At 43.7% G+C, this 72,089-nt stretch overlaps 2 protein-coding genes across 3 annotated transcripts; one reads left to right on the top strand and one right to left on the bottom strand.

Moving 5' to 3' along the window:
- Nucleotides 1-30,817: 30,817 nt before the first annotated feature.
- ZIC4 (Zic family member 4) lies at nucleotides 30,818-44,840 on the bottom strand. 2 transcript variants are annotated; one of them, XM_035133438.2, is made up of 3 exons: nucleotides 44,752-44,840; nucleotides 36,108-36,743; nucleotides 30,818-31,272 (listed from the first exon to the last, which is right to left on the bottom strand). In XM_035133438.2, exons 1-3 carry the CDS (start codon nucleotides 44,795-44,797, stop codon nucleotides 30,818-30,820), a joined length of 1,137 nt encoding a protein of 378 aa, XP_034989329.1. In that variant the 5' UTR covers nucleotides 44,798-44,840. The 2 variants fall into 2 exon arrangements, with proteins under 2 accessions (XP_034989329.1, XP_034989328.1); XM_035133437.1 differs by lacking the exon at nucleotides 44,752-44,840 and having other exon boundaries at nucleotides 36,108-37,185.
- A 6,650-nt stretch (nucleotides 44,841-51,490) lies between these two features.
- On the top strand, nucleotides 51,491-56,099 carry ZIC1 (Zic family member 1). Its single transcript, XM_035133215.2, has 3 exons — nucleotides 51,491-53,208; nucleotides 54,337-54,500; nucleotides 55,432-56,099. Exons 1-3 carry the CDS (start codon nucleotides 52,224-52,226, stop codon nucleotides 55,627-55,629), a joined length of 1,347 nt encoding a protein of 448 aa, XP_034989106.1. The 5' UTR covers nucleotides 51,491-52,223; the 3' UTR covers nucleotides 55,630-56,099.
- Nucleotides 56,100-72,089: the final 15,990 nt, after the last annotated feature.

Genomic DNA, 72,089 nt, shown 5'->3' with positions numbered 1-72,089 from the left:
CAGATTTTATTATATGCCATAGAGAGACAGATGATAGAGATAGATAGATGATAGATTAGATAGATATAGATATAGATAATAAAATGCACCAGAAGCTTCAGGCAAAAACCGAGTAAATGAAAAATTCCCTCTTTACTGCTTACAGTGCTCTCATAAAAAACAAAATGTTGATAAACTTGCACCTCTATTGTGTAAAGTCTGCCTTCTCTTCCCTGTTTACTTAATCCAATGTTCTGCAGGAGCTGATGTCCCCAGGATCAGAAACATAAGTTTGTCACAAACGCAGCACTTTTATCTCTGTGGGAGCACTGGTGGAGCTAAAAAGTCAATCTACAGTTCTTAAGAAAGAGAAAGATGCTGATGATGGTTCTATATTGCTCGTACAATTTGACAAATAGAGAAACTGAGACTGGGAAATAAGATGACAAATCCCTTCAGATTTTTGGAAGGTTTGTTACTGACACTAATAGCGAGGGATTTGCCCTTGGCCACCATTCCTCTTTAAGAACTGGACCGATTGTCAACTCCAAGTTCTCATTGTTTGGAATAAGAGGTACTGGGGTCAGGCCTAGTTGGGAGTCGTGTGCTGTGTCCAATAATTTTCTCCTGGACTCTCTCCTCCTTCTCCCATTGTTTAGAGTGGACGTGAAGGGGTGGGAACTCTGAACATGCTCAAATGCTCCCGGTTGTTGTTATTTCTTGGACGTACCAGACTGACTACGAGAGTTGAGAAACTGGCTGATCTAGGGGGACCCCCAACTCAAATTTTGCCTTGATGAGTTTGTGCATCAATTCTCCAGAACCCGTGAATTTGTCTCTAATGAAGATGAGAGTAATAAGGTTCAGTAAAACAAACCTCCTATGATGACTGAGGATGTTTTTCACCTGCAAGTCGTCGCTTGAAGTCGCGGTTACAGGTGGTGACTCAAATGAGTTCACACTAATTTTGACACGCCACATGTGGATGTCCAGTTCACAAAAAACTGTTGCTACCCATGTTGCATGGCTGAAATCCTGTTATTTCTCTCATGTATACAGTATGTGGAAGTGGACATGTTGAATATTATTCATTGGTTTGCATTCTGCTATATTGGGGAAAACATTTTAAAAGAGAGACAGTGTAAGTGTTGGACCTGGAAGGCCATGATTCAAACCCCCACTCAGCCATGAAGCTCACTGGGTGACCTTGGGCTAGTCACACACTCTATCTATCAAACAACCTACCTCACAGGCTTGTTGTGACGATAAACTGTGAAGGAACCATATATGCCACCATAAATTCCTTGACAGAAAGTTGGGATATGAATAGTAATGAATAAGTGATGTGCCGTCTATATAAATATTGCATACCCACTATCTACTAATGCGCATATTTAATAATTGATATACAGTACAACAAGAACTTTCCAAGTCCCACTTACTTCAACTGGAATACTTAAGTGTGGGCTTAAGGCTGCAATCCTATACTCATTTACTTGGGTGTAAGTCCCACTGAACTCAGTGCAGCTTGGTAGATACTTATAGAATTTCCCCATATATATCGGTCATTTAAATCAATAAGGCTTATGAGCTTAGCTTTGGCTGGATCATAGTACCCACGTGTTTAAGCTGCAATCTTGTATCTACAGTACTTACCGTAGCTGGGAGTACACCCCATTCAGTGCTACTTACTTCTCAATTGAGATACACAGGAGTCTATACTGTTAAGGTATATAATAATAATAATAATAATAATAATAATAATAATAATAATAATAATACCCCGCCCATCTGGCTGGGTTTCCCCAGCCACTCTGGGCAGCTTCTAACAGAAAAATAAAATAAAATAATCGATTAAACATTAAAAGCCTCCCTAAACAGGGCTGCCTTCAGATGTCTTCTAAAAATCTGGTAACTGTTTTTCTCTTTGACATCTGATGGGAGGGCATTCCACAGGGTGGGTGCCACCACCGAGAAGGCCCTGTGCCTGGTTCCCTGCAACTTGGCTAAAGTAAAAGTCTATATGTGTTTAGGTAAGTTACGGTGCATGCTGGGGATATGTGCCATTTAATTGTTTATTTGTTTCCCCACCCACAAAATACGCTTCCTTTTGATTTCACGCCAGCTTTCTATTTGTTTTGTTTCTTTTCTCTTAGGCATTTAGGTGTAGCCACTGTCCAGAGTCGCAAAACTCACTGAGTCGAAGTAGATCCGGGTCTCTTTGAAGTCACAACGGGACTTCGTTGGAGATATTCCATCATTTAAACAGGACTTTGAGTTGGGCTGCACGTCATCTAAAAGAACTTCACAAGCCATTTGCAATCTGGATCCATGAGGTCTTTTGTGCCACCCAAAAATAAAATAAAATAAACGGCACCGAGTGGACTCTGGCGTTTCTGTGCCCTGAAATGAGCCCTTTCGCTGCGTTTGTTTTATTGTTAGGAAGAAGAAGAAGAACGAAACGAAAAAAGGAAAATAACAAAATAAGGAGCAAGTAATTCCCTCCCCCAATCCCTTGACGTACTAACGATTGAGAAAGGGTCTTATAATCCAGAGATAGTAGGGTAACACTTCTCCTACTTGCCGAGCTGCTGCCCTAAAAGCGAATGTGTCATTCCATTCCACATAAATAAATTACAGTACATTGGCTTTCCATCATAAGCGCCAGAGCAAGTTCTACTACACCTGCCCTCAATTGACGGGGACCATCGCGATTCAGCGGGTCGGGCTGAAAACTGGCGAGTATTTGGGGCGGCAGGTTGATATACTAAACAGCAGTACATTATTCAAAGTCTAAAAAATATGCCAATAAAAAACAGGAAATATAGCCCAGTATCCTCTTACGTGTATGTAAAACAGGTTTTCTCCTGTTTTTCCCTGGAAAATGGACAGGTGAAATCTTAAATCAGAATCTAATCTGCAAGTTTGTCCTGTTTCTTGCTTTTTTCCCGTATTAGACACTTAATGCACTTCCCATCTTCCAGCGGCGTTACTCTAGAATCTTTCCCCTGTCGTTTTCCTTTAAAAAGAAAGAAAGAAAAACGAGGGATTTTATGGGTAGGGAATGAAGTAAGTGCTAACTTGTTTTACAACCTGTTGAGCACCTTTGTTCAGCAATTGCGGGGGTGCGGGTCCGAAAGATCCAAGAGGATAAATTTCATTTTCTATGCCACTAACTCCTTATTGACTTGAATAATTTAAGAAAACGATCTGGGGTCAACAGTTAGCAGCAAACTTTAACCCGGATAATTTAAAGCTGCCTAGCATCTTAAGAACTCAACCCACTAAAATGTGGCAATAATATTTAGCTGCCACTGATTTCAGGAGCAAATCTATGTGCGGTTTTTGAACTGCGTTTGCATTATTAAACTAACTTTCACGGCCTGAACTCCACAGAGTTTAAAAACCTAACGAGAATTCTGATAAATTGAACTGTTTGAGTTTAAAGCGATTTACTTCGCATACCGTAAATCAGCAGGACTAACCTGGCTGTAATCCTAAACACATTTACTAGGAAGTGATCCCCATTGACTACAGTAGGATTTCCTTTAGAATGGCTCTGTGAGGGTGCAGTCGTTTGCACAATTATAGGTAAAGGTAAAGGGACCCCTGACCATTAGGTCCAGTCGTGACCGACTCTGGGGTTGCGGTGCTCAACTCGCATTATTGGCCTAGGGAGCCGGCGTACAGATTCCAGGTCATGTGGCCAGCATGACAAAGCCGCTTCTGGTTTACCTTTCCGCTGTAGCGGTACCTATTTATCTACTTGCACTTTGACGTGCTTTCGAACTGCTAGGTTGGCAGGAGCTGGGACCGAGCAACGGGAGCTCACCCGTCGCCGGATTCGAACCACCGACCTTCTGATTGGCAAGCCCTAGGCTCTGTGGTTTAACCCACAGCAACACTCGCGTCCCGTTTGCACAATTACTTGGGAGCCTAATAATAATAATAATAATAATAATAATAATAATAAAATAATTAATAACGCAACGTGCTAAAGAGGGTGGGGGAGGGATCATGTGAGAGCTACAATCCAGTTAAATCGATGTCCTGCGACTAACTGGGACAGAAGTCCTAAGTATTAAATAAGCCTTGGGGGCGTTACCTTAGAGTCTGGAGAATATTTTTTTGAGGGGTGTAAAGAGATACAAATTAAACTAGTGGATCTTCCAGTTTGCTTAATATAAGATGTTATATCCTTTGAAATAATTGGACTTGCTGTCTGATCTTGAACCCGAGAACCCTACATTTCGTTCTATTTATTTCAAAGGAACCTATGCTATTGTCTGTTTTCACACCTCTGGTTTTATTGACTGCGAACCCAGACTACATATACCGTACCTAAACTGTCTAAACCTTCCAGTAATAAAGGAGTCGTCGCCTTGGGAAGAACTCAAGTGGGTTATAAATCCAATAAACAAACAAACAAACAAACAAACAAACAAATAAATAAATAAATAATACAAAACCCCCGGCTTGGAAATTGTGTTTCTAAGGGAGAGGTATTTGGCGACGCACCCAACGGGTTAAAATAAATTTGCAGGGCAACGGTAGGGATACTGTTCAGTAGGGATACTGAAACTACAGCGCACACATTTACCCACCCCATACTTTCTTAAAGGCCATAGGATTTTATTTTATTTTATTTTATTTCAGAGCGAGTTTATTCCAGGGCTTCAGCTGGGCACCTTGGCCTTCATAAGACCATGTGTTGCCTTTTAAGGACTTGAGAGACCAGCATCGCAGTTCAGCCGGGACCCTTGGGGGAAGGCGTTGTGAACCAACGTGTGGATGTGGTCATGTCAACAGTCGATCTCAGATTTCTTGCGAAGGACTGCCCGGGGAATGAAAAATGCAAAGTTGGTAAGGCAATAGCTTTTATTGGGCTCAGTCTCTGTTGGTGTGAAAGTGTCCAAAGCTTTCGAGCTGCAGAAAAAGGTTAACCATAAGAGGAAAATGAGAAGGCTCGCAAAGGGGAATAAGGAAAATGAAGGCTTGCAAATGAAACATTTCTCTCCCACCCACCCACCAGGTGTTTCGGTTCCGCCAATCTTCTTTCATTATGATTATTAACCTGTTGCCATATTATTTTACTGCTGTTATTTGGCATTCATACAGGACCATCACTGTGCATGGTGCTTTACAGGGTAGCCTGAAAAGTAGATCCCTGTCCCCGAGGCGCTTACAGTCTACAGTACAGGGTTCTTCGATTTTAATATACACTCGATACTTTTTAGCCGCTCGAAGCCCCCATTTTGTTGGAACACTGTAGCTTCAGAAGTGAATTGGAAGTAGGAAGGCGACCAGCCTAAACACATTTAAGCAGAAGTGCCTGTTAGCCAGAATGGGAACCAGATTTTTAATCGCAAAGTAAAATCCAAGCATACTCGGAGTGATGTTAAGTGGAAGATTGTTGGACTAGCCAGTGTGTTCAACGGACTTAAGTCCCAAGGACTTTGCATTGTGAAGTGGATTATCAACCAGCTTTTCAAGTCAAACGTCATTGGCTGGTGATCAGCATTTACTAGAGTAGTTCGGAGCCCGATTAGCCTGAATTAGCATTACCCTGTGAAGTCCCGGGACAGGAAGCGGAAGTGGTCGCCCAAGGCCTGCTGCTGAAGCCTTTGGATGGTTGGAGTGGAAGTTGGCAGTTCTGTCTTGTGGATTTGATCTTTCTTTCTTTCTTTCTTTCTTTCTTTCTTTCTTTCTTTCTTTCTTTCTTTCTTTCTTTCTTTCTTTCTTTCTTCTTCCTCCCTCCCTCTTTCTAGCAAATGTCAGTAGCTTGCAACTTTAGTGCTCTGCAGTTCATATTTCTTGCCCGAGGTCTATCACTAGCATTAATTGTCCCAATAAATTGAGATATAGTGTGCATAATGCAATGTAACAATATGGTTATATTCCACGTGTAGACTTAATTAAGCTATTTGCAGCCTGATGTTGCAAGCCAACGGGTGTGCAAGTGGATTAACAATGTACTGTTCTCCTATCCTCAGGATGGTGCATAATTACTTTACTGGCGGTACATATCAATTTTTGATGATTGCAGAACACATGCTCACTTTACCAACAAGCGCTTTAATAACTCTCCATTGTGTTTTTAAAAACCGTTGTTTGGAAATATTTGGAAGGCTCTGCAAACAATTTTATAGCTTCTTAGCGTGTACTTTAATGGCTCCAGCTTCATTCCCGATGTATATTTTATAAAGTGCAAAGGCTAACGCGTCGTCCGCCTCCCAGGCTGGGGATTTGGAGTTCCCTGCTGCCACTAACCCCTCCACCTCTGTCCCCTAGCCTGCCCTGCAGAGCCATCAGTTCAACTGGTGCAAGCTGGGCTGCTCCAGCTCTCCGATATGACACAAACGATGGCCAGGCAAGAAATGTTATCCGGCTCTTCCCACCCCCACACCCCGTCTCTTTTTCTCCCTCCCTCCCTTCCCTCCGCCCTTTCCACACCTTGAACTGGAATTAATAATTCAATGAGAAGAAGACAAAGAGCCTGCATCCACTCAGAGACTCTGCTGTCTCAGGTCACCTCGTTTTCGAAAGCCAAAAAATACAATATATAGATATATTTTAAAAAAATCGGCACGGATCTCCATAGTGTGCCCCGGAGCGCAAGGGATTGTGGGTGCCCTAGCTCAGCAGGGTTCCCGTGTCCCAGACCTCGCTTATGAAATTTACCAACAATTCAATTACTAAATTAACAAAACTCGATTACGCCACTGGGAGGAGGAAATATCCGACACCCCCAGAGTAGAGGAAGGGCAGCCGAAGAATCTGCCTTGCCTACTGCTGTTTATCTGAGTACCGTACAATATCTGGTTGCGTCTCCAAATCGCTGCATTCAGCGCTCTTGACTTGGGCTGCAACAAGCTGGGGCACTCAAACGTCCTGAATTGAGGCCTGCGATATCCTCTCCTACCGTAGTATCTGTTCACATCTCAACATGAAAGGGCCCTGGTTCAGTGGTTAAAGCATCTGATTTGCATGCAGAAGGTACCAGGTTCAATATCCTGTATCTGCAGATAGGGCTGGGGGGGGGGGCGGACGCAATCAGTGTAGTGACTGGGTTAGATAGAGTAGATGAGTCAATGGTCAGACTCAGTAGAAGTCAACTTCCTGTGTTCCTACAGAAAGTGTGAGAGAAGCTGCCGGTCAGAGACTACACTAATATTGGGACCAACGATCTGATTCATTTCAACCTCCTTCCTTGGAGGTTTTTAAGCAGAGGTTGGATGACCACCTGTCATAGGATGGATGCTTCAGCTGAGTGTGGGATGTATTATTTATTACTAGAGCAGTCAAGTACAACATTTTCCTGTTGCCTAGAATGGACACAAAGGGGAATGTGGCTCCAGACAGGGAGGACTTCCTGTCATACCTGCTCTGGAGCTTCCTCCCCCTGTGTGTGACCAGGTAGATGGGCATGACCCTAGATGACCAGATAAAATGGTTGGCTACACAACCATCTCTTTCTTGGTTGGACTCTTACTATTACTCTTAGACTCTCTGTCTCCTGACTCTTAGCCAGCGCATGGCTTAACCTTCACATAGAATGGAGCCCACAAGCAAAAAGTCTGAAATGTACCGTCCGTAGATCAGACTTCTTTTCACTGTAACCACAAGATAAAGCCTGCCTTTACTGCTATGAACTGAATGTGAGTAAATGTGAGCAAAACTTCATAATTACTTTTAAAGAAGACTGTGTTGTGTTGTGTTGTGTTGTGTTGTGTTGTGTTGTGTTGTGTTGTGTTGCTACAGTATTATTAAGAGGGAAATAAAGGGGAAACTTACCAGGAACAATCCAGACTGGACAAGCCAGACTGGATTGATTGATTGATTGATTAAAGGATTCTAAGGAATCATCAACTTGCTTCCAATAAGTTGCAGTGGGAATGTGCTCTGCTGTTTACTCACTAGCGTGAGTGAGGAGGGATAATATCAAAACAATATATCCTCTCCTACCTTCCTTAACATTCCCACACTAAGAATCCTGCATTACAGGAGTTTGGACTTGATGGCCCTTGGGGTCGCTTCCATCTCTATAATTCTATGATTCCTCCCCAAGTCATCTTTCTATGTTTCCGCAGGACAGTTGTGCTTTGCAGTAGCTAATGTCAATGCCATCCTGAGAACCTGCTCGTGAGCTACAACTGTGCACACAGCTAAGTTGCCTGGACCCCACAGAACTTCTTAGATAGAATGTAAGCTCCTAGGAGCAGGTTTACAACCTATGCCTTTGAAGCGTGGTTGGCTAAGGGCTTGGTCCTAGATCCTTCCTATCCTAAACGTTCAAGTGTACATGTTATGTGTTAATGAAGGTCCAACTCCCAAGGGCGGAAGGGCCATTCCACCACTTTGGCTAAGCTGGATCATTAACATAAGGACAAGATCCTGCTGAATCAGGCCAGTGGCCCATCTAGTCCAGCATCCTTTTCTCACAGTGGCCAACCAGATGCCCTAGGAAACCCACAAGCAGGATTCGAGCACAAATGTATTGTCTCCTCCTGTGGTTACCGGCTACTGATATTCACTAGATTCACTGTCTTGGTGACTTTTGGGTAAATTTGGGAAGGCTAATAGTCGACAAGCTCATTCATCAAGGCCCCGGTGAATCAAAAACCTGGGTCCATGATAACAGGGCTGCAGTGGTGAGGGTAATTTTAGACACTGGGTTTAGCTGTTTTACGGGCTCCCCCACTTTAGATGGCAAAGTGCATGACTTCACTTACTTCAAAATGTGCTGTGTTTCTAAGCACCCACATCAGAAGGAGACTCAGTCAGACCACGAGCCGGTTTGTGCGGTTAAAATGGGTGTCGGCCTCCTATTGGCCCACGTGAAATGAGTCAAGAGCTGCCCGCTCCATTTACCTTTACAACGTGGAGGTTCTTGAAATTAAATAAACTATTTCGGGTTCTTGCTCCCCCCCAAAATTAGCCTAAGGTTTCACATTCCCCCCTCACTTCGGAATTTTATTTTATTTTTTAAAGAAAGCAGTAAAAAGAGTGCATTTTTTCTTGTACCTGAAGCAGGTGATGTTTATGTAGAGACATCTGAAATGACAGCAGGAGAGGAGGCCAAATCTAATCAAGCCTAATAAACCGTGCGAGTCGAAATGTCATTAAACCTGATCAAGATGAGTCTCCGAATCGCCGAAAAAGGTAAATGCCTTCATTAGGGTGATCTCTGAAGACTGTCGAACATTTCATTAATTTATAATTTATGATTGTTTGACAAATATTGAAAAGTATGTAAATATGAGCGGGGTAATGTCTTTTCTGCGGGAGATGAGGAAATGACCCAAACGGTGGATGTCTGCAAGATTACACACGAGGTCCCATCTATCTGCTCTCAAACTGTGCCTTCGCCTTTCCCCGCGACATATTGTGCGACTGACAAGTGAAATAGTGCAGATAAACCAATGGTTTAAAACGTAATAAAGACAACAGCTATTTGCATTTTTTACATTTTATTACAAAGGTAATTTACTATGACACATTTTCGGGATGTCATCTCTAGAAAACATTGCCAAGCAATTAGAGATATGTATACAACACCGAGGAGCCCGGGGAGGGGGGAGAAGTCAGATAAAGGAGAATATTATGGATCATCAGAGGTTTGCTTTTCGTATCGTAACACTTGGGTTGGGGGCGGGGGTTCGAGGAAGGGGACCAGTTCAGCGAGAACAGAGGCCAGACCTTAACACAGAGAGGGCATAATAAAGCAACTTGATGCCATGCGTAAGGAATGTGGAATAACTTTCTGGGTGGTTTAAGAAGCCTGTCTAGATGTCTCCAGGGAACTTTGGTCAGAGGTGGTGGCCAGGTCTATGGGTCGGGGTGAGCAACCTCCCGCCCAAGGACTAGCTCTGGCGCTGAGCCTGTTCTCATGCAGGTGGCAAGGAAGAGAGTGGGGAGGGGAGAGAGAAAGGGGTGACAGAATGAGAGAGGGAAAAGAGGGCGCCTTGTCCACTCCTGGCTTTGGCCCTGCCCACTGCGGTGAAGAGGCAGAAAAGGGTCGTGGGCCGGTTGACAGTTTGACTCAGGGACTCCATCACGCGAGGAGAGGGCCACGAGAGGGTGGGAGCGCAGCGGGAAGAAAAATTTGGAAAGCAGCCGATCTCAACAGCAACTTTTCTGCAAATGATGCTGCGTCTTCGCCAGTCCAAGCTCTTCGCGTGTATCTGTGCCGTTGGCTTCTGGAATTGCTGTTTGTTTTACAGGAACGGTTGCTACCCCCAGGATATGGTGTATTTACTTCTGTGAAGCCCGAGACTGTGAATGATTACTCGGAAACAAATCCCATTGTATCCAATGAAGCTTCCTCCCAAGGAAGGATCTATAGGATTACCCTTGAGCTGCTAGCGTGTGCAACTCCAATAAGTGTCAAATGGTGAAGTCTAGGGGTTCAGTTAAAGCGACCAGCGTTCAGCAACTAAATCTTAATATCCTTCATTTCTACCTCCGCCCACTTCGCATTTCCATTCTTTGCTTAGAATATATAGTGAAATTTCAGACAGCCTATAAAAAGAGGTTTTATTACAGAATCTGTCCAGGTCTTTTAATCGTGCATGATTTAGACAGGGGGGAAATCTTGGAGGCCGCCAGCAGATCTTGTTCCCTACTGAGAGACAGAGTGTCAGAACCCCTTTTCTTCACTATTAAATCTCTCTCCCTCTCCAAAATTTGTCACAACTGGAATCCGATTTATTGGGGAGAGGGTGCGGTGTGGGCTGCCTTGAACCTCAAATCTGGTCTCAGAGTTTAAAGTATCAACTACCCTATCCACCGAGGCTTTATAAACTAAAGGAACTCCTTTGACATGCCTCCAAGTTTATAAGGGCTTACTTCCAGGAAGGCGTGTGTGCATGTTAACACAACTGACGCCGTCTAAATTTAAGCTTTCAGAGAAAGATTACGGGAAATCCCGAGGAAATTGATCTTTCAAATATTTTGTTCAGCAAGCGTTTGGTTTCCTTGCGGCAAATTCAGATGGAGTTGACCCCTCCGTGCTCCCTCGTTCTAAGGTTTTGTGGCTTTCAGCAAACACGCGAATCCAAACTATATATCCGGAGTAAAATCCCACTGATTTCAGCAGGTCCTGCTTCCCAGTGGAACCTGCTTAGGGTGGCAGGCCTCAGGCTGAGCTTAACGCAGTGCCTTCGCGCTTTCGGGTGCTACGTGTTTAGATATACACCTGAGATGTTAAAACACATAACGTGTGGATAGGACATTCATGGGTTTACAAGCAGTTGTGTCATACAGGTACGCACTACAGGCAGCAATGTTTGACTGAAGCTCTTTAAAAAAAAATCCATTTGTCGACAAACTCGGGTTTGCTTTTGCATAACGTGTGAAGCGGTCTTAGAATGGAGATTGATTTTTCTCTCCAGTCTGGTCCTCAGGGAAGATTGCCTTATATATCTTATGTGTAGAGGTCAAGACCCAAGAGCTTTAGACCAGCAAGGAATAAAGGACATCCTGGGAAATGTGTCTCTCCTTGAAATATCCCTATTCAACACCACGCTCCAATTGTTGGATGAGATTAGGAAAGCTGTGATGTCCTTACTCCTCTTTCTGCAGCATCTCCTCAGCGAGTCTCCCTTTCCCCGCCTCGGTCCGCTTGCAGCGCGGCTCCACCACGTGCCGCCTAAGGTCAAGGGAAGGGCGTTTCCTGGCTGGTCGAGTCTGATGCACCGGCTGCAGGACTTGGAGACTGGACAACTGGGCGGTAATAAAGAAGAAACACTCTGTGACGCTGGGAGGGGGGAATCTGGACTGTGAACTGCCCAAAGAACTTGGGAGAAATCCCCCACTCCTCTTGAACATCGCCCATTCACTCACTCGCTCATTCATTCCTGGCCACCGAACCTGCGCAAGAGAATTTCCCACTGGGCGGCCGGTACCTTCCTCGGCCAGCAGAGTCCAAGTTCGCCACTTCGAAGTGGTCGGCGCCTTTGGAGGTTTACCGGACGTGTCAGCCCCGCCGGGCTGGCCAATCGCTGGTTAACAAATGGCCACGGTGAAAAGACCATACGTATTGTCTCCTGGGCGCAGCAATCCATAAGTGGCCCCGCTTCTGGCTGAATGGCCGGTGTTTTGATGACTTATAGTATATGCAAAAACAAACTTTCCCGCGGTGGCCTTTCTAAAAGGGGGTGGGGAGAATCCGTCATGGTTTCCTTTCCCAAACAGCCCCGATTATTTTAAAAAGAAAAGGAGGGGGGCGAAAGAACACCCCGAAATGATAAATCGCGTGGCAAAGCTAATGGCTGGAGGGCGCGTTTACCAATTCATAATCATTTATTCTTGGTGATGTATGACCCTTACTCTTAAATCTCAAAAGCTTCTATTTGAAGGTGTAAATAGCTTTTTTTCCCCCTTGCAGTAAACCTTCCTGCATTAGCAGTGATTGATCTCCTGTACAATTCGTCCCAGAGTGCTATTTTAGAGGGGGAACACTGGCTTTTGGAGATTAACTGGGGAGTCTGTTACATATTAATGAAGTTCGCAGATATACTAACGTTTTGGTAATTTAGTTATTTGTGTCTATCGCTTTCGCCGTTATTTTCTCTTAGACCCCCGCGGTTGTTATACATCGAATTAAAAAGTGGTCTTTTAGCATCATTTTTTTTTTCTTCCAGTGGCAACTAAACGCCATTTAATGGGAAAAACAAATGTTGACATGCCTCTTTGAAGGAAGTGTATTTCCTGGCAAGACATCAAAGTATTTTAAACTGTATTGGCGGGCGGGGGCAGGAAGCGGGCTGGGCGAGATCTTAGCTTTCTATTAGTCCAAGCCTACGGTAATGTCAGAAAAGAACCGCTTGGTGTTCCTAGAGGGGAGGGGAGGGAAGACGAAAGAGAAAGGTGGAGAGAGGAGAAGCTGGCTGGAGGTTTTTGCTGGATCCACGTATACCTGGGGATTTGAGTCATGTTAGGTCACCACCAGGCAGCGACGGCTGCTCAGATTCTGAAACTGCGAGTGCATGCCCCGAATTGGTACATAGCAAAGGAGAGCCGTGCATGCAACGCGAGAAAGTTCGCCATGCAACTGGCACATGTCAGAAACCGGAAGGAGGGATCCCTGGGATGAGAGGGTCAAGGCCGCCCATTTCATTACCAACAGCATTTTGAATCCGCGTTGATTTCAATGGTCATGAAATCTGGTGCCGCTGCTCTGGCTCTGTAATCGGTGAGAGCTAGAAGACGCTGAACTGTCAAGACACCTAGAGGAGGATCAGGTCTGCAGGAAAGGGAAGGAGAGTTTATGCTAACTCCCAGAAGGCTCTGTTGGTTATATTAAGGATTTGGGCGGAGTGGCGGAGTTTGAAGACCATTTGTTGCGTTCCGGGAATGATGGTCCAATAATAGCCAAGGAATATAGTCCTCAGTCCACCTGAGATCTGTAATACATTTAGGTGAGTGGGAGTTAACCCTTCTCGCTGCCTATGGTACAGAAGATACCTCATTCCTAAGCTTTTGCAAGAAAGTCAATTGAGATGACCGACTTAGGCCTGTTCACACGTGACTTTTGTAAGTGCAAAGTGTGAAGGCAGTTCAGTTTGTTGGAAAATATTTGTCTCACACGACGACATTTGTATAGTTGAGGGCAGAGAGGCTCCCTACCAGCCGAACTTCGGGGTGCCTATTGGAGACTTAAAAAAAGAAAATCCAGCAGGCATCTTAATTGAAGTCTGATTTTATAGTTTTAACCGAGTTTTACCTTTTCTGAATTGTAATTCATGCACACTGATCACAGATTAATGTAGTTAAGCGGTAAATAAATCACCTAATTAAACAAAATAAAGAGTCAAAGTGGCAGGTCTGATTGCAGCTACGAGTTGAGTATCTCTACCGGTAAATCACCTGTGTTTGTTGCTGCCTAATGTGCGGGATGGCTCTTACCTGGCGAGGGCGGTGTCATCTTGCAACAATCATAACCAAGCCCTTTCATTTGAGAATGAGGACACGGTCGCAAGGAAGGGTCTTCTAATGGAAGCTTATCCGTAGAGAATGTTGGGGAGTGGGTGGGCTGTAATAAGGACACCACGACTCCCTCTCCCACAGGAAGCTCCCTAAACTCAACCTCAGATTGTCAGAATACAGACTTTTTTAGGCGGGGCGGGGAGCAACCAGTCTTCACTCCAAAAAACATATAATTGTTCCTCAGAGATGTTCAGAGAAAAAGAGCTGCTTCTTCTTTTTAGATTCTATACACTCATCTTGTTGTTGTTATAGGATATGCCAACGACCTGTTTTGGCCTAGTCCCATTAACTTCAACCTTAGAGTGCGATCTTACGCATGGCTCCTCGAAGGTAAACCCTGCTGTCTTCAATGGCGTTTACTCACGAGTGAGCGTGCTTAGAATGACAGCCTTAAGCAGGGCTTTTCTTATTCGCCTTTGGCTATAGCTAATGTCATCTCCTGATTTTCCACCCCACCCGCCTTGTCCCTCTCCTGTTTTATTGTTGGATTACGATTCTATTTGTATGGACAAATTTTAATTGTGCCCCGCTTCGGGAATCGATATGATTGAAAGGCAAGCTGAAAATAGACCTAAACCAACAAACAAGACAAACACGATTACGTTAAAGAATCAGAGCAACAGCCACTGCCTTGTTGCTGTCTGCTCAGATTCCCAAACATAAACAAACAAACCTCGCCACTCCAATAGGGCTCACCCTGTTCAACCGAAGCTTCTGTATGTTGGTTTACTCCTTTCCGCTTGGTTCAAAGGGACTTACTTCCGGGTAAGTGTCCATTGGGTTAGAGACTCGGAGTACAGTCCTGTCCATGTTTATTCAGAAGAACTAAGGCCCCTTGAGTTCCATGGGATTTGCTCTCAGGTAAGTGCGATTAGGATTGCAAACCCAGGGACAGGGTTTGCGCCTGATTTGTGCTTTAAAAACAACAACAACCAGGTTTCGTGTTACACAGGATTCTTCAGCTACATTTGATCGGATGTTTTAAATAAAAAAGCAAATAAAGTAAATAAAATATATTCTCATTGTTGACCCCCCTCCCCCAGTTGTTTTTTAGAAAGACAGGAACATATTATTATTATTGCTGTTGTTGTTGGTAGTAGTAGTAGTAGTAGTAGTAGTAATAGCAGTAGTATTCTTACCCACCCTTCACCATAAAATTCCAGGGAGGGTGACAGCAGTGTAAAAGCCCACTATTCTTTGTGGCTGTGTATTCTGCGTATGTACGCATGTGTGTACATGTACGCCTACATACACACCATATGTATACCCATTCCTCTGAGTCCTCGCCCGTCCCTAAGCAGTTGACTTTAATGCTCCGGGTTTTGTTCCTCCTGAAAAATGTGCAGGTCATTTATAGTTTCTGTAGAACTATAGAAAAGGAACTGAGAGGAAATCCCCCTCTCCTCAAAAACAAAACAAAACACTAAACAAAAACTCAACTTGACCAAGGGGAAATAGCTGGGGATTACGTATTTGCTTGGGACTTCCAAACAGCCGGTGGAGGCGAATGACCTCCCATCACAACGTAACATATTTGCGTTTACTTTTTGTTTTTTTTGTTTTTTCCACGGGCGGGGCAATGTATTCCCCCTCGAAGGAAAATGTGGTTTGGACACTTTTTCTTCTTTTATTTGAGAGAGAGAGACCTCAAAACGATGTTACAATGAAGAAGAAGAAAAACCGGACAAATTAGGAGCCATTTTCCCTGATCAAAGGGAAGCAAGCGAAAACGAGTCTGGGCATTCAGAGAGCTTGACTTATTCAGACAACTTCTTTGGAGTGCAGGGCCAACAAGCGTGTCTTCCATTGAAAAGGAGCCTCTATTCAGGATGCAGGTGCGAAGTGGTGCGGCGCATCGGGCACATTATGCGGAGGTTGTTGGAGATTAGTGCACAGCCTTAATAACTAAAGCTCTTGATTTACATTGGGAGGGCGGGGGCGGAGAGAGAACTAAGACTCCTCATCCGTGAAAGCAAAATCATTGAACTCCTGATCATTTCGAGTGCTCCTGATATCCTAATACTTGGCATTGTTCTGTGGAAGAAGAAGAAAGTCCCAGAGCAGTCCAGATTGATTCATTTACAGCCAATGAACTCTGCTCCGAACTGGGGCGGGAGGTGACGCGGGAGGTGGTTCTGGGACAGGAAATGAAAGGGAGAGAGGGGGAGGTTTTCCATTTGAATAAAGGAAAGCCAACTCCAAATGATCCCTTCCCTAAAAAAAAAAGACCCCCCCCCCTATATTTGCATACAGTGCACCAAAGTCCAGCCGGTCTCTCCCCCACCCAACCCCTGCCCCGCCTCTTTCTCCTCCTATTAATATTCGTTCCAAGAACCAAAAGAACAAACTTTGCCTTTCTTCTTGCAAATACAATTAGTTGCAAAGACAATTGGGGGGGGGAGAGAAATGGACCTCTGCCTACGCTGGATCGAGAAGCACGTGGGCTCGATTCAGTCACTCGCTCACGTGCAAACACCTTATGGAGTGAATCTGGATCTGACCGAGTGAATTCCACTATCATTCGAGGAGAGATCATAGCTGCCAAGTTATCCCTTTTTTAAAGGGATTTCCCCTTATGCTGAATAGACTTCCTCGGGAGAAAAGGGAAAACTTGGCAGCTATGGGAGAGATCCAACTGTCACCGATAAAGTCAGTGTCTGCCCTGGGCAGAGGGAGACACAAGTCATTTTGGGATATGGGGCTTGGACCTTTTAGGTGGTGGAAGAGCAAATGAAATGAAAGGAACAAAAACCTCTTGCTGACAGCCTAAGTCACGAATTGAAGGACTTGGGATTTAAGCCTTTGACAGTTCATTTCTATAGCGGTCCCACTGATTTCAGCGGAATTTCCGACCTGTGAGGAATGAGTCCTAAGAATACCTACACATACTGGGTAGGTTTAGGTGACATACTTCCAAATAAACATGATGAGAACCGGGTTAAAATTAAGCTGCTCTTGGGTTTCTCCTTTGTTGTTGTTGTTTAGTTGTTTAGTCGTGTCCGACTCTTCGTGACCCCATGGACCAGAGCACGCCAGGCACTCCTGTCTTGCACTGCCTCCCACAGTTTGGTCAGACTCATGTTCGTAGCTTCGAGAACACTGTCCAACCATCTCATCCTCTGTCGTCCCCTTCTCCTTGTGCCCTCAATCTTTCCCAACATCAGGGTCTTTTCCAAGGATTCTTCTCTTCTCATGAGGTGGCCAAAGTATTGGAGCCTCAGCTTCACGATCTGTCCTTCCAGGGAGCACTCAGGGCTGATTTCCTTCAGAATGGAGAGGTTTGATCTTCTAGCAGTCCATGGGACTCTCAAGAGTCTCCTCCAGCACCATAATTCAAAAGCATCAATTCTTCGGCGATCAGCCTTCTTTATGGTCCAGCTCTCACTTCCATATATCACTACTGGGAAAACCATAGCTTTAACTATACGGACTATACAACTATACAGTGTAGGGTTTCTCCTACACTGATCTAAAAAGGGTTGACACCCACATTTATTATTACCTTCACTACCCAAGGAGCACAAGGTGGCGTAGATAGTTCTCCCTGCCCTCATTTGATCCTCGCAAGAACCCTGTGAGGTAGGTTAGGCTGAGAGACAACGACTGGCCAAGGTCACCCAGGGAACTTTATGGCATGTGAGTGCCTACCTCCTCCTCCAGATTCTTCATAACCAGACTCGTCAGGAGTTAGAGGGCGGGGCTTCGGGTCAGAGGGCGAGACCCGGTGTCAGGACACGACGCAGCTCCCTTGATATACAGTCATACCTCGGTTTAAGTACGCTTTGGTTTGAGTACTCCGCAGACCCATCTAGAACGGATTAATCCATTTTCCATTACTTTCGATGGGAAAGTTCGCTTCAGGTTAGGTACAGACTTCCGGAACCAATTGTGTACTTAAACCGAGGTACCACTGTAGTGCCTAGAACGGAGACGCCCTGGGAATGCTCTTTAGGCCGCCTTCAACCCAGTCGAGGATCTGAAAGCCTTACAGTGCTTTCCAACACATGGCATCAAAACAACGTTTAAAACCCTCAGTTTCTTGCGTTGGAGAAATAATGACCACACTGCTTGAGGTCAGATTTGTTTATATTTTGGTGCGGCCCGAACCTGCGCGCGTCTACTTAAGAGTAAGTAGAGATGGGTTGAATTGGCTTCCTTTCATTCCATGTTTATCCCACCCTTCCTTAAAGGATCTAGGGGAGAGAGGGGCGCACATATTTCTCCACTTGCCTCTTTTTGTTTAACAACAACCCTGTGAGTTAGGCTAAGCCGAGAGGAGGTAACCAACCTAAGATGGTGCAGGGAGGTTCACAACTGGGTATGGGTGGAGAATCTGAACCTGGGTTTTCTTGAGTTGTAGTCCAACAAGGGCTCCCTGGAAGGACAGATCGTGAAGCTGAGGCTCCAATACTTTGGCCACCTCATGAGAAGAGAAGAATCCTTGGAAAAGACTCTGATGTTGGGAAAGATTGAGGGCACTAGGAGAAGGGGACGACAGAGGACGAGATGGTTGGAACATGAGTTTGACCAAACTACGGGAGGCAGTGCAAGACAGGAGTGCCTGGTGTGCTATGGTCCATGGGGTCACGAAGAGTCGGACACGACTAAACGACTAAACAACAACAAGTCCAACAAGGAAACAAGCTACACTATACTGACGGGAAGAGTGAAGTGGACATAGGATTGCAGCATTTCTTATAAAAGCGTGAATGTGGTGCAATGGTTTACTAGTTTACTCCCAAGTAAATGCCGCTGGACACAGCGGGATTTACGTTTCTCTAAAAGTAGTTAGGATCACACTCTTAGAGGAGAGGGTTTAACTACAACTGGGCTTAACAATGAAAAGCATCTGATAATAAAGGGACTTATTAACTCTCCTTTTTTAGGACTGCAACCCTAAATTAATAGGTTTAAATCCTATTTATTTAGCTTGTGGGCAACCTTCAGAGTAGACTTCAGGGGCGATCCTAACCCCATTTACCTGGGAGCAAGTCCATTTGATTTAACTACTTATGAGTAGACGTGGCTACGTTTGTGTTAATCTACTAAGGGCCTGTTTCAGAAACTTTATGCTTGGAAGTTGAAACATATAACTAAACACCAACGATGCTTATTCCACAGCACCTTCTCCATCCTGGAACTGCTTTATGCCAGGATTACATCCAAAGGAAACATTTTTCTCTTTTTTTTAAATGACAAATAATGTTAGTGGCCATCGCTGGATATCCACGTTGGCCACCCATTTGAGAATGTTAAGAGAGGAAGTAATTTCTTATAAACTACCTATCTATTATAATAGAAATATCTACGGCTTCCCTGCCTCCCACCCCTCAATTTAAGTAAGAATCTTATTGGCGTTTCCATAAGTTCTCCACGAGTATAAAAGCCATATAATAGGAACAAGGTGAGAAAGCTGTTCAGCCTTGTTTCACCAAGAAAAGGTCGTAAGTCAGGCAATTGGTGTCTGACCTGTCAGGAGAAGGTATAAAGGCTTCTTTCATTCAGTCGCTCACAATTTTCTCAGCTCTCACAAAAGTGTTTTTATTATTCTGTTTTCTTACCTCGTCCCTTAATTAAAAAGCTGAATGATTAGAATAGCACCTGCATAATGTCTGGACCACGGCTGCATACTAATTCAAGAGGCTTTACATCTCGTAATTATAACATAAAATCAGAGATTGAATAAAACAGAAGGATTGTGCCCCTAAAGCCCTGCTAATCCCCTTTAAAAGAGTCTGCTGAAATAATTCAGAACACTTTCCGGAAGTTGGATTACCGACTCTCTTTTTAACTTTGCACAATGAAATGATATTTCACACTTAAAGGAGTGTCTGAATTTTTACAACTATTCCCCCCCCCCCGTAAATTGGACCGTTTCCTGGACGATTAAAAAATAATCTGAGGCACTCCCTACCCCCAATCAAACGTTGTTGTTTTTCTTTTGTGTGCTTGTGTAACACCCACCCACATCCACATACCACCACCACCATTTTCAAGTTTAGTTAAAATACAAGCAGTTGTAGTAGAGACCAGATTTATCAGGCTGTTTAGCAGCATAGCTAAACTATTTGCTAAGGGAGAGAATAAAATTGTCACGGGTTACCTGGAGATATATTGTTCTAGCCACATCAATAAATAAATATGCTAAAGGGTGCTGTAATATCTTCAAACTCGACATTTCTGAATAGATTCGTAGTCCATAAAACAATGGCACTATGTTGCATGGCTACCTCCCCCCCCCCTCTTAAGTAGTTCAGTTGAGATTAATGAGTTTGATTCAGATGAGGTCAGGTGGGTTGTGCGGTTGTTTTCGACGTTTCAGTGACTAACAACTTCACCTAAGCCTTGAGGTAGTCAGTTTTAAAGAGGAATAATATAAACGGTTGGCTTATTATGGGAAAGCATCTGAGAACTCTGCCACTGTTCAGTCAGACGAGAGTAAGTGTATTTAAACCGACTAAGCCATACTGAATGCCAATGAAACAGGTAATAAATGAAGCCCCTCGCTTAACTGGGCTGTGGATCGAGGTCCCCAAACACTGAAAAACATACAGAGAGAAAAGGGACAAAAATATTGGGAGAGAATGTAGAACGTTATCACGGTTATGTAGAAAACTTTAAAATAAATAAATGTATATACCTAACTAAAAAGTGATCAGGTTTCTTTCAAGAAGGGAAGGAGACGTTGGGACATTCAGCAATTTTCCAAATTTATGCATTTTCCAAATTTATGGATTGATCGAGAGGTTTCTTCCACCCCCATGTTTAGGAAACGTCACATGAAATATTTTGAATCCACCCGAAGAACTTGCTAGAAATGTCCACGTTCTGCAATCTTCATCGATTTATTTGCTCTTAAGAGGAAGAAAGATGCGCAGAAGCAGTTTTGAAAAAGTAAACCTACCTTCTTCAAACTGCATTTTGAATGCTACTGACGTAGCAGTGGCGAAGGGATTCAGCCAAGGTTCAAAGGTTAATTTGCAAAAGAAGGAACTGCTCTTTCAATACATCATTCAGGATCTATCCGTGAAAATAAAACATTTCTAATGCTGCTGATCATTTTTGCATTGTTTTCACACACCCTCTCTCTGTGTGTGTTTTTAAAGAACTAATTACCACATACTGTAGCTGCACATTTCCCGAACTTTCTTTAGTTCCTGAACATGCATAGAGAGAAAGGAAACATTTACCACCTTTGCAAAGGTTGCAGCAGTTCTTTTGAATAAACAAGTAAGAAGAAGGAAATAAAACAATTCCGATGATGTATCATTTCTGCATCCTATCTCTGCGGAATAGGGATTATATTATATCAAAATGAGTTCTTTTCTACCAAAGGAAGACTTACTCTTTGGTTAAGCGGTTGCATGAGGCTCAAAGGAAGAACGTGCTTTAAATAGCTGTGTGCATGCCTTCATTTGGAAATCACTATTCTCAGAAGGTAACCTAAAATAATGTGAGTGTAAGCAAACGAACATATGACCCAGATAACATGCAGGGATTTAAGTGAAACTGGGGATATTTCTGGTGCGTGTGAGTGAAAGCAGGAGAGGACATTCGATTACCTTTAATTCCCTAATTTTACTCTGGTTTTTATTACTACTTCCTTTGGTTATGACGCCAAAAACAGGATTGATGTACGTGGGAACGCCACGATGCTAAGTTCACGCGACTGTGTGCACCAGTTGTAGCGTGTACCTGTATCTGTCTGACCTGTAATACACAGTCATCTCATTGGACCCATTCTTTGAGCACATTACATGAAATCCAGCCTAGGCTTGCCTCCCAAATTCTTAGGTGTATGCGTTTAGCGGTCAGTACCACTTAGAAAGTTAAGCGTTAAGGTTTCAAATCTATTCTCATCAACATAATGGAACACTCTGGCCCTCAGAGTGCCTAGTCAGCATAGACGACATTGCCCCTCGTTTCCATTTGGTGTAAAACACAATCCACCGGAGAAGCCTCTTGTGCAAGCCCCATTGAATTGTATGGGAAGCAGGCAAGAAGACGAGAGGGTACTCCTTCACTCCGTAGTGACACGACCATGGTCTGTGACCCATCAACCCCTGGTAGATTTCAAGAGTTGTTTCGAACAAAGATTTCAGGAGAGCAATTCATGGAAGCTATGTTGTATGCCTGCAAAGGAACACGGCATTAATTTATCTGGATCTCCACATAACACACTATACATACAGCGTTTATTCCAACACCGCAGGGAACATTTCACACAAAGTCAACTTAAAACGTGGCTGCGAGGCTCGCAACCTCTAACCCCAAAGTGTCCATTGTGTTCCTCCTGGCAAAACTTTCATTTCTGAAAGATTCCTGGTCCTTGACTCCGAAAGCGGAAATGTCTTTCCAGGAACCGGACCAAGACCGGAGGGCCAGCTCTCGCCTGACATTCCCTTACCCTACATTCGAATCTGACTCTCTCTACACAAGAAGCCGGGCGGCGAGGGCGGATCAGCACCACCCCCCGGGTCATATACTTCTAGAGAGAAGCGCGGGCCATTCGTTTTAATGGGCATTCAATTAAAGGAGGTTGCAAAGACCCCGAAGGTCCTTTCTTCTTCTGCCTGCCTCCCCCCAGCCCCTCTCCCTTGTATAGTGTGCCTGGGCGGAAACGGGGCTCGGCCGTCCTGATTCATATTTCTAATCTTCATTTCCTAAAGATACAAATGGCCTTTTGTGAAATGAATGGTCTTTAATTAATGCGTCCGCACAATGCAGGGGCTTGCATGGGGATCGATGCTAGAAAGCAACAGGGGAGGAAGCCATCCGAAATGGATTGTCAGCATTAAAGGAAGAAAAAGGCAGCAGCGTCTATAGAAAGAGCAGGGGAGCCTGCCCACACGTCTCTCCCCATGTTGTCCGAGGGAACCTTCCATGGCTTGCTGACTACAGCCGAGTGCATTGATGATTACAGGGCTTCTGTCTGCGATTCGGGGCCATATAACTCTTGGCTTTAATAGTCACCGACTCTCCAGCGTTGGGTTTGGGTTAGGGGGCGTTGTTTTGTTTCTTGTCTCCTGCTTCCTAACCGCCAACCTTGCCGTCTGTAGAACAACCCACATTCCCCTCACTTCCTTGATCTCCTTTCCCATGTTCCACTGACTTAGTCTTCCTCTAACCCACCTTGGTCACATAGTTCGGCTTCTCTGTAGATGCATAGTAACGGGCTGGTTGTGAAGAATGCAAGCAAGGAGTGTGAGGAACACAACTAAGGTGGGATGGAAACCTCAACACACCTGCTAAGTAGCACAGGGGGACTTGTTCCGAACACGTATAGGATTGGGCAGTCAACCAATCGCTGTATCCCAACTTTACTCAGATCTAAGCACCGTTTGTATAAGCACACCTTCCTTCCCAGCAAAATGGAAGGGCTACAGACGCTAGTCATCACACACACACACACACACACACACACACACACACACACACACACACACACACACACCTTTACTTGGGTGTGAGTCTCGCTGATTTTAGTGACCTGTCCTTCTTTAGTGCAATGACAGCCCGATCCTATATATAGCTTGCTTGCTCCAACTGATTTCGACGGGACTTACTGTCCAGTGAGTGCGCATAGGATCCCGGTCTTGCACTGATAATATTTCCAAGCAGGAGAAAGGCAAATCAACGACTTGCACAATGCGCATGTGCAGCAAAACGCAGTAGTAGGCATAGACAGCTAGCAGCGTTCGATAGATAGATATATACAGTTGTGAAAAGGCAGAGAAATTTGAGGGGACTATTATTATGGACTATTCACATTAAAAAAGGGGATTGATTACTATCTGCCAGTGAACTAACTTCTTAAAAACAAGACAATCCCACCCCCGCAGTTCTGGAAATATTTATAAAAACAAAATACTAGTGTAGTAGAAAGCAGATATTATTTTCCTGCGCAAAACCATTCCTTGGGCACCATAGCTTTCCAAACCTAACGAGAGAATCGTTTATCATTTTCAAGGGGCATTGTTGAAACCACAACGAATACTTGATTTTCAAAGAATCAGCTGGAAAGGGGGAGGAGAGAGAGAAAAGAGAAAAGTAAAGACGAATTTAATCACAAAGAAGCAAGTTTTATATTTCTCATGGAGGGCTTTATTTTAAAAGTACAAATTATTTCTCCAGAAAATTGAGTTTTCAGATAGCAATGATGTTTTCATCCAATATTGGTTTTTTATTTTTTATTTAAAAATCCATAACATGTCCATAATATTCCAACAACAATAATTGCCATTACATAGCATTAGAAACCGACCCAAATTATACATGGTTGCTGCGTAGAATTGATTTTTCCTTTTGCTGTTTAGTGTACAAGTGATAGGAGGGGGTTGTTTAAAAAAACCTTTCAGAAATAGCACGGTAGGGCAAAAAAATAAAACATTTTAATTCATCTTTATAAAAAGAAGCACCGGAGCTTCGTAAATATTTAAAGATACAATAACACCACGCCGAATTTGTACAAATATCCTTTTCAAATAAAGAAACATTAAACCCCTGGGGGGGGGGAACTGCATCTATTGGTAGATTGGGAACTGAATTTGGATTATAATCTTCCTTGTAAAGGACACCTGATTTTGAAATAAGTTTTTTTAATGAGATACCCTTATCTACTGAAGTTCCTGTATTCAATCATGCAGAAGCATCCATTGTGTGTTTCCTTACCCAATCATCCTAGAAGATGTAACCTGAAATTTGGAAAGTACCTAGGAGAACCTCCCCCCACCTTTTTTTTAAACCTATACCATCTACGAAGAAGTGACAATGAGTTCAATGGGATTTACATTTACTCCCAGGCAAATTTGTATCTGATTGCAGCCTTACAGCTCAATCCTTGTTTACCCGTAAGTCCCACTGTTTTCAGTGGGGCTTACTCCCATGAAAGCGTCATTAGGATTGCATCCTTACTCCGCTATCTTTTCTCACACACCCTTTTAAGAATGATACCAACGCCATTATTTTTCTCTCCCCACCCACACTCCGTTTTGCTGAAGTCTCAGCTTGAGAATGACTTTTGGAGATCTCAAAAACTTTCTCACTATTTTGTGACATTTTTGTTGGTCTAATAAAAGTGTTGCCCTAATACTATGGTGTGGGTGGGTGGGGGTTGCGTTGTGTTTCTTCTTTTGTCTATATTTTTCATATCTGATTAAGGCAAGTGCTATTTAAGCCTCAATCCTGAATAAATGCCTAAATATAATGTGAATCTCACTTATTTCAAAGAAGCTTATTACTTCAGAAATTGTTTAGGATCACAGACTGGAGTCCGGCTGGAAACTTTTCAAAACTAAACACAATACATAGAAGTCATTATTATTTATTTCACTAGGACTTATTTCACATATGGATTGGAACTGATGATGTACAATTGGTTTAAACGACAAATCCTTCTTCTAACTAAGGTATGGACAGGGTGTGTGCGAATTACACTTCCTAAGACGTCCTCCATAATGCAAGGCCCAGTATCTTCCAATAAACAGGCACCAGTTAAACCACTCTTCTTTCCTCAGCCTCTGAGCCAACAAAAACCTACTGGGATCACTGCCAATAGTTTACACTCAGCACTTGGCTGCGACAAAAGATGGCCCAACAACGATGTTACCATTTCAGGGGGACCCAAAACTACCAGTGTGGCAGAAATGCTAAACTGGTGAGCAGTGCATTCTCCAAGCCACTATCTCATTTCCAAAGACATCTATGGACTCTTGAGTTTGGTGCTGTTGCTTTTTCCTCCCAATTGAGAGTACCAAGTTGCGGAGTGAGTGGGATGCTGTTACTTTTCTTTCCACTCGCTGACAATAAAACATTGAGACATATGGAACCCATCGCTTTGAAGGCGTAACCATTTTAGTGCACTGCAGTAGAGAAACGTGCTTTTTAATAGGTAGTTTCAGCATTAACACGAGCCGAGCCTGTAATAAAGGCATGTACGAGCTGTTGCATTCTTTATACTGGGATAATGGGAGGGTAGCGAGGTTCAGCAGCTACAGACTGGATGGCGTTCATAGGAAGTTGGGTTTTGTGCAAAGAACAAAGGCTTGGGCAGAATTCAAGCAAATGAGTTCGGAATAGAAGATCCAGTCGGGCTGTTCCTCTGGGTCTGAGAAGTTCGGAAAGCAGAAGGGATCCTCTCTCGCTTTCGTTCTCCCCCCCTCTCGTTTTCCCCTCCCACCCTCCCCACCCCAGAGCTACACGCCCCCTTCCACCTACAGAGAGACAGACATAGGCAGACAGACGTAGGTAGATGTATGTATCTGATTGTATACTGGGACATTTTCTGTCTCCATCCCAACGTTATCTTTTAAGAAGTTTGGTTCCATCTCTTTAGAAACGGTCCCAGCTAACGGGGCAGAGGGAGTTTGACAGAGGGGAGAACAAATCGCTGACAAAGAACCTTTTTACGTTTCATCAGCGTTGTTAGGGCGACGAAGAGGAATTTCTCAGATAATAACTCCCACTTCAAAGATTTTTCAGCTCAATAGAAATTGGACCATCCTTTTTTATTCAGTCACAAGGGCTAGCACTAAAGACGACTCGACTGTTTGAATTTTTTTTTTGTTCGGCGTGTTTATTTTTCCCCTATTCACTGGGGTACTTGGATAAAATAAACAAGAAGACAATTACTGGAACATGGACTTCTAACTTTCCCGGGACCATGGCCCATCGTCCGTGGCCTCAGACTTGGGAGTGTCAAGTTCTGTAGCCCTGGAAGGCATTAAACCCTAATTTCTTGGGACATGGTTTTTGCCACACATCTAGGATCTAGTCCTTGTTTGTTTCAGTGAAAGAGTCAAGAAATTCAGAAGATTCCTCAGTCTTTGTTCTGGAAATGGCATCCCTTTCTAGTTCAGTCTATATCTTCAGCAGTGTGTGTGTGTGTGTGTGTGTGTGTGGATGTGACTGTGTGTTTTTAAAGAAGGAAATAGTGTCAAAAAGCAACTTAAAGCCGGCAGCATTCAGCAAGGAGCTAGATCCTAAGGAGGATGGAGTCAGACACAGAGATATCGAAATGTTACTTGCAAAGCAAAGATCAGCAAATGTATACATTTATAAATAAGAATATTGACACCAACTACTGTTTGGGCCCTGTTTGTAGGATGCCTTAGGAGGGTTAAGGCTGGGGGCGTGGAGACAAGAGTTTTGTGAGCTCACTAGTAAACAAAACTGGTGCACTACGGACTTGCTCGTGAGCAGCCCTATTCTAGCCAGGTGGGCTGCTTTGAACAAAAGTGGGCCCTCTACTATTGAGTCCCAGTCCCAGATTTCCATGGGTGCAAAATTTCACTCGACACTGGTAGCTCTTATAAAACCGCCTCACCCACCCCCCTCCCACCTCTACTTCGGTTTCTTAATCGCAGAGATCCAAGATGCTGCAACAAAAGCCCTCCTTAGAGAGCAAGCCAGCAAAGCAAACCAAAGGGGACGAGATGGAGGAAGTCCATCTCTGAGGAAGAGCAGATTGAATGTATTAAGCTAGCATGAAACCAAAGGTCAGTGCAAATGTATCTTAATAGACTGTCTCGAATGGAGTGTGCCTCCTTTTCAAGGGCGCTTGCTATTGCTCTGCTCATTACCATAGCGATCCTAACGTGGCATGTTGATGCACCATAAAGCTCACACTTTCAACCCCCACCCTCCAACCAAAAAATAAAATAAAAATCAGAGCCTTTGAACAAGGCCGGGCTTGATTAGACCTTTCTCCTTTTCTTTTCCCTCCTTCAAACCCATTTCCTCGCCTTTAGAAAAGTCGCCATCAAATCCCAAAGGCCGTCTCTGATCATGGCCCAGAAGGAGAGAAACAAAAGTGAACTGGCGGACGGCGATTCAGGCGGCCTCCTTTTTCTTCCTGACATTCTTATCCATTCTGATTATGGGCTGGAACAAGGACCCCCATTCGCGTGGGGGTTTTCTTGCCCCGGAAATTCGGAGGAAAAATATGCATACTCCACGTCCATCACGAACACAACATACAAGTGTGTGTGTGTGTGTGTGTGTGTGTGTGTAAGTAAGTAAGTAAGTAAGTAAGTAAGTAATGTGGTTTGGCGCTGTTGGGGTGTTTTCTGTTTTTTATATATACGTCGGTGAGGATGGGAGAAAGAAAATGAGCCGCGAGGGGATGGGGAGAAAGAGAGAGAATCTGTTAGACCTAAATATTATGTCCTTCATGAAAAGACTGGACGGGCTCCAGACTTCGCTTTTCACTCTTTTTAAGTATGACTTGCCTATTGCTATAGAAATCTTAACTCACCATGAAGATTCACCGTTGCGAAGAAATACTTTCATTGTGAGAGACTGCTTTGATGTCTAAGGCATAAGATGCGGGGCTTTTCAGCTGCCTCTGTCTAGATTACCTTGAGAGCAACGGGATAGACATCTGTAACAAGCAAATGAAAAATTAAAGGTGATTAGCCTACACATCCAAAAACCGCTTCTGCAAAGAAAGAAATCAAGAAGAAAAGGGAGAGGAGGGAGGAGGGCCGAGGGACGGAGCGGGGAGGGGGCAACCCAACTCCAGACAAGGTGGAAGCATCTCTCGCAGATGGCCTCCATCCATCCATCTCTACCTTCTCATTTCCACGACGGCTCCATTAGATCAGAGGGAGCAAACGAGCAGCAGCAGTAATGACAACGAATATCTTGTTTTAATTTTTATCCTGAGAATCGGGACGGGGTGGTTATTTCTTTGTTTGCTATGTTTCGTTCATGTAACTCGGCGATCTATTAAGGATCTCTCGCTGAGGCAGTGAGAAGGAATGGGGAACCAATGCATGGACATTGTTCAAAAGGTAGATAGATGATAGATGGATTGATAGCCAGATAGTTAGACTTACTTCTATTTTATTTATTTATTTATTATTTATTTATTTTAATGTGAATGCCTTAATGACACCAACAGCCCCATCTGCAGACGTAAGTACCACGGTGTTCACACTTCCACTGGGATGTCCCAATGAACTCAGTGGAACTTACTTCCGAGTAAATATGCTTATGGTCCTGCTGCACAAGGAAGAGAGAAAGAAAGAGTTCAGAAATGTGGGGATGTTAAGGAAGGTAGGAGAGGATATATTGTTTTGATATTATCCCTCCTCACTGACGCTCAGAGCACATTCCCTTTGGAGCCACATTCCCCAGTGTGTCCATTCTAGGCAACAGGAAAATGTTGTACTTGACTGCTCTAGTAATAATACATTCCACAAGAAATAAGAAATTTCTGTTGGTGGTGGTGGTGTGTACATGGCTAACCCAAAGACTGGGCTGGACGTTTTGCTTCACTCTCCTTCACTGAACTGAAGGAAATGGCTTTGTAGAAGGTTTTTTTGGCTAAGATCTTAGAGCGCCTACAGACAAATGGGCCTTTCCATAGTTTAAAAATCGATTCCAATGAACCACGCCTCCTCCCTCATTCCTAAATATACTGCCTGTAAATAAGTTTCATTGAAGTATATAGGTCTTACTACAAAGTGATGCGTTTAGGAGCAAGAATCAGTAAATGAAATCCATATACTGTAATAACATTTCCACAAGCATTTCGCGCGCCCCCCCCTCTGGGGAATTAGCTAGAGGCAACGACTCACATAGGGCTGATAAGAATCATATAGCTTTAGAGACCTCGACATATGTTCAAGATTTTAAAACCATTTTATTTTAACCGTTACAAAAAATAATAATTAATATTTCGAATTGTTATTTTACATAACTACTGTTGTGCGTTAGAAAACCAGACCACCACTGGGTTTACACCACGGGTTCAGAAAAATCGACACGTCGTGAATCCTTTTGGATAATCCAAGCAACTCAACACAATTACGTCACTCATAACAACTCCCCCCCCTTCTCTCCAATTAACATGGATCTCACCTTCCATCCACTAAGGAATCACAAGAACTCACAATTCAACAGAAATAATGCGAGGGAGGGGAAAGAGAAAAGGAGAATATGTTTATGCATTTAAATCCATTACTAGTGTAAATTAAAATGTACCATAAATCATTAAGCCACCCTTGGGTCTGTTTTATTAGTGACAAGTGGGAAGAATATACTGGTGAAAGAGGGGCAGTAAAGAGATTTCCCCCCCCCCCAAAAAAAAACGTCAACTGAACTGGTAAATTAATCAAAGTATTTAATTGATCGATTTGTTGTACAGTTCGGTAACAAATAATATATTTATAGATATTGATGTTCCTTTTTGGAAAAAAAAAAGCACACGCACACAGCCCACCCTCCCACCCCCGCCAAGAAACCCAATTAAAATCCAGACACTGGGCTAATAAAACTGTCCAAGAAAAAACACCATCACAAGATACCAGCACCGACGATCGCAGCTGTACAGCTAGAAATCCGTATTAAAACACTTTGGTTCATTGATACAAAAGGATGTTTCCATTCAAATCGAGGCCATTGTAAACGTATGGGAAGGAGTTGGTCCGCGGAGTCTGCCCTGGGAGGGTGTAAAATAAAAAGAAGAGCTCATGGAAAGAGGTGCGGGCAGGGGGAGGGGGCGGGAGGGGGGGTCTGTTGTCCTGTGTGCCATAATAAATACAAAACGGGGGTGGGGGAGAGATGGAGGAGGTCTCCCCCCATTGTATCTTCTCTCCGATAGCCTGTGCAGCATTCCTGATCGAAGGTGACTGACTGGGGGAAGAGGGAAGAGGCTGGGGAGAGGGGAGGGGGAGGGGGCTTGCTCCCCAGGCCTGGGATCGATTTCCGCCCCTCCCCCAAGAACCGGGCCTTGCCGACCCGCCGTTCGTCCAGTGTGAGCCAAGGATCCACAGCACCCCGAAAAGAACAATGCAGTCTACTCTCGCCTGCGGCGGCGGCGACGGGCCATCCTACCGTATTGACTTTAATAAGTGGACCGGGGCTCGCAGTTCGTGTAAGCGGCCTCTCCCGGGTGAGGTGACGGAGAGTTACTGGGTGGAGTCGGGATGCCGCTGGCCCCTGAGCTCTGACACACGTACCATTCGCTCAGGTTCGCTGCCGCCTGGGTGGAGGAAGCCGCTGCGGGCGGCGGTGGCGGCGGCGGCGGCGGCGGCTGAGGGGGCTCCCGGCCGCAGTCCGACGACGGCGACACCAGCGACGGGGTGGACGACTCGTAGCCCGAGCTGGGAGGTGGGGACTTGCAGTGGACTTTCATGTGCTTCCGCAAGGAGCTGGGGTGCGTGTAGGACTTGTCACAGCCTCGCACTTTGCAGTTGTAGGGCTTGTCGCTCGTGTGCACGTGGGAATGCTTCTTCCTGTCGCTGCTGTTGGCAAAGCGGCGCTCGCAACCCTCGAACTCGCACTTGAAGGGCTTCTCGCCTGCAAGGAAAGAGGGAATCCAGGGAGACTTTGCATAAAGGACCAGGGTGGGAAAAGGTGCGGGTGTGCGTGCTTTATTGGGGTGGCAGAGTGGCGTGTCTGCAGGTCACAGGTTATTGAGCGATGAGGTCTGTGTCACCCTCGCTCCACCTCGCTTTCCCAGCAGTGATCCCTCTCTGGCGGTGGAGCCAAACCCAGCAGAAGCGCCTAGCTAGCATCACTGTATGTGAACAGGATTGCAAGGGTGTGAGGGGAGATTTCTAAAGCTGTGGGGTCTTCTGAAATGACAAGGGAGGGGAAGCTTCGTGTGTGAGTTTGTGTGTTCATCCCTATCAATGCCTGTCTTCCAGAGGAAGGGTGGAAATTGTCCAGGCCTTGGATGAAGGGCCTGAGGCGACGATATGGTGCCTCAGCCGGGACAACGCTTTCTCTTCCCTAGGCTCCTTGCCCATCTCGCTCGCTTCTCTTTCCCGTACGATTGCCCGTGTCCATTTGGACACACGTTTCGCATCTCACAAATGCCCCTCCAAGCTCTCTCACCTGACAACCCCTTTACTTCAGAGATGGCTACATAACCTAGGTTAGGATCTGAAACCCCAGAACCAACGGATTCGTGGCCTTGTGGTGCATAGTTTCTTACTAGTCTCGGGCACTCCCACATAAACAACTCCACATGCTGCAAGGCGCCTTCTTCTTGCACACACACACACAGAGTCGCACAAGAGCTCACATTTTACCTTGCCAATAGGCTTCTGAGGAAAGTGGGATTGCAAAGTAGGCTTTGGAGGAAACCATGAGCAAATGTCAGCAGCAAGCTCATTAAAACCATCGTTTAGAATACCACCGTTGAACCAGTGTTGCACAGGTTTAGAAATCTATCTATCTATCTATCTATCTATCTATCTATCTATCTATCTATCTATCTATCTATCAACTATCACCTCTCTCAAATTCATGTGGAAATAACTAAATTAATACATAACTTAACCTAAAGGCACTTCTGCTAGTTTCTGGCGAATAGTCTATGATAGAGTATCTTTCCACTACATATCCTTAGTATGGATTAATAATCTAGAAGGATCTCAGTAGCATTCTGCTGGGAAAGCCAACGCCTTACTGAGTAGGCCAAGATTTCATTTTGCTACCAAGGAAAATCTGCAGAAACTAACAGACAGGGACATATTTAGCAGCGGAGAGAAAGAGAAAAACAACGACAGTCCATAGTGCATTGTCAATGAGATAACTCATTGATCTCACTAGATGATATGCATTGGAAACATATTAAACACCATATGCGGGATGAGATATTGGAAAGGTGAAGAGGGGATGAGAGACCGAAGGAAGCCAGATTCCCCAGGAAATCTACTGGAGATAGTCTGTACACCAAATACTGCATGGGCAATTTTTCACCGATAAAGGAAAACACGCTGAAGCCACGTGCTTTGGTGTCTCTACGGGGCACGGATGCCTTAGTCTGAAAAACCAACAGACAGAGACGCTTGCGTATGAAAGTCGCGCAAAAATGATATAACGCAGATTTGACAGGGATGGGAAATGAAGGTCAGGATACTATGTGTTTCTTAGAGGCAAATGTTGCCAAAATAGCAGGGTAAGTGCATGTGTGTGTTAGTGTGTGTTTGTTTGTGTAGCATTTTTTAAACATGAGTTCCTTAATGAGGTCATGTTGTATATTCAGACTTTAATATATATATAAGCTGTGTCTACTGAATGTGCTAAGGCAAAAGTGTTCTTTAAGAAATGTTGGTGGGGAGCTAAGCAACTGCTACCCCCCCCCAAAAAAACCTCCATTCTCTGTTGGTGTAATGAATCAGGGAAATCCGCCGTGCTGGACGGCTAGTTATTGCAAAGGGTAAAATATGGTCCCACATTTTAAAGAATATCGGTGGCAAATACCAATATTGGTCAGGCCCTGAGAGAAAACGACGTTTTTAGCAGGCTAGGCATGACAAGTGAGGCTCCGTGTGTACCTGCATCGAAAGGTATTTACTCATTTTGCTTTGTTTTGGCGGGGAGAGTAAAGAAAAGGAAGGTCATCTATATATTTTGACGGCTCTTTAAGTATTTTAATTATAGTTCCTTGTAAAGAAACAGTTTGACCTTCCGCTACTCAGCTGAAATAACAAATCAAGAGGATTGGTGTAGCACAGGCAAGCAGTAAGTTAGGAGGCCCTGGGGAGAGGCCCCGTCATAAACCCAGCGATCGAGCGGAGTGAGTTACGTCGTGGTATAAGACCGGTCTTGTTTCTCGCGAGCAGCAACAAAAAAATAAAAAATAAAAATGGCCAGCTTCTTTTACGCCCCCACCTTCCACACCTCGGCACCTTGGCAGGGGTGAATAAAGGCCCCGGCCACAATACATGATTGGAGAAGGGGGCTCTTCGTTGTTGGCTGCAGCGCATTATCTGTGAATGGTTTCAGGCCTAGGGGTTAATGTTACAGTTCCCCGTCAAAAGGAAAGGATTCCCCGCGCGTAAATATGTATCGGCCAAAAGGAAATGTGCTTGAATGTTTGTCTCTGACCCGCCGCACTTTTGAAAGTGTGTGTTTGGGGGTGGAGAGAGGAAGAGAGGAAGCGAGGACTGAGGATGGATGGGGGCGAGGGGGCGCCCGCGCGCACACACTGCAGCGAGTCAGCGCCGCCATTTTCTACCCACACTTGTGGCTCTCACAGGACTCGCTGTGGAGTGCAATACGTACAGCTTGGGAGATTTTAGCATAATCCTCCCAACTCTGGGACTGGATTAAAGTATTTGCAAAATTCTCGAGGGGGAGGGGAGGAGGGATGTTGAGCTTGGCAGCGCCAGCACTATAAATTACAAGTTAAAACATACCTCTCTTACTGCGGCCCAAACACCACCTTGGTCACAATTGTCCCTTGGCCAGTTCTGATGGTAAGGAAGTGATTTTTGCTTTCCTTCTTTTGATACCTGTGCTACGTTATTGTGAATTAAGTTCGTTCTCTCTCTCTTTCCCTCCCTCCCTCATCTCCAGAAACCCATTCCTGTCTGCCCAGGCTCAGGGAAACGCAACGTCATTAATATTTGAGAAGGCAATTATTTTCTCGTTTAAATCTAGAACTGTCTTCATGAATAATTTGCAGGAAGTTCTATTGCCATTTCAGAAACATTTGAGTTTGAGAATTTAGGGCGGGGTGGGTCAATCGAAAACGCTGCATTGTAATAAGGCCTAAGGATTCCACCTCCACCTCTCCCTCTCTCCATCCCAAGCCTAGCCCACCACCACTGCAAAAATAAATTAATTAAGCAGGGAAGTTCAAGCGAAACGACTACATAATGTATTACATTTTGAATGCTGAACTCCAAGCCCGCACCCTTCCCGAGCACTCAACTGGTTGCACTGATGTAGGTCAAATTTACCAAGAATCCGACCATTTTCTGCTTCATAGACTTCAAAGGAGAAGGCGGCTAAAGGGCAGTAAAAGTTTGTTTACTTAAGAAAAACACTGTAATTAAGAGATGAACTGTGCTCTTCAGTCCTTTCCTACCTAACACGAAGATGCCTTGGTGTCGTTCGCATTATTAATATTTTAAATAAAATAACAAAATATTCTCCATCAAATGCACAGCTTTATTTTAAACGTAGTTTTTGGAGGGGGGAGGGGACGAATCTAACCATACTTCAGTTAAGGCAACGACATTTTAGAACTGCAGAAAGAGAGAGAGAGAGAGAGAGAGAGAGAGAGAGAGAGAGAGAGAGAGAGAGAGAGAGAGAGAGAGAGTCGTTGGGTTGTAAGGAGATCTTACAATAGGATTATGTCGTTTTCTTGGGAGTTTATAAGGCTAGGGAGTGTGTGTGCAAAAAAAAAAAAAAACCCACCACTGCACAGTGGAACGGATTTAATTTTCCAAAAGGGCTTATTTATTATCTTCTGGTGTGTGTGTGTGAGAGAGAAAGAGAGTCAGATAGGAAGGAGCGGAGTGGAGAAGGAAATAAAAAGCTAAGAACACCGGCTGCTAAACTAACTCATAGTGTACAACTTCACAAGCTGAATTTGGAAGTCTGAAAACTTTATATCGCCAGTTTCATTCATTCACCACAGATGCTTCTGTGGATTCCGAGGTCAAAGAGGGTGTCGGCAAGGTCTTCCCCTTCAAATAACTTTCCTTTCTGTGTTAACTAGAAATGCTTGCTATTTCTGACGAAAAATTTCCTTCATAATTCTGGCCCATGACCATTCAAAATGAATAGGCTAGGAAGACAAAACTAACTCCAAACATACACCACTACTTCCCTCCTTCCCAGGTTCCAAAAGAGCACCTTCCCATATTTCAATCTCCGTAGCAGTTTAAGAAGGAAAAGGCTCTTACGAAGACTTGGGATGAAACATCGCAGGGTTCCTCGTACAAAACAAAAAGAGGGGACCTTGCAGCTGTGCTTTTCTCACAAGGAAGGCGGCAGAAGCAGCATCCCAGCAGCATCACTCAAAACTGCCTAGACAAGTTGCAACTTCCATTGTTCGCTCCTAATTTGCGAGCTTGCATCAAGATTGGATGCTTTTCCGTCTCTATAGGGCTTTTTAACTCTCCCCTCTCCAGGAAATCCCGATCTAAATCATGGAAGACCCTTCTTGCATACGTACAGTACATACACATCCACGTCAGCATTATGCATCCACACACGCCTCAATTCTTCAAACGAAAGACAACAATCAAAACAAACTATTGACCCGATCTTCATTGACTAGTATTAATTCTATGTAGAATTATAGCGGGTGGGGGGTGGGGGTGGGGAGATCGCACATGCAGCAGATAGTTGAACAAAACACGATGGAAGAAAGACCTTTCCATACTGACCTGTGTGCGTCCTTTTGTGTATTTTGAGATTTTCCGAGCGAGCGAAGACTTTCCCGCATCCCGGGAAAGGACAAGGGAAAGGTTTCTCCCCCGTGTGGACTCGGATGTGGTTGACCAGTTTGTATTTGGCCTTGAAAGGCTTCCCTTCTCTGGGACACTCTTCCCAGAAGCAAATGTGGTTGGACTGCTCCGGCCCTCCAACGTGCTCCACGGTGACGTGAGTCACCAGCTCGTGCATGGTGCTGAAAGTTTTCGAGCATAATTTTTTGGGAGTCTGGTCCAGTTCGATCCACTTGCAGATGAGCTCCTGCTTGATGGGCTGCCTCATGTAGCGGAAGAAAGCCCCAGGGCCGTGGTGTGGAGCTAAATTCACGTTCAGGTTCATGCCACCGTAGCCGTGGAAGGAGGAAGCAGCAAAAGGATCTGTCCTGGAGACTGGTACTGGCGTGAAAGGTTCAGACCTGGCATACATTTCTCCAGGTAGCCCCAGCCTTATCTGTCCGTTTAGATGGCCACCTGGAGCTGCATGGGGAGGTTGCTCATGGTGGAGTCCAGTAAAAAGCGAGGGAGTTCCGGCTTCTGAGTGGTGGTGGAGGTGGTGGTGGTGGTGGTGAGCATGGTGTCCGGGGTAGCTACCTGTTGTTGAGACAAACATTCCATGGTGAGAACCTGTAGCAGCAGAATGTTGATAAGGGAGCCCTGGCATGACTGGGGCTGTCAGATCTCTGCGCAGGAAGAATTCCCTACCTGATGAAAGAGCATGACTTGGGTGAGGGACTGCGTAAGGGACTGTTGTTGACTGCGCCGGGCCAAATGCTCCTGCTGGACTGGGTACCACCTCGGCTTGGCCTGTCACAGGATGGTGGGGATGAGTCTGAGGGGCAGGGCTGAGCTTAAGGGCCGCTGAGTGATGAGGAGGATGAGAGTGGTGGCGGTGGTGATGATGATGATGGAGAGGATGGTGGTGGTGCCCCATGTTTTCTGACCGGAATGGACTCAGCCCGAGGCGGCTTTCTGCAGCGTACTCCCCAGGGTGCGTGGGAACCATGGAGTGGGGATGCCCGGCGAAGCCTGTCATGCTCTGAGGGGAGTGGTGATGGTGGCGGTGATGACGATGACGAGGAGCCCCTGCCAAGCCTAGTAATTTCAGCGCCGTGTTCCGTTTGGAGAGTGCAGCAGAGTCCATTACTGGGCTCCCCCAAAGCCTCCAAGCTCTCCTGGTTCTACTACAATTCTAAAAAGTCACCTGACGCCGAGGAGGGGGGAACGAGGGAGAAAGAGGAAGAGGGAAAGAGCGGTGGAAAAACTTTTTTGAAAGTCCCCCCCCCCCCACCCGCAAAGTAAAAGGTTTTTTCCCCTCCCTCTCTCTTGGTCTGGACTATTTGGCTTTGTTTTGTTTTTGCTCCCCGCTTTTCCCCCTCCCCCTTCTTTTCTCCCCCTTCTCTTCTTCTTTTTTATTTTTTTGGTGTGTGTGTTTTTCCTCCTTCCTTTTTTTTAATGCCTACGTGGAATCCCATAAGCTTTGAGAAGCAGCAGCAGGACGCTGGGAGGCTACTGAATAGCGCTTCACAGACTAGGCTCCAACCCAGAGAGCTAAACAATCAGGGCGGTCGCTGATTGGCCGAAGCTGCCTGACCGAAGTCAGCGCTGACAGGTCCCCGCTGAAGTCTGAAAAGATTTAGGAAGGGGTAAAGGGGCGGGGAGGGAGGAAGAGGACTCGGGAAGCAGTGCGCCTGCGCGGCATTTGTGGATAACCCCCCCTCCAAAAGCTCCTTCCCTTTCTCCTCCTCCTCTTCCCCCTTTGCCCCCCTCCCTCTCTAGTCCTAACCAGTGCGCCAAGCTTGTCCGGTGTTTGCATTTACTCCCCGCATTTTGTTTTTATCTGCGTTTAACTGATTAAGGGCCGCTGGAACCGTCTTCCCCACACGAAACGAGGGGTCCTCCGAGTCGTTTACGCGCTAATGAGCAGTGGTTGCCAAAGGAGGAACAAGGCCTTGAGCAAGCGGCGGCGGCAGCTCCTGGGAGCGCCTGGGTGGCGAGGCTGGCCGGCGGGTGGCTGTTGCTTTCTCCCCACCCCTTCCAAAGACGCTTGGGTTGTCCCCGATCATCTGCTTAGAAGAGCTAGGCGCTTGGAGGTATCCGGAGTGATCTCCTGACTCCTGCATGGCTTGGATCGTGGCTCAAGCCCCTTCTGCTTTCTGTTCTCCTGCTAGCCCCCAACCATTTACACACACACACACACACACACACACACACACACACACACACACACAGGGTTCTTCTTCCACATCCACCCCTGTCTCTCTTTCTCACTTAGCCTCGTAATGAGCAGACGATTTAACGGAGAGCTCAGATCGGTGTCTGCTTCGGGGCGGACTGCCTGATTGGCCACCGAGCAGCTCATTGTGGACTAACCAAAGTGCAGTTCTCAACTCCCTTCCAGTTTCCTTCCTGCAAGAGCAACAACAAAAATGGAGAAGGGGCGGGAGGGGAGGAAGGTAGCACACATCACACAGGGACTTTCACAAAACTTCCGCTCTCGAGGGACAGGGGAGCGGGGGGGTGGGGTGGCGAAATACGACTAGGCCAAGCCGCCGCAGGAATCAGCAGGGAAGGAGGAGAGAGACTGCCCAGAGAAGGTCTGCCGAGACTTAGCTAGCTCTCCTCCGTCCCCTTTCCCTGCCCTCACAATCGCCCAGATTATGAATGAATCCGGAAGACGGGAGACGCGCGGGGCTTTCTCAGACCGCCTCATAAATTCCTTTGCCTACGACCCACCATTGTAGGAAGTAGAGAAGCGCGCAGGTTTGTTACCAAGCCTGTTTTTGGCCAGGAGCAAAAGTCTCGATTTTTCCCCCTTAAGCAATGCAGCGATGGTGGTGGACCCCAAACCCCGGACCGGAGGTATCCAATGCTACACACACACACACACACACACACACACACACACACACACACACACACACACTACCTCCACCCTCGCTTCCTAACCTCCAGCCCAACCGCGCCATCAGTTTGACTGCTGATTATTTATAGCACAGGCAAATCTCCGAGACTCCAGTTCCCAACAGAAATGGGCACAATGTGGAAGAGACAGGCTTTGCATACAGAAGTCCTGGGAAGCGGAGCTGGGCAACTAGGTATTTAGATTTCTGACACTTGTTGGCGGCCCGGAGAACCAAGCCTTAACAACAACAACAACAACAACAACAACAACAAAGGCTAAGCTCTACCACATCTTTCATTTCCCACGATCACACGATATTTATGTCCCCCCTTTTAAAAGTAATACAAAAAGTAATACCTAATACCTGCAATTAACTGGCGCATATAACCCAAACCAAATGTTGCAAATCATTTCAGGAGGCTTAGGCAACTAATAAGTCTCTGACCATCTGATGAAGCCCTGGATGCGTGCGAAACATCGTGTTGAATCCCTCTGCCTCTCCCTGTCAAACGCAATCGCCCACATTCATTTATAAGGAGCAATTAAAAGATCAAGTCAATTTAAAAAGCAACCTGTAGATAAACAGATAAATCTATCGGACGTTATGATGCTCAGATTTGCTCATTGTCAAAAGGAAAACAAACCGATTGAAAGTAGTGTACTGTATCCGTGATGAAAATATAAGTCTAGGATCTATTATTTTTACCCCCACAAAAAAAAGTCATTGAGAGCCCTTCCAATGAATGCTGGAACCCGATATTACTGAATTCAGGTATTTCTGTTCTCCTCCATTTAGTGGGATAATATCAAAATTCGGCATAAACTCCTAAACGTAAAAGTTACTCTAAGTATACCTACTTTCTGCAGAAGGGCAGCTTTAAATTTTACTTAATATCCAGTAAGAAACACTGCAATTTTGAGAATGTTTTCCCGACATTGAACAAGCAACATTTTTTTTACTTTTAAATGACATCCTGCGAAAAGAGCCTTTAATTTTAATTTTTTTAAAAAACTGAACCATTTGGGCAAAAGTAAAATGCAAAATCGACACGTACTTTTAAAAATAATATTCTTTTCCGCTTTCTGTCCCGTGTTAATAGCTGCACAAGTGATGCCCTGAAACCCAAAGCCGCTCTTAAGTTACTTGTGGTAATGCCCTAAGTATTAGTGAGGTCAGTGTTATTAAAGATGCAATCACAACACTCACTTGAGAGTAATCCCAACTGAATTCAGTGGAAGTTCCAAGGAAACATGCATAGGATGGGCTTTAACTCATTTCAGATGCAAGACTAGGTGGTGAATTAAAAGTGCCCCCCCCTCAAAGGAAGTCACATATTTAAGGAGAATAACATCATTTCTCGGGATACAGAACTTCAGTTTCAAGAGCAAATATTTCTTTCTCTCATCATCGCAAAATTTACATCCTGTCATACAGTAAATAAACTATCTGAAACCGCACTGAACACTTACAGCTTTCCCACCATTATCCCCTCCCCCCAAAAAAATATTTGAACTTTTTGTTTTTATTTTTTAAAGCAACGTTTAGCTATACTGTGGAAACAGTTGCCCGTCGCTGCATTTTAGAAAAATCACCCCGGAGACAGACCTTAGCAAACATCAAAACAATTTCTTGGGATATGCTAAAGTTGCTAGCTAAATGTTGTTTTTGAATGCTTGGGAACAACAATTCCCGACTCAAGCAATTGCCAATCAAATTTACGTGAAGCAGAAAAATAGGAGCCTGCCTCCTATAAAATATTTTTGAATTGCTAAATCGTGGAACATTGAGTTCAAGATGTACGACATGCATAAATAATTATCTAAGAAGCATCTCGTTACACTTTATCCCATAGCGGGAGTTATATTCCTGTTTTTGACCATTTTTTGTACAGGTCACAATACTGAGGATAAAATAAAAGGCAGCTAAATCGGTATTTATTATTGTATGAATGTAACTCGCGCGCACACATTGATGCCCCGAGGACCTAAAAAGTTACACACGCTGTAATTAACTAGCTCTCCTTACGTAACATGTTTATGTAGACAACTTAACTCCCCCCCCCCAGTAGTTCAAGACGACCTTCCCTTGCCAGCTTTTTTGCCCTAAGCCAAAAACATTTCGTCTTTTCCCTTCCTCATCCCTGACCATCTCCGAAAGAAAGAAACGTTATAGGAAGCAGGACTCTGGAAGTCTGTTACTTACAAAGGTACTGAGAGTGTGATTTCCAAATAAAGCTGTTTTCCTCATCCCTCCTTACAACCACTTCACCTCTACACACTTGACATCCTTCAGTCCTGACAGTCCTCAGTCAAGGGAGAAAACATCTGGAACAGTTTATCAATATATATATATATATGTTACTATCGGTTGGCTTAGGCCATTCTAAAATATTGGCATGGCTTCTTGTCAAACGCTAATGGCTTTATCCGCTCTTACTTAAAACCCTGAGGTTCCTCACAGGGGTTTCCCCCCCTTGTTCCCCCCTCTGCTTGCATGAGTCCAATGGAAAAGAAATGGCCCATGGTGTCTCTCTCATTATATTAGGTGAAGTTAGTGCTCTCACTCCTAGCATTTGTTGTGTACCTTGGGAGACATATCTCTCGTGTGTGTGTGTGTGTGTGCGCGCGCGCGCGCGCGCGCGCATAAAGGAGAAAGAGCAGGCAAGTGAGGGAGGGTGGTGATGCAGATGGAGCTGTACACATGACCAGAAGGCGGAGAAAACAGAACTAGGAGGGCCTGAACAAAGTTGCAGAGTTATCCAGGAGACTGCATCTGCGATGCAGCTCTTACCTGCCTAATGTACACTTTTCTTTGTGGTTCCTTCAGTGTGTGTGTGTGCGTGCGTGCGCGCACGCGCGGTTCATTTAGTAGTTCATTTTGCCTGCAAAACTTGTTCTATATATTGAGTAGATAAAAGGACCAGAAGAGCAGAAGAGCTCACCCCTCCACAAATAAACAAATCGGGATGGCAGGGACTCTCCGCCTTATATTTTAAAACTGCCATGGCCCTCATGGAGGCATTCCACTTCTAATATAAATACTGGAGCTGAGGAACTTGATGACAAGGAGAGCTGCACTTTCCAAGAATAACGCCCAGCCCTGTTACGTTAACACGGCCACTAGCCAAAAGCAGAATCTAAACTCCCCAAAGGCAATAAGACTATTTGGTTACTAGCTCCATTGGACTGCTGCTGCTGCTGCTGCTACTACTACTACTACTACTAGCTTCCCACCCGAGGACCGCAGCCGCATAAGGCGTGGAAGTGACAATTAGAAGTCCTTGCACGTTTGTCCACAAAAAATGTTTTGCGGATCGCAGTTTCTCCCCCTACTGACTGCCCTGGACAATGTGGCCCAATTGTAAAGTATTGGCAAGGTGCCCTTTACTCACAGAGCTAAGTTAAGTCCACCTATTGAAACGACTGGGACTATGTAAGCGGGTTTCAATTAGATTGCTTAAATGTCTTGTGAACTGGTTTGAGGATCCTAACAACTTGAACACCGTTGCCTAGTGGTTTCAGGGAGTGGGGGGAATCACAGACCTGCCCTGCCAGACAGTGGGTAGGAGAGAGATGGGGTTTGTTGAAGAAAAACCCTCCTATTACGCACACACAACCGGCGTTGACAGCACCTACTAATAACCATTGCAAAGTTGAACAAATGACAATTGACTTCTTCCGTTTCAGGTTTTGCTTATCATAGCCTAGGAAATAAATGCATACCAGAAAGGAGGAAGCAAAGCAGCCATTCTGCCCTCTGCCTCCCACTGACACCAGCGACAATTATGTCTGCTTAAGTGTCGGCAGGATTGCCGCCCAATGGCGTGTTCTGTTGCTTCCAGTGACCTCAGACACGAACTGGAAAAGATGTGGTTAAGATTTCTGCATAAGAGAAACCACAGTATTATTTCTGAATGTTGGAGATTCAGCAGAAATCTGTTGTGGGAAGGAGATTTACACTTTTCCCCAAAATACCTTCTCGATCAGTTCCAAGGCTCAAAAGCCAAAGAGTCTAAATTTGAGGTGCCTTTTTTTGCACGAAAATCAGATATAATCACATTTGTAGTTTATATTATCCTATCTTCCTCAAGGAATAGATTACATTTCTGCATAAATACGACACTTGGCTGATTTCCCCAATAAATAAGTAAATACAGAATGGGGGAGTGTAAGCTTTTTAAAAAACAACAACAAATGAATGAATGAATGAATGAATAAATAAATAAATAAATAAACTTCCTAAACTTTAGGGCAATCATCTGGTCTTATACGCTGCGAGTATTTTCTTTACCCCATCTCTTTAACAGAGTTTATTAGGCTGTATCTGCTAGCAGAATATGACCTTTAGCTTTTAGTTAAAACAGCCAGATTCTCTGGGCGATTGAGACCCGCAGAAACTTTTTTCGCGTTTTCTATGTCTGTCTCTCTGAAGGGTCATTGAATCAGTGCAGGGAAGTGGTGACCTTTTCGAAAAAGGTCTTCACTGCTTATGAAGAAGGAAAGTCTTGTGAATAAGGGATTTCTATGCAACTCTACCCCTTCCCACTTCAAAAATCGCCTGTAAACGCAAATCTTCAAGGTGTACTACGGACATTGTCGCCTTATTTCGAATAGCAGCGTAGGAATTCATAGAAAATGAACCAGCCCGATAAGAAGCTTCCTTAAGCCTTAACCCTAATATACGGGTGCAAGACTTGTGTCGTGCACATGATTTCAAGGGAAACAATCCATTTAAAACCCAAGTTATCTGGGGGATTAACTGAGTTGTTGATGCATTATGTAAGAGCATAATACAGGGGGAAGCCCGTGTTTCCTGATCACCTATTCAGCATTTAGGCAGCCGAGAGACTTAAGAGAAGGGAAGGAATTCACCAAAATCAAGAAGAGCCACGTGGGAAGGATTGGTGAAGAATCGCAGCAAGATAATGATGAGAATTAAACGTGAACCCTCCCTTTTATTCAGTAAGGTATTGGCTAAGAAAATATTACGGAAAATACTGATGGAAAATAAAGGAGAAATTCTATGTATTTTAATATGCCCTGCCTTTTATTGCTGAAAACTAATGTCTAATTGGGCTAAGCTGCAGGAAAGGATGACAAAGCAGGTAATAGGTAAAAGGTAATGACCAGTTGTGAAGATGGGATGGCTTCAAACCCTCTTCCTTCCACCAATTCAAAACTTGAATTACTGAAGATCAACCCAATCAAATGTTTATTTCAAATGGAATACTTAATCTAGTGCCTCAGATTAAGGTATTCCTGTCAGATAAGATGTCAATCAATGCCCTACTTAACTCCTCGCATGGTGGAAGTTGGGTAGCCAACCACATTGTGGAAAGCTGGTATACCGGGTAACGATGATACATATCATGTAAACCTCATCGCCAAGATCAAAGCTTTCTTCTTTAATAGGATCCAATACATGTCAAACCTCATTCCAATCAAATCGCCCGTAAATTAATGCAAGATGAATATGTCATAGAATAATGTGACAGTGCAATCACAGAGGGTCAGGGGTTGTTGTTTCAATGAGAGAGTTGTCAAATATTAATTCTAGAACCTCCAAATGAATAGGCACAGAGCAGGATTAAGCACTTGCTGGTGGGACCTTGTGTAGCTGATTTGTGTTCATGCAAGCAAGTTAAACACTGGAGGGGAGGAATCATATATTGTCTAGAAAGTCATATTTTAACTTACTTGACTGTCCCAGAAGGTTTCTGTAAAGTCGTTTTCTTTTCCTCATTACAAGGGGAACCTTGTGTCTTATTTTCTAACTTGGTTCCTGTTCAGTAGAGAAAAGTGGCAATATTATTTAAAGTGTCTAGTTTATATGCAATTGATAAATAATTGAAGAATGCCGTGATTTTTTTTTAATACCCCCATCCCGAATAAAAACCTCAAATTGTTTTGGAACTCAGTCGTTGTGTCGCCAAAATATGGCAGAAGTAAAGAAGGGAGGAGGGGGGAGAGAGAGATGGAAGAGATGGAATATATTTACAATAAAACATTTCAAAACTTCGTGCATATATTACAGAACAACCCTAGGGCTGATTTAGAGGAAGAGATAGGACAGGAGATTTCCAGAATTCTGCTTTGATCTGACACATACCTCCTGGCTGAGCACTGAGAAGTGTTACCACCGCCGACGCTGCATTGTTTATAGACTTTTCAGACCTAATATTAAACTTTTCTCGGCGCTAATATGGTCGTGTTTGTTTGCAAGACTCTTCCATCCAAAGATGAGATGCTTTAAAACTGCCTCTTTTGCACTGTCTAACTCTTACTTTTCAAAGGAGAACCAATGGCCTGACTTAAGAGGTGACTTCAAAAAGCAATAGATTCAGCTCATGACTTAGTTCCTAGTGGTTATAATGTGAACAGTAAAGTAGGAATAATAGGAAGGAGTGACGATGACCCTTGTGCCAATTGCAGAGGAAGTAAATGACCAAGTCTAAATATTGTTGCAGGAGCTCTTTCTGGATATATATATTCCTGAAAGGGAGATAGGAAGGAGAGGAATATATACTTTATTTAATTTCATAAGAACCAAATAATCAAATATGTGAGCTCAAAGAGGGATTTTGTATGGCTCGTAGTTGTTGTTTTTATTAAAAAAATAAATAAACTACATTAGAAAGATTTCCAATGGGGGATTGAAATAAATAAATAAATAAATCCATAATCTTAAAATTCTCAATAAAGTTATTGAATCAAAGATGGGCTTTATATGGGATGTCCAAACTTGACACTTTTGAATCATTATAAATTATTATGATTCTATTAATTATTTTTATTCTGGAATGGGTTTTAATTTTTTAAAAATAAACAGATTGGGGGGGGGGCGCAGAGGCCAGATTGCCTCAAATCCTATCAACGTCTCTGCACATCATATAAAATTGGGGATTATTATTAACACCGAAGTAGTGTTCTGACCTGAAGAGGGGAAAAGATAGGATTTCTTGTTTCTTTTTTGGCTCGAAAAAAGGAGAAGAAATAGCTGTAATGTCCATGAATGGGGGGGGGGGGGAAACCCGGCATTATATATCTCAACCTCACTTATTAACACTTATTTTCTCCTATCTCAAAGTTTGACTCGCACACTCAACCGAAATTTCAAAAGGATTTAAATTAGGGGGCACCATAAACAGCGTCTGTTTTCAGCCCGAACTCTTTCTTATGTGTTCCATTCCAGAAGCGCATGAGATGATTTTATTGTGTGAGATGCACTTCTGAGATGAGATGGAACAAGCATGTGTATGTGTGTGTGTGTGTGCGTGCGTGGGTGTTTGTGCACGCGCCTGTGTAGTATTTACATCCAGAAAGGTTGTACTTCTGCTGCAGGTCAGCTAGTCCACCGCCTCTATTTCCATATTAAAAACAATTTGGCAGCACTCAAATCGTGGCCGGTAACCCGACTCTCGATCCAGCCAGCCATCCTAATAAACTTCCAGCAAATCTTTTACAGATCCAGCTGACTCTTTGGAATCCCATGCGGAATTAGGGGTTCTTCTTATGAACTATTTTCATCCTCAAATGGCCTAGTTGCGGCAAGGGAAGCTGCAATGAATCCACCTACCCTACGCATATTATTTTAAAAGCATAACACATATTTTTTCAAAGCTCTGAGACTGAGCATACAAGGCTCAAGGTAATCCTAAATGTCTATTACTCTTATAGAGCAACTAAGAAGACACTTGGACAGATCTTGTATTTCAAAAGCTAGACAAATTGTTTGCGGGGAGCATTAGAGCAACTCTATTCTTGGACGAAGGTTAGGCAATCAGGTTGAGCTAGTCGTTCGAAACGGAAGGGAGAACCAATGTGCACAGAGGCGGGAGCGCGCGGGCGCGCGGGCCCGCGGCTACACACTCGAGTCATTGTCCCGGATACGGTGGGCCCGGCACATGTTCCCGGTCGCAGGTCAGAGGTCAAGCTCCAGGGGTGTTTCCAAAGCCGGCCACTTCAAAAACTCAAGCCTTCAACACTTATCCAAACTGATTAACTACATGATCAACAGTAGCCAAGGAAATGCAACGGGCTTCACCGGTCTCGCCACTACTAGAAATAGCCAGACCAAGATAGTGTGTGGGGGGGGGGGGGAGCGAGAGAGAATGGCGGGGGCGGGGGCGGGGGAGATGTGACTTTCGTGGAAATCCTTCTCGATTCCCTTTAAGACTTGGGTAGCCTAAAGCTCTGTCGCCCTCCTCCTTCTGATCCAGATTTTACAGATATTATTTAAAATAAAAATGCAGCAAAATAAATCAGCGAAAGGGTTTGGTCTTTAAAAAAACACACAACAACCACCACCAAACAAACCGTGCAGGTTAGTAGACATTTTTGCACGAATAAAAAAGAAACAAGGAGTTAAATGATGGTGGAGTGGGGTGTAAGGGAGGTGGGAGTGTCACCCGATTACGGAAAGCTCCTGATGGAGATGGGAATGGAAAGTCCATTGTAAAAAGCTTACGAAGTCTTGGCTACTAGACCTTTAGCCACAGACATGGTTAACTCCTTCCTAACTGCGCAGGAGAGAGTGCCTGAAACAGAGAAACTGGTGCCGAGTTCTCATGGGGGAACAAGACCGGGGTTGACCAATCCCCGCCTCTCGGTCCCCGTTCCCCCCGCACCTCGAGCCCAAAGCAGCAACTCATCTTCCACGGTTTGGAGGCTGGAGCAGAGGTGGACCGAGATAACCGCACTTCTCTAACCCTCGGCACCCTAGGGCATTGTCTGCTTAGGATACACACTCTGGTGTTCTCCGCCTACTGTTCCCTCTATTCCGTGGCAACCTCATCTCTTTCGTTGCCCTATCTTTACTCCGTCTGCCCTCCTGTAGTCGAGACAAAATAAAAAATTCCTTCCAGCAGCACCTTAGAAACCAACTAAGTTTGTCATTGGTATGAGCTTTCGTGTGCATGCACAGCGTTCCGAAATAGGGCGCTTGTCCCAGAGGGACCATGGGAAGCGCCTTGATCACAAACGCCCCGATCCACTTGGCGGTGTGGACCTTCGGGTCGGAGAAGGGAAAGCCCTGTCCGCCTTTGGCGGTGGGGCCAAGTGCAACTTTACCTCCCAGCAGTCTCCCGTGGAGGAAAGTCTCTGCCCACGTGCCTGAAAAGGTGCCAAACCACATCCACAGAGTGTGTGCGAAGAGGAGAGGGGGGGCTTCTAAGGTTCATTCATGCACATAACAAGCCTCCTGAAGGTGAAAGGTTTCTCCAGCGCTTGGCCTGACTGTGGCAGAAGGGAAGCCGCATTTCCTAGCCCGCCCCGCGTCTCCCACCCCTTGATCACCACTTCAGTCACTTACCCCACTCCACCTGTTGAAGCAGACATCCCCTCATTTCTGCCTAGCATGTCAGAACTGCCCAAAAAAAGAGAAGAAAGTCGAAAGACAGAGGGAGACGAGAGGAGAGGCTGGGGGTGGGGTGGGATAGAGGGGGTAGGGTGGGCAGCGGTTGGATCAAACAAAACCAAAACACCTCTTGGGCGACTTCATCGAGGCGGTCATCCTTCATTTCTTCTTTTCTTGCTTTCTGGGAGCAGCTGGGGATTGTATGGAGAGGCAGAAATGAACCTTCAGGATGATATTTTAATGGCTTATATGTCACGTTGGTGCATGTGGCTTTGAACTGGAGCAGCTTTCGTTTCCTGCAGAGAGCATGCCGCAAATCCCACTTGATAACTTCTGCAGCCCACAACACTTGCACACAGAGCGCGCGCAGACACACACACACACACACACACACACACACACACAAATGAACTTTATATCTGAACATGTTCCCAACAGCAAACAAACAAACAAACAAACTTTTGACTGTACCCTTCCACGACTGTTGACTCTTGAGATTGGGTTAAGTGTTGCTCTGCATTTTGCTAACTTCAATTATGTGTAGCTTATTCTCTCTGAGACCAAACGTTCCTGAGATTCTTGCCCGTCGCTCTGGGATTTAGGCATACTAGAGCGAAAGGGCGAAAGAGCAAGATCTCATTACATATACCAAGTCTAACACATGAAAGCTCTTTATATTCCTTATCTAGGGAAGATGCTTCAGACCTGTTGCTTTAGGACCTTAGAGGTGTGCATGCATGCATGCATATGTTTGTATGCGTCTGTGTACACAGACACACACACACCAAAAAAAAAGCAAAACACCATTGTGTGTGTGTGTGTGTGTGTGTGTGTGTGTGTGTGTGTGTGTAAGCCTTCTTTCATGCAAGCAGCATTGCCTCCGCTATCGGTCAGAAACTATGAAGTCGTGCTAATAGAACTGCCCCGAATATCCTCCTTTATGCATTGAACCTTCTCGGAAATCTGATATATATATAGTATTACACTGCCGAATGGTAGTAAAAGGGTGGTTTTTGTTTTACTTAAACCAAACAGTGTGCCCCTCCCACATTTCACTTAAATATACAGCTCTGAAATATGAAATATTTTTCGTGCACTTTTATCTGCCAAGGGAATTGATTCCTAACTCCTTTAACAGGAAACAGCATAAATCAGGTTGGGGAAAAGTCATAGTGAAGTCACATAAAAGCTGGACAAAGGTTCAAAACCCAAAGGGCTTTGATTTCTAGTTAACATTTATTAACACCCCTCTCCCTCTCCGTCTAACACACAGGCTCACATTTTCTGTATTGGGGGTGGGGATGGTCCAGGTTAAAATATTATTACTATGTTGTTGCTTTTTTAAACAAAACAAAACTAAAAACACTGTTCTCAGCAAAACGCATCCTTTCTCAAAACTACACGGGCATCCCATGGAATAACATACCCAAGTTGCTTTGCTTAATTGATTGAGTCACAAAGATTGTCTCTTTTTGAGTAACCATACTTCTACTTCTCGACAATCATTTTAATATATAGTCAATGGGTCTTTGTAACAGGAACAAAGAAGAACTATCCGTAGTTTTTCAATAGACTTGAGTTGGGTAAAGGCAGGTTAATCGAGGGGTTGCATCTAGAAAACAAGCAAGTGTTGTATGTTTGCACTGAATCCAAATGTCTGCATTTTCCTAACTAAATCAAAGGGAGTGTTATTTCTTTTTCTGCTCACTCATCTGAAGGTAAGTAAATTTTCTCTGGCGATCACAAGCTTGGTCAGCAACAAAGGCGCCGCCTGCTTTTTCCACCGTCCTGGTGTGGCAAGTTGAGGAATTTCAATAAATGTGACAAGGGTGACTGATTTGTGAACTAGAAAAGGTTTGAGCGTCAGAAAATTTATATTGCTCCTATCTAGTGAGGATTTTCAAATACATTATAAAACCCCAGGATCCAAAAGCTTCATGCAGCACAGAAGAGACAAAAGCAACTTTGGGGGGGGGGGAGGAGGAATACAGTCTTTTTTTCTTTTTACCTGAATGAAAGAGATCGCGTAAAAAAGAAAGAAAGAAAAACAAGAAACAAAGTGCAGGGAGATACAATAACAACACTACACACACACACACACACACACACAGGCAGAAAGTTAAGCGCTCTCACCCACCTGCCTTTTGATGGGTGCTAAAAAATAATTCAGAAAAACAAAGTGATGGAACGTTACAGCCGTTTCCCCACAAAAATCACGCCTGCTGTTTTAAAGCAAAATCTAATGTAACCAACACATACATTTTGGAGAGCATCTGAAAGAAAACAAGGAGGAAGCCCAAATGGAAAAGGAGCAAGTCACAAAAGGACTTCCTTGGACAACTCCTTAAAAAGTTGTGTTGTTCAAAGATCTTGATCGCCAGGAACCAAGCATCACCATCACAAGAAAGAAGCAAAAGATGGGCACAGAAATAACATCTACATCTTTCTCTATCTCCATAAAACATCTATAGAAAAGAGAGCTTTGGAATATTGTCGAGCCGAAATATATCTATCTATCTATCTATCTATCTATCTATCTATCTATCTATCTATCTATCTATATCTATCTATCTATCTATCTATCTATCTATCTATCTATCTATCTATCTATCTATCTATCTATCTATCTATATATTATATGTTTATGTATATAAAAAGTTGCTACTCCTGTACAAGCCTGTTTGTCAAAAGCGATGTCAATGCGCTTCACAATACCTGGGATTGATGAGCTGAGCTGGCCAATCAGGAGAGAAGAAAGGTTTTGCGCACCCTTAGTTGGAGAGGAAGGAGGGAGTTGCAAGCGAAAGTGGGAACCGCGAGGCACCAATGATCAGCGACGTCGGTCTTTACGTAGCTCCTCCTCCTTCTCCCATTCATCAAGGGGGGGACGGTGTCGTCTTTTCAATTCATTTATCTGCAGGAATGATTGCCGCTATCAGTCTCGCGTTCACCGCCCGGCTGAGGAGGTGAAAGTTTCTCCCCAGGAAGATAAACCGCAAAAGACAATATTGTGCATGATTTGCGCCGTTTTTTTTTTTTAACAAAGCAGGGGGAAAAAAGGAAAGTGAAGGGGGAAAAAAGCCCAAGGAGGGGGAAAAGAGACGGAAGGGGGAAAAGAGTGCAAGAACTGGAAGAGAAGAGAAAATTGCTCGCTAGTCCGCTACATTCCTCTAGCCTCTTTTTTAAAATTAAAAAAAATAACCAGAACTGAAGGAAGTTTAATTTTTGTTTTGCTTCCCCCTCCCCCGTCTGAGCCTGTTTCCTCCTCTCTCTTCACCATTGTTATTTTCGAGCGGAGTCTTCTGAATCCTTTCCCTCCTCCCCATTGAACCCCCCTGAAAAAGTGCAGTCCGAGAGGCAAGAGAGGGGGCGATCGGTTTTTCTGTGCGCGCGCCGATGTCTTTTTTATTCTTATTCTCCAATTTTTGCAGCTTCTAGATTTCTTCCGCGGGCTCTGCCCACCCCTAGCCCTCACCCACCCTCTCGTTTTGTGTGTGTGTGTGTGTGTTTTGGGTGCGCGGATGCCGAAGGGGGAGTTCCTGATGTGGTCGCTTCAGTGGTGAACGTCGCGCGGACTTTTGCAAGAGAAAGAGAGAGAGAGGCTGCTTGGATTGGCGGCGGCGGCGGCGGCTCTCCTCCTCGTCGGCTGATCCGGCAGTTTGTTGGCTGCTGTTGTTGTTGTTGCTGCTACCCCCACTTCTTCCACGTCCTTTCCCCCTTTCCTCCTTAATTTATATTTTCTTAAATCTTATTTCATTTTTGCATCACTTTTCCTCGGCGGTTGCTGGCGCAGCTGCCTGAGAGCCGGGAGAAGATGTTGCTGGATGCCGGACCGCAGTACCCCGCCATCGGAGTGACGACCTTCGGCTCCTCTCGCCACCACGCCACGGGCGACGTGACGGAGCGCGAGGTGGGACTGGGCATCAACCCTTTCGCGGACGCCGGGATGGGCGCCTTCAAGCTCAACCCCAGCAGCCACGAGCTGGCCTCGGCCGGCCAGACCGCCTTCACTTCGCAGGCCCCTGGCTACGCGGCCGCAGCGGCGCTGGGGCATCACCACCACCACCCGGGCCACGTCGGCTCGTACTCCAGCGCGGCCGCCTTCAACTCCACGCGGGACTTTCTCTTCCGCAACCGGGGCTTCGGCGAGGCGGCGGCCAGCGCCCAGCACAGCCTCTTCGCCTCGGCGGCCGGCAGCTTCGGCGGACCGCACGGGCACGGCGAGGCGGCGGGCCATCTCCTCTTCCCGGGCCTCCACGAGCAAGCCACCGGCCATGCGTCGCCCAACGTGGTCAACGGGCAGATGCGCCTGGGCTTCTCCGGAGACATGTACGGCCGGCCGGAGCAGTACGGCCAGGTGACGAGCCCGCGCTCCGAACACTATGCTACGCCGCAGCTGCACGGCTACGGCCACATGAATATGAACATGGCAGCCCACCACGGGCCGGGGGCCTTCTTCCGCTACATGAGGCAGCCCATCAAGCAGGAGCTCATCTGCAAGTGGATCGAGCCCGAGCAGTTGGCCAACCCCAAAAAGTCCTGCAACAAAACTTTCAGCACCATGCACGAGCTGGTGACTCACGTCACCGTGGAGCACGTCGGCGGGCCCGAGCAGTCCAACCACATTTGCTTCTGGGAAGAGTGTCCCAGGGAAGGGAAGCCTTTCAAGGCCAAATACAAACTGGTCAACCACATCCGAGTCCACACGGGGGAGAAACCTTTCCCGTGCCCTTTCCCGGGATGCGGGAAAGTCTTCGCTCGCTCGGAAAATCTCAAGATCCACAAAAGGACGCACACAGGTATGTCCCCAAACAAACCGACGGGGCCGAGCCGCCCGTTGCCTGTTGAAGCGAACTCTCGCGCTTTCCAAGAAGGAGGCAGCTCAAAACCAATCAAAGGGGGGGGAGGGGGAGGGAGGGGGATTAGGGAAGAAATATAGGGGTGGGGGGCTCCTTTCTTAAACAAATCCACATCAAGAGCCGGATTCAGTTCAGCTGGTGAATTAATTGGCTCTATAAACCAAACATTGCTTTTCTTTTTATTTATTTTTTTAAGTGGGGAAAATCAAAGGTACGGTAGGGCTCTAAATGTTTTAGAAAAAAAGGGAGGTTAGGGTGTGGGGTGGAGGGGAAAACATGGCAGCGATTTGAATTGTTAAAATTTATTGGTTTTAATTAATTGGTAGTCGAGGGCACTGGCTGTCTTACAGTGAGAAATCTTGCTAAATATATGACTACCTAACCTCAGCTTTCCTTGCTATCTATTTCTCACCCTCTGTAAATATTTAATTATGTGGGGCTATTGTAAGCAATCTGAGCTGTACGAGTTTATGTATTATTACAAGGAAACGTGGGGGTTGGGAGCTCTGAAATCACTCGCAAAGAGCCAGCTCCTTGTTCTATTTTTTCTTGTGTTTTTCCCCCCTTCTCCCCCTCCTTCTGGAAAAAGAAATCCCACAACCTGTCGTGTGTTTATCTAAAAAACTATTAAAAAAACAACACTAAAGCTGGCGCTATTGTGATTTGAACAGTTTAATCAGAACTGTGCAATGCACTGCAAGTTTAATAACTAATACTACTGTACAGCCGTGGAAGGTTATGTGTACACTACATAATAAATAAGGAAAGGAAGGGAAGGTAAACAAAAGGCCAAATTTAGCCATAAAAGTGGCAAGAAACCTCCCCCCCCTTCCAAAACTGTGTGCAAATGTACTGCTTTGCAAGGCGTTTATTTTCTGGTGAGGTGCCACAGTTCGCTGTTTAAAAGCAAGATAAGAAAAAGGGGAAAAGAAAATAGGCTTTGATTTAATTTACTCTTGTGCAGTAAAGTGGGGGGGGGGTCAGAATTGTCTGTAGGTGTTGCTCCATACTATAAAAATCTAGGTGCCAGATTTCCAATTAGATCGACTTTGTTTGTTTTTGTAATAGGTGAAAAACCCTTTAAGTGTGAATTCGAGGGCTGTGACAGGCGCTTCGCCAACAGCAGTGATCGCAAAAAGCATATGCACGTCCACACTTCAGACAAACCTTATCTCTGCAAAATGTGCGATAAGTCCTACACGCATCCGAGCTCCCTCCGAAAACACATGAAGGTAAATGCTAGACGCTGTCCCCCCCCCCCCGCTAAGCTTCTCTTTTCATTGGGATCTGCTTGGGCCGGGTGGCCTTCGCCTCTCTCCTTCCACCATCGACTTTGCACACCGCTATTTACTGGAGGAGGGGGGAGGGGGGAAAGAGAAATAAACATTTATTCCTTATGAACAGTAGTTTATACAGTAGCGACGCGACGTTCCGGACAGGAAACTGGGAAACTAGCCCGTATTGTTCTGTCACTCTGGAAAGGTTTATTAAAGGAGAAGTGATTACGTTGCTTAAAGGCGTGGAAAGTCTTCGTTTCTGGAGACCCGGGATTCCAGCCCTTTACGCTGTAAATTGTCTCACAATGGATCCCGGTTTGGGCTAGCCTGGGGTTGTGCATTGCTTCAGGGGGAGAATTTAAAGAAAAAGACTCGATGGGGAGTCTGAAGGGACACAGGCAGGCATAGAAACTCTGGGTTCTTCTTGTTCAAGCCTCCGCTAGGATATCGTTCTTCTTTTGTGTATCCCAGGGCCGTATTTATCTTGCGTGGCAGTTCCCTGAAATTAGCTGAGAACGGGCGATCTCGGTGTGTATAGTTAAGTTAAGAGCTCGGCGTTTCTATGAGATCAGCCAACATCCTGATTAGCGAAGCAGTATTTCAAACTTCACGCTTCCCCCGCGCCGCCACCCTCCCCCCACCGTGGCATTTAGAGTTCATTCTGTGAGCTCAGCTCCGTGATTTAGCATGTTGGGCAAGTAAATGGGCCAATGCATACATGCATATTGTTTGCATGGGTATAACAATATTTATATATTTATCTAGCCAGGTGTGTGTGTGTGTGTGTGTGTGTGTGTGTGTGTGTGCACCCAGCGATACACGTATGTATATGTGAATCCACACACACTTCAAGCATTTCCCTTTGTTATTCATTTCTGTTTTCTAGGTCCACGAATCGTCCTCCCAGGGGTCTCAGCCTTCTCCCGCTGCCAGTTCAGGCTATGAATCTTCAACCCCCCCAACAATCGTTTCTCCATCCACAGAAAACCAGACCACAAGCTCCTTATCCCCTTCATCTTCAGCAGTCCACCACACATCCAGCCACAGCACGCTCACGTCAAATTTTAACGAATGGTACGTTTAAACAAACGAACAAACAAATGCAAATCCAACCTATTTAAAAGACTCCAAAAATTAATGAACACTTTGAAAATCGATCTTTTTGTGTGTTTTGATTTTTTTTTAATGCTGCCCATAGACCCAGGACCGAATCAAATCAAGAATTCTCTCTCTCTCTCTCTCTCTCTCTCTCTCTCTCTTTCTATCTCCCTCTCTTCTTCAATTTCTGTTGTTTTGTTTTGGTTTTGTCGTGTTTGGGGCAAAGGCTTGGAAAGCAAATGGTTTTTTTTTCTAGAGTGCGTGAGAAGAGCAGGGTTATTGGGCCATCTTGCCGATGTGCAGGGCTTTTTAATGGAACCACTGACTGGAGTTCTCCAACTGCATGTCTCTTTGGGCAGCGCCTTGTTTTCTGTAAATACAGAAATACTAGCTTACAATGTACTGTTTGATTTTGTAAATAGTTATACCACAAGTTGAATAAGGGGATACGTGGAATTGTGGTCTTTGCATATATATGTGGGGGGAGGGGAATAGGGGAGGGGGATAGGGGAGGAGGTTGAAAAATGGGGGGGGAAGGAGGGAGGAGGTAGCAAATCATCTATTTGTACTGAATGGCAAGGATGTTCTAGTAAATGTGTACCAAAATGTGAATTACTTTGTATTATTACAGTCTAAACGTCGACCTAACAGAATATTATTGGTATTAATGTGCTTTTCTTTTGTATAAAGTGCAAACATTTCGTCCCAAAGTCCAGTCTAAGTAGTGCAGTAAAATGTTGTTACACGTCCTGTCAAAGAAATTCGTATAGTGCAAGCCTGGATCTGCGTGTCAAACTGTTACATTTGTTTATGTAAAGTGGTATTAAAAAAAGCTATAAACTATAACCTGTCCATTGCTTTTGGCAAATACAACCACATACTGTATATACTTCCTAATTTCCATATTTATCCGCATGTAAAGGTCCGGTTATACATGTTACAGATATTCAATATTTATGGCTAGAAGAATTGGTATGTACAATTTAGTTTACAGAACTGTTTGGTAACATTTCGTACCTTATTAAAGATTCTGAAATCCCATAATCCGTGGTAGGAATCCTTATTGATTCAGCCTGCTGCTGCAACTTAGCTAGTTTTCAGGACAGTAAACTACAGACAGGACCAAGAATCCTGCCCCATGACTTCCACTCCTTGTCCCACTGTAGTACCATTATGTCATCACTAGACCAGCAACTTTGATATTAATGTGATAAATTGATGTGCCCCTGCTGGCATTTAGGTAATTAGTATTTATATAAAACCCTATGAAACAAAAGTTTTGGGCTGCAATATAATTTAAATGACCATTGCTGACTCCTAATAATAATAAAAACAACAACTACTACAGCAGAGTAGCAATATAGATTGCATATGACCATGCAAATCTTGTGGGGGGGGATGAGGTGTTGCTACAATATCTTAAAATGGATTTGCTCCTTTCTACAATCAGTAATTGCGAAAATAATTCATATGAGATGTTTAAATTTGAGAAGCTTTTAGGTATCATTTAATCTGAGTCATTTGAAATCACAAGCAAAGTCTAGTCTTTTTTAATTCTTGCAAGGCCTTCTGCGATTCTCACCTCTTACCCCCAAAGCCACACCATTATATTATATTCCTCTAGATGCTACGTTCTGTGTTTGCAGTTTTTTTTTTTTTACTATAATTTTCCCAGAGTTGTTCCTTACAACAGCAGCAAAATAAAACAAACCCAGAGAGGGTGGGAGGGGGTTTATGTAGTTTGATTATCTCTTTTATTTCCCCCCATTTACTTAAGAAATTCGTTCCATTGGCTGGCGGTGATACAGTAAATTTGTAAATGAGAAGACAATATATATTAAAAAAAATCTAAATTACTTGTGCTTAATGACTGTGGCAGAACGCCTTTTTCTCTAAATCAGATTGTCTTTCTTGCAGTTTAGTTTGATAGATTTGCAAGCTGTGGTGCTTCCGTTAACTTAGCGACGCTTGTAGGAACCGCAAGGCTTTGTTCCTTGGTGTAGCTTGCATGATCGCCCCATTAAGCAGACAACATATCAACAGACAACACAGATCATGAGCTCTCTGTGTTTGGGATATTATGTCACAGAGTGAATTGCACCTGCTGACCTCTCTTGTAGGCCAAGATGGCATTTTAACAGCTTCTTTTAAAATATAGATATATAGATATTTAGAAGTTCAGCGAGTCAGCCCCAGCATCAATGGCGACGAGGATTTGGGGATAGAGAAGCTGGTTTGGATCCTCATACGCATGTCTACTAGCTACTAACAGTGTATATTGTCCTGGTATACATTTATTATTTTGTGCAGGATTTTTGTGAACAGAGTCATGGGGGAAGGAGAAGCTTGTGTTTTGGTGTTTTGCTGGAATGTTTTACTTAAATCTACCTAGGCCTCTCTGGACCCTTAGGATGTAGGATCTGGTCCGCGGAGATGTACTGCGATGTCTTATAGATATTTTCATTTGCAAAGAAACAGTTAAGAAATGGTAGAGCCTGCTTTGTTTTTTGTTTTGTTTTTTAAACTTCACTTCCTAGAAAATGTTATTCTAATGAGAAGCTCATTTATCAGCTCTTCCAGTGCAAAGAGCGCCACCTTGCAGGGCCTTCAGATACTGAAAGAAGTTCGAGAGAACCATAGAGGCTGAGGCACAATCCGGAGCAACTGCAGCCGAAACACACGCTGGGTATTCATTTAACCCTAAAGAAATGCAGTGATAAAGTTTAGTCGTCTCCAGACCGTTAGCCTTAGTAGCGGGAACGTACCAGTTTCAGCGATTTAGTATGCGAGCCTAAATGGAAAAGGAAAGAAGATAGAGGGCAATATACAATATTATCTCCCTTACCCGACCCCCCCCAGCCTGATTGAAAAGAAGCATCGGTTCATTTTACAATATCTAGAAGAATCTTAAAAGATAAATGCCATAGCTTCTTTGGGTGTGGATTTATTCTTCTTCTTCTCCAGTGGTAGTTTGTTAGAGAAATACGTTTTATCTGAATGGATTGCCTGGCTACCAATACCAAGTATTTTGTCATTTTCAAATCAGACGATTTTGAACATCATTAAAACTAAGTTCTATCTATGCTTGAAGTTGTATTGTAACACTCCCCGCCAAAAAAACCCCATAGTAACCCCACGACCTATAAAATAACAGGCTTATCGGAATAACCAGTCAGCCATACTTATTTGGTTACACAACTCAGCGATGGGTGCTAAAATGTTTTTAAAGTTTAATACATTTAATTACAATATTGCATCTGTATGGTTTTGAACAGATAAATAGACACACACTATTTATATGTATGTGTGTGCTTACACACACCCACACCCACACATATATGGAGAAAGATCGTGGCTTCTTGTAAGAATGCTTAATTAACTCTTTTACTGACTAAATCAATACCTGGCGAAGATCATTATTTTTTAAAAAAAATACTTGACAGGAATGCTATTAAGAAGAGAGGTTGCATTAAATGGCCTTTTAAACTCCAAACCAGTCTCTCATTGTGCGGGTACTTTTAATGTCTGCTTCGTGAGATGTATATTTCATACTTTTCTTCATGGGCTATTAGGTATGGAAAGACGTGAACGCTGGCTGAGAAATATGAATTGTTAGAGTCTATTTAGCAGAAACTCCAGACAATGCAGAAGCGGGCTTGTGGGGCATGTAGAGCCGCGCGTTTGGATTATTGAGGCAGCAGCCTGTAGCTCAGATGATGTTGCTGTTGTTTTATTCCCAGACTCCGCGTCATCTTCCAAAGGATGTAAGATTTCTGTACGCCAATGCGGAACCTTTGAAGACCACCCAGAAACACTGTCGAAAATGTGTGGATATGATTATGTTCGTGCGGGTTTTATAGGCACACACACAAACCGCAGGTAGACTTCGTTGGCTGCAATCCTGTGTACATTTACTTGGGAGTAACACCCATTTAACTTAGTATAATTTACATAGGAGTAAACACGCAATATAAAAGATCATACTTTTGTCATGCTCGCAGGCAGAAGCTGTCTGCAACCTGAAGTTTTCATAAATATTTACGTTTTAAACTATTTTCCCCCAATGCTATCAATCACCCTCCCATACTTTCTGTAAATAAGAAATAGGAGCCCGTTCTTGGGAGATTGAGGATGTAATCAGAAGCATACTTTAAAGTAAAAACCACTGATGCCAATACGATCAACTTCTGAGTAAACATGGTTCTGTTAAATCTTAAAATTAAGCTTTTTAAGAACGAGCTACATTTGGAATAAAGGGGTTTATAGTGCAAGATCACGTGGAATCTCGACAGTAGAGTGGCCAATCGGTTGCATGCTTTACAGCAGGAATAATTTTGTTTACAAACGTAAAACATAAACTACAATTCTCTCTTGTTGTTTAAAAAAGAATTTTGCTCGAGAGCATATTTATACCCCAACCCTAAATAATGCAGGCTCTCGGTTTCCTCTTGAGATTCCACTGAAACGATCAGAAAATGAAATTCCATTTTGAATTACTGATTTTTCGTGGAAATCTGACTGAAATTCCCATTTATTTCCCTGTAAGATTCAATGGAATCTACTTCTAAGTAACTGTTTAGGATAGGAGTCTAAGGGCAGGAGAGGGAAGAGGCAAATGAGAGGACACGCTGGCCTGCACAGATGTGAGCTCTTCAAGGGAGGCGGGATGGGAGAGCAGGGATGGAATAGTTCTAAATAATATACTTGACGCATTATTTTCTTAGAAGTTAGTATGACAACCCCCCGAAAATCTATATGGGAAGATCTATATTTCTGGCAGAGGAGTGGTAGCTGGTGTCTTTTTGTCGAAAAAGGGAATGCAGTTGTATTTAAAGGAACTGAGCACAAGAAATGGACGGGCACTTTTACACTATTTCTACTTCATATACCTCCGTATAGCTACATTGTCCACCTATCCCCGCATTACTGCCCTGTTCGGTGTATTTCTTTACTTGGGTGTGTTTATGTAGCCTTTATGCGCACATTAATAGACTTAACCTGCTCGAATGATGTCAGAATAAAAAGATATTGAGCCATTCACCAATTACAAAGAGATAAAGAGAGTCAGATAACATTTTCGAGAAGAAAGCAAAATAAGGCTATGAAGCTTTTGATGGCGAGTTGCCGGCAAAGGATGTGTGCAGAAATTAGATTTTTAATTTTTTTTAAAAGTAGGCAGAGGACAATTTATATATCACTCAGAAATCGTGACAAACCCACTTTTTTACACCTGCTGAGATTCCTTTACATGGGTTTTCGATAGGACCTCCTAGTTATGGTTTCCCCTGTTTATATAAAACTTTGTTTGGGAGCTAAAAATACACCAGATACACACATACCTGTTATCTAATTTGCATCTGATGGACAACTATATGGCTTAGCTGTAAATTTCATGCATACTGGTTCAAATCACATATCCCTGCTTCTTTTGCATTTGGTAACTTCGCATTTTAATTAATTTTTATTTGGCTTTCCTCCCACATTGCCTTTGATGTTTTTGTGTGTGGTCTTACCGTAGTACATTCTCTCCCTCCCCCTCTTTACTCTGTCTACCCACCACACACATGTACACACACACACACACACTCCTCACTCTTAGACGTTTGCTACTTACTCCACTTGTTAACTTAAGTGTGTGTACATGTATGTTAACTTAAGTGTACATGTACATGTATAAAGAGACCAATATAATAAAATAAAGAAATGCTTACTTCTCCATTCATTTTAGAAAATAAATTGGATGTGTGTGTGTGTGTGCGCGCACGCACACGCACACACACAATGCTTCTTGTGTACAATTGTAATAAGCCCATTTTATTATGTATATCTAAATCTATCTTTTCAATCTGTCTCCTACATAATACATAACACAGAACATAAGCACTAGATGGTCATGATATAAATCTTTGAATAAAATAAACAAATAGTAAACAAATAATAAACAATTCCAAAGTAATAAGTCAATTCAATCTTTAAACCCACCCTTCCCCTTCTAGGTTCTGTAAGTCAGGCCTGCTTCATCTTCAATTAACAAGAAACAGGATCATGTGAAACCAGAGGGCTATTTTTACCGTGCAGCTGGAAGCTGTCATCAATTGGTAACATTTATTTCAGCCTTAGAATGATAGTACAAAATAGCATGAAGTTTCCAGATGACACCAATATTGGAGGCAGTGTTTTGAAGAATAATAAATCAAATTAACTACCCAATCATGCTGGCTTCTCCAAGATAGTGTGTGCGTGTGTGTACACACGTTATCCTGCGAGAATCTGTATTTATATATGTGTAGTGTGTGATAATCTTGTTTGCTAGGACATGATCCGGCAAAATAAAGCACTTTGAAGTCACATTTATTTCAGTGGGAGTATGAAGCATGGGCTTATGCCACTTCCCTTGCAAGCAATGTGCTTCATATTGTTATGCATAACAATTATTTAAATATGGATTATACAGGATAGACGTATTCAAAGATTGTTTATGTTTGCGAATGTCCTTCTACGACCCATTTTTTTTTACCATACTTTAAATTATTTTTATTATGTGTCACCCAATTCGGTTATTTCTCATGTACGTGCGTTTTAAACCATTACAATTTAAAAAAGCAAAGGGCAACGACAGAGAAACAGGGAAGGGAAAAACAAACAAACAAATAAATCGCATTAAACACACACACACACACACACACACACACACACCCCGCCACAAAAAAACAAACCACTGTAAGGCCACGTGGTTTCTTTTCGATACTGCCTCTTTCACGAAAAGTGAATCTGGGAATTTGGAGATAGGTAACGTATTCTGCTTTGCTTTTTGTTAAGGAGAGTTCCTGGAAAACAAGAAAAGACCACGTTTTTAGAAGCCTCGCTGTGCTTTCTGGCTATATCGGGGCTGCCAGCGGTCTCTAAAAGAGTTTTCCAATGCCACACATGAAACAGGCTGCTCTCTTTAAGTACACACAACGCTTGGCGTTAGATGTAGACTCGACGCGCATGCGCCTTCCTCAAGCTTGGGCACAGCTTCCACGTGCTGTTGCATATTTATAACTCTCAGCACTTCCTAAACTGTCTAGAGAAGGTAACCACACAGAGCCTAAATCATCGGGAAACCGTTGGCGAGGCTCCCAAAATAGTTTGGTAGGGGAATATGCACGTGTTTGTTTTCAGACATCTATGGTTTAAGCAATATACAACAAGGCACAGAAGGTTCATAAACCTTGAGAGATAAACAACAAACATTGTAAAACCCCACCCCCACCCCGAAAAAAACCCCCGAGAGGCTCTATAAGGCGTCGGCAGCAATAGCAGCAGCAGCAGCAGCGACGACGACAAGACCATTCTCAAGGAGCATTTTGTAATCGCAGCCACTCCATGAACAATCATTCCACATCGGTTGAACCAGGAAGCCCTAGAGTTGCCACGCAGTACTGTTTCTGAAAGAAAACTTTATTTTTTACTCTCTTCACGACCCCATATATCCACATCACATAATGTTATCAAATGCATTTTATTCCACGGTTAGGTGGGCCCAACCACGCCTCTCGAATAAATCTTTCCTTAGGCCCCAGCGGTGGCCTTTTCGCTACAGAGTGAGACCCTAACCCTTAGCTCTGGCTTGTCTGTCAAATATCCTCCAGTCTGCCCCTCCTCCCTTTCTCCCAAGCCTCTACACACCGGACGAGCACAACCTATCGTGTTTAATGAATCCTTTACTGGACCCCTCAGCACTAATAATTTTCAGATGAGATGTCTGCCTAGGCCAAAGGCTTTCTCGGGTCCTAGGTGGTGAGCAGGAAACACGCACATTCTCTCTGCCATTCCGCCTACACCGGGGGCAGTAATTTACTTCCAGATCTTGTCCTACTCTTTTGGAATTAAAAGATAAACAGCGTGAAATATGACTGGAACCTCGGACCTGGAAGTGCAGTGGTTTCAGTTGGCCTAATTTTCTAGGTAAATGTGTCATTTACAACCATTTAACGTGTGTGTTTAAAATGAAAACAGAACCACCCTAATAGGCCAAGAGGGAGAAAAAGCTGCATAAATAAAACATTACTTTCTTTTTAAAAGAAGCTATTGTTTTCTAGCCCATTGTCATAATGAGGAAATCACACACCAGGTACACAGCAGTGACTGCTCGAGCTATGTTTAGCTAGCCTTACAACTCGGTCAAAGCTCTTGGATTTCAGCCTTCAGCGTGCCATTAAAGTCTGTAAGAGGGCACTGACTTAATGCTTAGCGGTACTTAAGCCACTCTGAGTTAAAGGTGGGACTAAAGGCGTGTAAAATAGGTGGCACCTCATACAATGCAGTGGAACCTCACTCAGAATCAGCTTTGTCTCCCCACCCTCCAATATAGATACAAACACACACACACACACACAATCACCAATTGTCGATGACAATTTCCTCTCGTCCAGTTCACCTCAAGATGACTCAAGAGATAGTAATCTGGTTTAGACTAGAGACTCATTTTCAAAGTTAGTGGCTGGGCTATTATGGGTGGAGTAAAAAGGCTACATGAATAGCATTTGACCACATTTCATTTGTGGACACTCTCTCTTCCTCCTCCCATATTTCTTGCCCCCCCTCCCGTAATAAAGGATCTGCCATTATCAAGATTATTTCGCCCTAAAAACAGCAACAAAACAAACAAATCTCTTTGGCGTTCAATTTCAGACCCCTGACATCTTAGCACTGTATGCGACAAGTAAATAACTCTGAGCCTGCAAATAGGAATAAAGGCTTAAATCTACTGTCTCGACTTCAATATCATTTGCAACCATTTGTTTACACCAGGTTGGAATTTAAAACTAGAGGCTTTTTAAAAAATGGAGACTTCAACGACTGCAAATGTTTGTCGCAGTCCTACAACCCTGCGCCCACAGAGCATATTTTAGGCAGGATAACGTAAGAGATTTTGGTGACTTTTAAGGAGAGGATTGAAGCATAGAGAACCACAAGCATACACACCTTGATCACGTGACCAGTCAATGTCTGTGTAAACAGATGGATTCATTTTGTTCAAAACGTGGGTGGAGAAACCTCCGCCCCCACAACTGTTGATCATCTTCCTTTTTATCTTCCTTATTTAAGATCACTGCATTCTAAAAACACTGTAGCAAGGTTGCTTTGTTTACGCACACTAAATTAACCTATTAATCTATACTTCATAGATCCAATTTAATCCCGGTTTCTTCTTCCAAAATAAAGATGTTTAGATCCTTTTTTTTTGCTCTTGGGGGGAAATATTTAAATGCTAGGGTTACAGAGAATAAAATGCAGAAACAGAACAAGATGCATAGTTTGATGTTTAGACTCTCTCCCCTTCCCTTTCAAACTATCTAGCCTATTTAAGTATCTCTTTCATTCTTTTGGCCAATAATTAACAAGTACCCCCCCCAAAAAAAACCCCACACCAGCCTGGAGCTTTGTTTGAAAGCTGTTTTGTTTACAAAATAATATTTATTGTCAGGAGATTTCCCCTCCCGCCACGTCTCTTACCTCCGGAGCGTTTACACTTTTCGCTTAGCTGGAGGGAATGTGGAACTGAGATTTGGCCCTGGATATAATCTCCCCGTCTCTTTCCCTCTCCCTCTCTCTCTCTCTCCCTCTCCCTCTTTCTGTATAGATCTGGCACGGCTTTGCTCTCTTAACTCCCAGATCTTTGTTTCGGTGGCGGCGGCCAGAAAGAGCAAGAGAGCGCTGTGCTCTCACTTCCCTCTGGCTTCCTTTAAAAACAACAACACACCAAGTCCTCTTCCAACTTTTCCTCCAGTTATTCACTTCTCAACCCTACTGACAGCATTTGCCGAAAATCTGCACTCCAGCTTTGGTAAGTGAGGCGTTGCTCCATTGCAAAATGGCACTGCTCGGATAGCCTCTGCGCGCGCGTGTGTGTGTGACGTGTGGAAGTGTGTGTGTGTATGTTTTGTTTTGTTTGCGAGCAGCGTTGCCAAAGTACTTTCACATCAAACAGGACAGAGTTAAACTATTGTGGCGTTTGAAATCGCAACAGGAACAAGCATGATCACTATCTGTTGGCTCGGACAGACTTTATGGCACGAAAACTGAATCTGCCCAGCAACTTTTTGTGGCTGGTATTGTTTTTGCTGGAGCTACTTTGAGGAGATTGAGGCCATGTTTTGCCTTATCTTGATATTTACATCTTTTTTTATACCAGGGCGTAATAACAAAGCTGCCACGGGGCTCTGAGATAATTCATTTAGAATTTAAGGGCAATTTAATATTATTGTTATTAATATTAATCACACTAGCACTAGTATTGTTGGAAATAATGCACCTAAAATATCATTTTGCAATTTAAATGATATCTGCATGTAGCGTTTTCTAACCTCCTCCAAATACAGGTTTTCACATGAACTTAAACTATTCTTATGAAAGGCTTCTGAATGCGCCCATTCTATTAAATTGTAACTCGGAGTGACTGGAACTCACAGGTATTTAGAAAAGGTTTAATTTGAATTCTTCCTTAGCCCCCCCTTTCCTTTCCTTTTTCTTTTTTTAAGGAAAGGAAAGTGAACATAACTGCTGTGTAGAGTTGACCTTTCGTTGACACGACTTGGTAGGAGACAGTTTGCAAATGAGGATTGGATAAATTAGATACTAAAGTTAGCGGGGTTTAGATGGTACCCGGCGATAAATCCACTGGAATTAGCCAGAGAAGTAGTTAGCCCTAGAGGTCTGAAAGTTTAACAAAGTTCAAGGGAGTCTGAACGGCATCTCGAGAGAGCCCTGGAAATTATAATGGAAGAGAAGATGATTCCCTCGGGTGAAAAAGCACAGGCAGCAGCACTAGCGGCGGCGGCAGCAACAACAACAGCAGCACCTTCAAGTTCATTGCACTTTCCGCTTCTCGAAAGCTTTGGCTTTGGTTGTTCTCACTTTTCTGTAGTAGTTATAACAATAGCGTGGCGCAGTGATTTCAGTTCTTAGAAAACCCAGCGCCGAGCAAGCGTGTGAAGCAGTAGGCTAACAGTTGTGCTAACAAGTGGTGTTACTTTCTTAACGCTGGAAGTGTGAACGTATTGCATTCCTCAAAAACAACGTCCTTAAAAAAAAGTGGGTCTAAATAAAGGACTTCGCGGTTTATAAAACTGCACACCGAGTTTATTCGTGAATTCAAATGGATCTCTACCGGGGGGGGGGGAAGAGACTTTGGCTTCCGGAACAAAGCAAAAGCTGCACAAACAAACAAACAAACAAACAAACAAAACAATAAAAGCCTTTACTCTTCTTGCCCGCTCTCTCCTCCATTCTTCTTACTGTGTTTACACAGTTTAAAGGAGCTGGAGATAATCTCGCCCTTGAATGCTTGTTCGTGTTATTAAACTTTATATAGTTTAAGACCCTCATATCTTTGGGTAGGTCTTAGTATGTGCTTTGTTTTTTTTTATAGCATTGGTGTTATATTAAAATCAAGCTGTTTGATTTGATACGGTAATACGAGACTCCCCACTGTCTGAAGGGCGAAGATGAGGTTCAATGCTAGAAAATGTCAATATAACTGCAGAGGACCGCCCCCCCTTCCCTTCGCACACCTGCCCCCGGCTCTGTTAACTTGTCAAGGGTTACTTAGTGAAGTCGTGCCACGTACTGACAACTTTTGCAATGGACTAATGTCTGGAAGGCTACAATCCTATCGATACACACTTACCTGAGAGTAAGCCCCATTGAATACATTGGGACTAAATTCTGAGTATCACATAGCAATGTACTGTAAGTTGCTTTCGGTAGGAATGTCCCCCTCTCCCTCCGATCAAGATTTTTTTGGTGTGTGTTTGTGTGTGTGTAGACATTTAACGGTTTTCTTGTTTTGCCCACCTAATAGACTTTCACCTAGCATCCTAGAATGGCAGATTCCACGAAGTCCACGTTTTCAACCATTTTAACTAGGTAAAGTCTTCCTACTCCAGGCGCACGTCAACGAATCTCACTTTTATGCCATTTTGCACAAGATCCCGTGCCAAACTTACTGTTTCTTGGAAACAGAAATAAATGATGTTGACTAGGAAAGAAGCGGCGGGCGATTTTGCATTCTCTAAGCTAGCAAATTTTCTATTGTTAGACAAATTCTGGGGTGACTGGTGTAGAAGTGAACAGCCCCCTCCACCAAATTAATTAGCAGCGAGGTTCTGCTTCCGTTAAGTCCTTATCCTGGTCGGAGAGAGATTTCAGCTGTACATAGATAGATCTCAATATCCACCCCCCCAAAAAAAGGACTTGGACCCCATTCTTCCACAGGCTTTTGGGGGAGACATTGCCAGTTAACCAAGTGTGCTGGGGAGCAAAACCCTTTCATAATAAATGCAATGATCAAGGAATAACTTTAGGCTAGAGGGATGGTGGATGTCTGACAGAGAAGTGGAATCGCACTCAGGTCACATTCTTTGTAGCCAGGTTTTGGTAAAGTACCTGGCTTTCTCTAAGATATATACAGTGCGCTATATATGTCCATAAAACAGCAGATACGCATCTGTTATTGCCCCCAGTCTTAGACTATGCTGACAAGGTCATGACAGTCTACGTGGAAGAACGGCATTTCGATGCTAAGTACATTAACGTAGTGCATTAGAATGAAATCAAGGGGACTCGCGTCGAAGGAAGTGTATTTAAGAGAGGAGTGTAAGACGTAGGAGCCTTGGTTGCAGCAGGTTTACTTTAGTGGATGAAGCGCCCTCCCCGTCAAATATAGAGTAGGTCTGGCCCTGGAGGCTCCATCTCGAACACTAGTTTTGGCATATCGTCTAGCCTATAAGTAAATGCGGAGTAAAAGGGCAGAGGGGTTGGAAACATATTTTAAGTTTGGCGAAAGAGTAAGCCTTAAATCACAAACTGCAACATTTCCTGATTTAGTTCGAAAACCTTAGTTAGCGGAGCTACCAGGATGTAAATCGATCTGAAGTGCATAGGAATGGCAGCCCGATCCTAAACAGTATCTAAAGAAACGTGATTGACCTCACTGGGGCCCAGGCACTGATAAGTGCTTTTCGGACAGCAGCTGCGATCCCATAGCCAGATCACATCACCTGAAGGTATTCCAATCCAAACTGAAGTCGACGAGCCTGGAGTTCTCATTGAAGTCAGCTGAGAATGAGGCTCATGCAAAAGGTCTTTCCGGTGGATAGTGCCCAGCGTGTTTAGGATTCGGGTGTAAACTGGTTCAAATCCAAGTAGTATTGCAATGTATTTGCATTGGGAACAAGCTCAGAGATCTGATTACATTGCTGATATTACAGACATCTACCAATCCATTTTCCAGAGGGAGAGGTGCCAATATCGCTGTGCGCGCGTTCAGACCTCCACACACCCTACTATTTTTTTCCAGGTCGGATTTGAACTCTCTGAAATCAATCCAAATATATATTTAACATAAACGGGGTTTCTATAACACAGTTTGGTCGGAATACAGTTTGGCTTGCTGGCGGAAACATCACCTTAGGATGGTGTGCGTGTATTTCACTTGTGTATACCACATGTGTATAAATTCACCACCAATAGCCGGGGAGAAGATGGAAACAAACTGGGTGTATGTGTGTGTGTAAATCAGAATAGAAAAATAATGGCAAGTTTAAAAATTGTCTTAGCAGAACAACTCATCTAAAAGCGGAGTGGGTGGGTGTCGTCTGACAATATCCTGAAAACAGGCATATGTTGGAAATAAATTAGAATTGCTATCAGTTCTATTTCAATCCAGTTTTTATTGCAAGGCACCACATAAAAGCAGTTTGTAAACACTGTCTATACTATCTTCATCCTGCAGTCTGTCATTTTTAGACGGTTCTTTGTATCTGCAGAACATTTAGTTAATTAATCATGCTTGCGTTTTTCTTTTCTTGTCTGGAATCCACAGTTTAAGGAATGCGAAATGGTTCGGCGTAGCACACGCTTATAGACGACTGTTTACTGTCTACTGCTGTTATCTCTACTTTAGCATGCCGGCTGTAAGAAAGAACTACGACATACCTATATGTCTGGGCTAATATAAAAAGGATAATTTTAGGAAAGGGAAAATGAAAGATGGCCCATTCAGGGAAAAGGGGCAACTCTTCTCCCCATAGCTAATGCCAGATTTTCTACTGACTACTACAAGAATAGAGTATCACCTAACATCACCCAACAATCAAGTACCATGGATTTCAGCATGATTTTCTTTCATATAATAAGGAAACTAAGATCAGTGTGCAAAGTTTTTATTTTATTTTATTTGGTAGACTCTTTAGCATCTTTCTGTTTCTTAGACATCCCTGGGTTTTTTTGTTTGTTACTACAGCTAGCTTGTTGGGGGGAGTCACTATGACGAGCACCTATTGCTCTTTAGCCTAGTGTTTGTGAATGAATTCCATTGTGTATATCTTAAAACGAAAATGAGTTGCTGTATTACGTAACTGTTTTGATGTAAAATTTATGTAATCAGGAGGTGCAGAAGAGTCAACAGAACGTGTTCTAAATTTGCACCTTTCTCATATAATTAGTTTTCTCCCTCTAACGGGAGTCTAACCTCTCCCCCCCCCCGCAATATATTTAATTGTTGAACGTTCCTGGTTGCAAGTCATTGAAGCCAGAATGGTTAGATGTATGATGGTGTGTTTTCAGAGACTTGAAAGGGGTTTCCCAATCCATGCACTCCATATTAAGTGGCTTGTGGATTGGGCTCACCACTAGCAGCAAGAGACAGAAAATGTTTTCAAGGTATTAACTTGTGTTAATAATCATGAAGTATGATCCCTAGGCTGGATTCATCCATCTTTCCTCTGAATCATTTGAGAGGTTCCTGTTGTTTTATTGGGAACAGGATCAGACCTTAAATTGAAAGTGGGAAGGCAGTAAAATGGTTGCACAGGTGAAGGGCTGCTTTTGATTATTATTAATTTTTGTATTGGGGACTTAATGTACCTGGTGGCACCAATTTTTCCCCCTGCAGTCACTAGCAAACATTTCATTTTAGAAATAAACATACTTGACTCCCAAAAAGACTGAGAAACTAGAAAGTAAACATCTCCAACAGCAGAATTCACCAGTTCCTTATCTACCTTTAAGGTAGAACCTTAACTAAATAAACACAGCTGATTTCGCTGTTTTAAAAAACAATCATATATATATGTTTAGTCAGAACCAAGTTCCACTGTGTTCAGTGGGATTTACTCACTTGTGAGCATGTTTAGGATTGTAGCCTTAGGGTTTTATAGGCCTGAAGGAGATCCTTAATAAGTACCACAAGTGTTAACATAATAAAAACGCCATCAAAATAATACCTGCATAATGACTAATATTTCTGTTAATTGCTTTAAAAATGATTTCTGACACTGTACTACAGAATCAGAAACAGACTAACATCGTTCTAGTTCTATAATCTAATATTAAAAATATATGAAATAATGTTAATTCACTTACCCCCTTTTAAATGATAACTTTATAACAGAGGGCGTCAAAAAAACCCCAAAATCATGCATACCTTATTTATGATTAAAATCTTCACGCATAAAGATTTTCTTTTTGGAAGGATATATCCTATATCACAAATTCAAATAGTGTAATTCATATGAAAATGCATTCCAAAATATTATATGGGGCTTTAATCTATCATACGAGGCCAAATCGTTCCTTGTTACTGAAAAATAAATCTCATTGACATAAACTGTATTTTCTCATATCAGAATTGCAATTATATTTACCCATTGAGGTATTAAAAGTCATACACACCATCACGAAGTCGCTTAATAGGAGAAACAGAGACCCTGGAATGAAAATATAAAAACAGAACCAAAACCCTACCCTCAGAAAACACTGAAAATCTATCTGGCAACCATATGGAGTGTTTCACTCTTTTACACACATCCTTTTGATTACCTTATCAATAAAGCCAGAACTCCCCCTACTTGCTTATTTAGATATATATCATTATCATTAGATTTTTTTTAAAACAATAAATAAACTCAAATTCATATTTGTGCATTTAAAATGCACCTGTGGGCCACTAAGAAAAAAAAATACTTGGCATCAAGTATTTTTCTGAACAATTGGCTCATATTCTGTAACAACTATGCCTTATCAGATAAGGAATATGATCCAACACAGAGTTTTAGTTAAATATTCTTAAATCTGTGTTGGATTGTGACCAGAAAGAATATGTACCTTAAAAAAAACACCCCACCACCACTGCTACCATCATAATCCTGCAGTAGTAAAATGTATTCTATTGTGGGGAATGAAATTGATGCCTTAGGAAAGCAATGCCAGAAAACAAATGGAACAAACTCCATTCTTTATACCTGTGAATTCACTGGGCATTTCTTTATGTACTAGATGTATGTCTCTTTCTTTTTCTTCTTTTAAGTAAACAGCACAAAACATTAGCAAGTGGTTAATGTCAAACATTAACAAGCAAACTAATGTCACTTATTTCATAAATTAGTTAGAAGCATTTAC

Source organism: Zootoca vivipara, chromosome 5, assembly GCF_963506605.1.
Source record: "Zootoca vivipara chromosome 5, rZooViv1.1, whole genome shotgun sequence".
Taxonomy (NCBI): Eukaryota; Metazoa; Chordata; class Lepidosauria; order Squamata; family Lacertidae; genus Zootoca; species Zootoca vivipara.
The sequence above is the reverse complement of the archived record's forward strand: the minus strand, read 5'-3'. Positions and strand labels throughout refer to the sequence as shown.

Coding starts and splice junctions, on each gene's coding strand:
- ZIC4 (XM_035133437.1), bottom strand. CDS start 37,185: ATGACAGGCTTCGCCGGGCATCCCCACTCCATGGTTCCCACGCACCCT. Junction 31,273..36,107: donor ACACAAAAGGACGCACACAG/GTCAGTATGGAA, acceptor CTTTCCTTGCAG/GCGAGAAGCCCTTCAAGTGC.
- ZIC1 (XM_035133215.2), top strand. CDS start 52,224: ATGTTGCTGGATGCCGGACCGCAGTACCCCGCCATCGGAGTGACGACC. Junction 53,209..54,336: donor CCACAAAAGGACGCACACAG/GTATGTCCCCAA, acceptor TTTTTGTAATAG/GTGAAAAACCCTTTAAGTGT. Junction 54,501..55,431: donor CCCTCCGAAAACACATGAAG/GTAAATGCTAGA, acceptor TCTGTTTTCTAG/GTCCACGAATCGTCCTCCCA.